General features: G+C 49.3%; 2 protein-coding genes across 3 annotated transcripts in view; one reads left to right on the top strand and one right to left on the bottom strand.

Moving 5' to 3' along the window:
• Nucleotides 1-3262: 3262 nt before the first annotated feature.
• Nucleotides 3263-49954, bottom strand: ABCB9 (ATP binding cassette subfamily B member 9). 2 transcript variants are annotated; one of them, XM_056821839.1, is made up of 13 exons: nt 49678-49954; nt 42953-43005; nt 41388-42062; nt 28364-28478; nt 26681-26811; nt 25178-25383; nt 16732-16929; nt 11258-11386; nt 10321-10509; nt 9139-9312; nt 8525-8684; nt 6189-6325; nt 3263-4891 (listed from the first exon to the last, which is right to left on the bottom strand). In XM_056821839.1, the coding sequence occupies exons 3-13, from the start codon at nt 41986-41988 to the stop codon at nt 4580-4582; spliced, it is 2352 nt and encodes a 783-aa protein (XP_056677817.1). In that variant the 5' UTR covers nt 41989-42062; nt 42953-43005; nt 49678-49954; the 3' UTR covers nt 3263-4579. The 2 variants fall into 2 exon arrangements, with proteins under 2 accessions (XP_056677817.1, XP_056677818.1); XM_056821840.1 differs by lacking the exon at nt 49678-49954 and adding an exon at nt 43462-49532.
• Nucleotides 49955-68945: 18991 nt separating this feature from the next.
• The window catches only part of OGFOD2 (2-oxoglutarate and iron dependent oxygenase domain containing 2), a 9027-nt gene continuing 7387 nt past the window's right edge, over nt 68946-70585 (top strand). The window contains exon 1 of the mRNA XM_001374589.4: nt 68946-69187. Coding sequence (XP_001374626.2) covers nt 69053-69187 — 135 coding nt within the window. The 5' untranslated portion in view covers nt 68946-69052. The remainder of the gene's footprint in view (nt 69188-70585) is intronic.

The following is a 70585-nucleotide window of genomic DNA, read 5'->3' on the forward strand; positions in this document are numbered from 1 at the left end:
CTTTCTCTGTCTGTCTCTCCCTCTCTCTCTCTCTCTCTCTCTCTCTCTCTCTCTCTCTCTCTCTCTCTCTCTCTCTCTCTCTCTCTCTCTCTCTCTCTCGTGTTAAATGGGAGCCACCTACAGGATACTCTAGCACTCTCACGAGTCCTGGTACTGGGGTAGCAGCCTGCACACCTGGGAGTGTGAGTGCCAGCTTAGAGAAGTACCCCATAGGGGTTGCTCCAGCTGCACTACCCCTTGCAGGGAGCTGCTCAGGAAATGAGTTCACATTAAGAAGACTGCTTTGTAAATAGTGAAGAGCAATAGAATTGCCAACTGGCGCTTTCACTATTGCTTCCTCACTAATGTGGCTTGTGTGGAAGACTGCTTTATGGAGGTGGAAGCGGGAGGACTTATTATGGAAGGGAAAACAATCAAATATAAATGGCCTCAGGTCTGTTAGAAGGAAGTTGTCACAACAGTATTTATGTGACTTTGGGGGAGTTGCTAAATCTACACAAGGGCCACGGTTGAGCCTTGGTAATCAGCCCATCATTCATCTCTCCATTCCCCTATGAGGGAGTACTTCCTCTTTGGACCTTAGTTTCCTCAACTGTAAAAGGAGGAACGTTGCTCTAGAAGGTTTCTGATATCCCCTCCAGTTCTAGAATTCTGACTGTTGGCATGGTTGACACTGAGGAGTGGGAGGTGGCAGGAGTAGGCTGTTAAGGAGTCAATGGAAACTATCTCCCACCCTCCCTTTCTTGACTCATTGAATACAAAGTGCCCAGATGCATATGGGGCACACAGAGAGGCCTCTCTCTCTTTCTCTTACTCTCTTTTCTCTTATTTAGTATTTAAATTCCCTTTTGACTGCTCTGGAGTACCAGGGTTCAAAGCATGTCCCACTGGGGTTTGGCTAAAGGAAAGTCACTTCTGCTGGCCCTGGGCCTACTTTCCCTCCAGGGAAGACCGAGTCCCTGGTGGTGAGGGCCCCCCGCTCAGCCCAGCGAGGTACTTCTCAGGAAGGCCTGCTGGTGGCATGGGTCACAAACCCACATCCTGCCCAGAGACACAAAGGCAGCAGAAGGAAATTAAAAGGGAGAGAGAGGAAGAGTCAGTTAGTACTTCTAACCCAAGGAAGTCAGAGGAGAGAATGTCTGGCCAAATTCCAGAATTACGTAAAAGAAGGGGTTGGGGTGGGAAGCCACCTCATTCTGTGGTAAATGGGTCTCTGGGTCCCAGATTATGACAATTGAGTGGCCCAGTGTATAATGTTGGACTTGGAATGACAAAGACCTACATTTGAATACTGCCTCAGATACTTTGTAGCTGTGTGATCCTGGGCAAGTCATTTCCCCTTCTTTCCGTCTCAATTTTCTCAAATGTCAAATGGGAATCAGGTTATTAAGAGTAAAGTGCTGTATGATAGCTCTAGGTAGCAGTTCTGGGATGTAGTGAAAGCCAGAGGAACCTGGGTTCAGATCCAGCCTCTGCTACCTATATAATAGCAATGTGACCTGGGATAGGGTACTTTCTCACTATGGGTTGTTACCTATGTATAAAATGAAGGCACTTGGATGAACTTTACGATCTTTTTCCTGCTGAAAATGCAAAGGGGCCTTTGGCCTCTGCTTGCTCATCTGGAAAACAGAGAGGACAAGAGCTCGGTATTTTTTTAGCCCATACCTTTTCTCTTAGAATTGATACTCGGTATCAGTTCCACAGCAATGGGAGTTAGTGACTTTCCCAGGGTCACACAGCTAGGAAGTGTCTGAGGCCAGTTTTGAACCCAGGATTTCAGGTCTCTAGGTCTTTCTCACAATCCACTGGGGACTCTGTCTTTGTAGCACGAGCAGGAAGGGAGAGAGGAGAGAGAATGAGCATTTATATGTACCAGGCACTGTTTGATCCTTTCCTGTAAGCATTATTATGCCCATTTTACAGTTATAGGAATTTGTGAACTTTAAATTACTCCACCCTTCTTAGATAAAGTTGTAATCTCCTGATTGAACAATGAAGGTACTTAGTTCTTACTTTATATTGAAGCTTGAAATTAAACTGTCTATTTGTAGATATTAATACAAAAAGGTGTAACTATAAAGGTTAAATTAATCACAAAAAGGTCAAGTAACTAACAAAAGGTGAACTTAACAAAGAAGTGTTAAGTAACTCTAAAGATATAATCTAATCAAAAAAGATGAGAACTAAAGAATGGGCATTTAGAGGAGGGGACACAAGGGTGAAAGGTCTATATATTTGACTTACTTCCTCTCTTCAGTACCTTTTGAGGTGGAGAGTTGGCAGTAGCAGTGTGCTGGGTCTTTTGGCATCTTAGCGTGGCTACAAGCTAGTGTCTGGTTCGGTGGTGAGTTTCTGGCTGAGTTTTCCTCCTTTACTTTCCAACTTTATCCTCTTAGAAGCCTCTAATCTTCTTCAGAGACCTAGAGGCGGGGATTTTAAACTGACCCTGGCACAGGCCAGGCAGGAGAAATCCTATATCCTCTTCCCTCCTTCTCCTTAAATTCCTTCCCTCTATATTAATTAAATTACCATAAATTTCTAGACTGACTTGGGTATTTTATTTGGGATTTCCCCTGGTGACCAATTAAATCTAGATTTTAAGTTACAACCCTAAAAGTATCTTTACAAACTAAAGCAAATAGGGGTTAAACTTAGGGTCACACAGCCAATTAGTCTGAAGCTGGATTTGAACTCAGGTTTTCCAGACTCCAGGCCCAGAGCTCTGCCTATTGTACATCTGATTTAGCATATGGTCCTCCTGGACTTCAAGGCTGAGAATAGCTGCCAGGACAAAAAAGGTTGAAGGCCACGAATGGTGTTATCTGTAAGGGTGAAGAAGGGTCAAAGAGTTCTCAGGAACTGGAGTCCTGGGAACAGGGAAGGGGAAGGGAGAGTCCCGGGAAAATTCCCCATTTTATTAATAGGCACAAGTTGCAGGGAGGCAGGTGGCTCTATACCCACAGAAATCACCAGCTGGCAGGGTTGTACCCAGGGAAGGCAGGCCTGGCAGAGGGAGTGGAGCCAAGGGGAGGTCCCTCTGTTCTCCCAGCTCTGGAGAGAAGGCCAGGGAGCTTCCTATCTTGCCAACGGAGAGAGGGCCCAGGTGTGACTGCGTCATTACAGAGAATCACACCAGGCCCAGGCTAGGGAGGGACCTAGGGGAGTACCTGGGGAGTCTAGTGGAGGGTGCTGGCCTCCACCAACCTCCCATTCCATCAGGACCAAAGGGGTGGAGCAGAAGGAGGAAGACACAGGTGGCTGGAGGGACAGAGGTAGTACTTTATTGAGAGGAGGGCTCCCCAAGGGCTGGGGAAAAGCCCCCAAACAGGCTCAGCCTCCCCTGACCCTCCCAGCAACCCGACAGAGAACAGAACATCACAATCAAAAGACCTGCAAACAGCAGAGAGCAGAGGAGAAGGGGAGGCTGCCGGCTGGCAGGGATAGGGGGCTGGGGCATGGGGGGTGCCTAAAGTGCTGGAGATGGGTGCCAGCCACCCCAAGGCAGTGCCATAGTCTGCCCTGTGGCCTGGGTGCCGTCTGGCCCCTCACTCCCCGGGATTAAGGTTCGTTGTGGTTCACAGTGAGTCTGGCTTGGCTTCAGCGGCACTGGAGGGAGGAAGACACTGTGGATGGACGTCCCCCTTACTCCAGCCTGGCCTGGCCTGGTGGCCCTCCTTAACTCAGCAGGCAAGAGGCGAGGGGATAAAGGGAGCAGGGCTGGCCCTCCCACTCTGAGGCCCCCAGAATATAGGAGATGCCCTTCCCTAGGAGGGATGCAGCCAGCTGGAACCATGGCATCTCCCCTCCCATGCGAGGGCAGGGGGCAGCCTGGGAAGAGCTCCCATAAAAGTGGATGGTGAGAATGGGCATGGTGGCAGACCCTAACCTCCACAGAGCTAGCACTGGCCTGTTTCCAGTGGGAGGATGAATCCCCCTCAGATCCCAGGGGTAACAGAGGTTTGGGGAATTTCTCATGGGACTAACCCAGAATTTTTCCTAGCTATTTAATGGAGAAATGATTTTTTTTTAAAGAACAACAATCAAAAGCTCGCAGGGAGCTTAAAAATGGGCCTCTGACTCCCCCAGCAGGCGCCTGGGCAGGGGGACCTGCCAATGTGTGTTGGGTGGGCACAGGGCATAACGATGAGTATGGGCCCCCTCCCCCCAATGACCCTATAACTCAGGCAGGGAAGGGTCAGGGGCCAGAGAAGAACAGTACGTTTCACCACCCTGGCATGGGTGGGATGGCACAGCCTGGTACGGGGAGCATGGGGGCTTGCCAAGGGAGCACACCTCCGGTTTCTGCTACGAAGCCCAGCCTAGAGGTGCCAAGAGGAGGAGGGGATGATCTTGAGGAGAGGGGGGAGCATGAAGCGGTATGTGCTCGACTAGTTAACAGGCCTTGCCCTCTATGGGAGTGGACTTGGGCCTCTGCCTTCAAGTAAGACGGGCCCCCAGGTCCCAGCAGGTTCTGGGCTGGGCTGCCCTGGGCCTCCCTCAGGTGCTTCTGCCAGCTCCGGCAATGCAGCCTCTGCTCCCATCCTGGGGTGGGGATGGGGGTGGAGGGAGGAGGGCCTCATGCCTTGTGCACATCGCCGTGCCCGTCTGGGGGCTCCTTGTGGCTGGAGGTAAAGCGCATCATCTCCTGCCGGCCGCCCCCGCTGCTTCCACTGTCGTCGTCAGTGCTCGCTTCCAGGCCCAGGATCTGACGCTGAACCAGCTTGGCATAGAGGCCGCCCTGGGTCAGCAGCTGCTTGTGGGTTCCCTGTTGCACCACGCGCCCCTTGTCCAGGACGATGATGCTGTGCGCCTTCTCCACGGTGCTCAGGCGGTGGGCGATGATGAGGACCGTGTGCTTCTGAAGGTTGCCGTGGATCGCCTGCTGGATCTGGGGACACAGGACGGGAGAGCGGGGTGGCCAGGGCAGGGGGAAGGCAAAGAAGCAGGGTGGCGGGCACAGTGGGCATGGAGCGGCAGTGCAGGGCCTGGAGTTCACAGGTCACAGGGCTGGACTACCTGCCCTGGACTTCACCCCACAGAGACCCATTTGGTCCCTTGGATCCCAGAATCTCTGGTGGCCCACCACCACCCATGTGCAGTGGGATCCCCCCACTGGGACGGCCAGAACGAATGCTCACCAGCCTGTCAGACGACTTCAAGAAGGGGGAAGCCCACCACCTTCTGCGGCTGATCAGGCCACTCTAGGTCGGCCCTGGTTGTCAGAAGCTCTTCCTGCCGTCCTGCCTCAATCTGACTCTCTGTGCCCTCCCTGCATTGTTCCTGGTTCTGCCCTCTGGGGCCCAGCAGCTCCAGGCTCTCCCCTGCTCCCCACAACAGACAGCCCTTCAAACAGTGAAGACCTCTGAGGTGTTCCTCTTCTGTGGGCCCTTCGCCCTCCTGGCTTCCCTCCTCTGGAGGCTCTTCAGCTTATGGGTCAAAGGGCTGGTGCTCAGAACAGAGCACAACAGCTGAAGTCTGACAGGCGCAAAGGACTGTGGGATGGCAGCCCCTGCCATAGAGGCCGTCCTAATGCAGCCCCCAAACAGGCCTGCTTTTGGCCCACACACCGTCCTGGCTCATCTTGAGATGATTTATTTTTTGGACCCAAGTACAAGACTTAATATTTTTCCCTTCTGAATTTCATCTTATTATATTTGATCCACTGATCTGACCTATCAAGATCTTTTTGGATTTAGACCGCCATTAGAGCTGGAAGGGACTTTAGAGTCTTAGTCCAATCCCCTCATTGTACAGAAGGGGAAACTGAGTTCCAGAGAAACTGAGTGACTTGGGAACACAGGCCATATGTCTAGAGCTGGAATGGCCCTCATGAGTCATTCAGTCAAACCACTTGACTCCTGAGGAAACTGAGGCTCTGGGAGATAAATGACTTAGAGGTGGGACCTGTCATGGCATCCTTCCAGATGCCAAGTTCAGTATTCTATGTACCACACTGCAGACCACCTCCCATTTTACAATTGGGGAAACTGAGACTCACAGAGCTAAAGAGACTCGTTCAAAGTTCCAGAACAATTCAGGGACCATCTTCTTCTAACCCTTCTGATGACTAAGGATCTCCAAGCCCTTTACCCAAAAGTAGAGGGGCCTCTCCAAGGTGAATGTTTATTGTTCTGGGCTAGACTGGGCCGATCCTTTGCCTATTCCAAGGGCTTGCTCCCACTTACCATATATTCACTTTCTGCATCCAGGGCACTGGTAGCCTCATCCAGGATGAGGACAGGTGGGTTCCGCACCAGGGCTCTGGCCATGGCAACTCGCTGCTTTTGACCACCAGACAGCTGGGCTCCCTTTTCTCCAGTCTCTATAGCAGGGAACAAAGTTGGCTCAAGATGCAGGACAGAGTCCAGGGCTTTCTCCAAGGTGCCAGAGCAAAGAGTGAAATCTCGAGTGGACGCTTAGTGCCCCCTTCCCACTCAGGGACTCTCCCCACCACCTTTGGCATCGGTCTCCAAGTATTCCTTCCAGAGGAAAGCAGCAAGAAGCTAAAGCTCACCCACCCCACCGTGTTAACATCTTAATGGTGCCCCCCCACCCCTTGTGTGCTTAAGAGGCCCACGATCTGCCTGACTGGGGGGAGGTTGAGTGATTTATGGTAAATGACTCCATAGTGGTACATTACTGCACTGTGAGACATGGTAAATAGGAGGAATCCAGAGAAGCATGGGAAGACTTAGATGAATGGATTCAGAGAGAAGAAAGCAGAACCAGAAGCACACTGATGGCTACAAAAATGTAAATGAAACAGCAACACAAAATGGAATTCTTCAAAATTAGAATGAATAACCAAGCTTGGGCCAAAGAGAGGAGAATAACTCACCTTCAAAATGAGAAGACTTCTAGAACTGATACAGAGTGAAGTGAATAGAACCAGGGGAACAATTTATTTAGGAACAACATTCCCAAGAACAACTTTGAAAGACTGAAGGATTCTGAGGAATGAAATGACCAACCAAGACTGAAGAGGATGGAGGATGATGCAAGAAAACACACCTCCCTCACAGGGAAGCGAGGGACTCAAGGTGGGTCAAGAGACAGATTTGTGGACATGTCCAGTGTGGGAATTTGTTTTATTTGACTATGAATATGTCATAGGGACTTTCTTTTTCTTTTTCTCTTTTTCCAATGGAAGAAGGTGAGAATATAAGGAAGGGTAAGGCTAGGGAGAGAAGAAGGGAGGAGAGACAAAGAGAGGAAGAGGGGAAAAAAAAGAAAAGGAGGGGGCAGCTAGATGGTTCAGTGGATAGAGAGCCAAGCCTAGAGACGGGAGGACCGGGGTTCCAATCTGGCCTCAGACACTTCCTAGCTGGGTGACCCTGGACAAGCCACTTAACCCACCCATTGCCTAGCTCTTAATGCTCTTCTTATTCTAAGAGGGTGGGGAAGGAAGGGAAGGAGGAAGGAAGGAAGGAAGGAAGGAAGGAAGGAAGGAAGGAAGGAAGGAAGGAAGGAAGGAAGGAAGGAAGGAAGGAAGGAAGGAAGGAAGGAAGGAAGGAAGGAAGGAAGGGAAGGAGGGAGGGAAGGAGGAAAGAAAGGATAAAAAATGAACATGGGGGAAGGAAGGAAGAAAGGAACAGAGGGAGGGAGGAAGGGAAGGAGGGAGGGAAGAAGGAAAGAAGAGAAGAAAAGAAAGGAGAAAAAAATGAACATAGGGGGCAGCTGGATAGCCCAGTGGATTGAGAGCCAGGCCTAGAGACAGAAGGTCCTAGGTTCAGATCTGGCCTCAGACACTTCCCAGCTGTGTGACCCTGGGCAAGTCACTTAACCCCCATTGCCTAGCCCTTACTGCTCTTCTGCCTTGGAACCAATACAGAGTATTGATTCCAAGATGGAAGGTGAAGGTTTAAAAAAAATGAACATAAAGGCCAAAATGAACAACAAATATAAGACAATCCAGTGCCATCTCCTGCAGAGTTGGGGGGGGGGGTCATACTTTCTGATTTGGCTGATGTGTGGGGTCCTTTTGCAGAACTGCTGTTTTCCCCTCTTTCTTATTTTTTTACTACAAAGAATGACCTACTTGGTAAAAGAGAGGGAAAGATACATTTGGAAATGAAGACTGAATGAAGAAAGCTGTAAACAAAAGCCAAAAAAAGAGTTTGCCAAGAATACCAATGGCCATCTCTTATATAATCCTTATAGATATTTTCTCTTTGGTCTTTGCAATAATTCTTGAGCCAAGCACTACAAATATTATATTCCCCATTTTACAGATGAGGGAACTGAGGCTCAGAAAAGTTAAATTCAACTCAATAAACGTTTATTAAGCTCATACTGGATGTCAGGCCCAGGCTAAGCTCTGTGGATACACAAAGAGGCCACGGATAGTACCTGTCCCCTAGAGGAGGTGCATAATGTGAAGGCACCCCATATCCTGAGAAATCCTAGTGTGGAATCTCTAGTCTTGGGAGGGGAGATGTATTCTTTAGGTAGGAAGGCATTCTGTGTGTGTGACTGTGTCTATGTCTGTTTCTGTGGGTCCTTCCCAACCCTCAGTCCATACCCGTGTTGTAGCCATCCTGCAGCTCCATAATGAAGCCATGAGCATTAGCCTTCTGGGCTGCGTCTACCACCATCTCAAAGGGCACAGTGGGCAGCCCATAGGAGATGTTGTCTGTGATGGAGCGGGCAAAAAGAACAGGCTCCTGACTCACCAGAGAGATCTGCATGGGAGGAGGAGAGGGAGGAGAGATGAAGAAGAGGGACAGCTGAGTTGGGTCCTCCTAGGAAGGAACAGAGAATCCCCATCCATCCCACCTAATCCACCCAACCAAAAACTGACTCTGGGACCATGGGAAACGTACAGGCTATAAGCCAACCTGGGCTGTCTCTAATCCAACAGGTAAGTGATTATGCCAATTGATCGAAGAATAAACAAGCATTTATTAAGTGTCTACTGCGTGCCAGCAGCTAGAAATACAGCTCAATTAACAGACTTTTAAGCCCTACTATGTGTTAGGCACTATACTGAGTACTGAGGCTATAATGGCATAAATAGAATAGTCCTTGCCAACAAGAAGCCTGCTTTCTATTGAGGATGATGGGTCCAAGGTCCTAGTGGCCCTGCTGGTCATTGCCCACTCCCATCCACTGCCCAGAGGTCCCCGGCCTACCTACCACTCTGTGTAGGTACTTGTGGTCATAGGAGCTGATGGGCTTCCCATCTAGCAGCACCTGACCCTCCTCCAGGGGATAAAAATTCTCCAGAATATTGACACAGGAGCTCTTCCCACTCCCTGAGGGCCCCACGAGGGCAGTCACCTTCCCCGGAGAAAGGGTGAAGGACACATTCTGTAGGACAGAGAGACACAGTGCTAAGGGGATAAATCGTAGAACCTCAGGGCTGGAAGGGCCTTTGGGGGCCAGGTAGTCCAACACCTAACTGAACAGGAAGCAATTCCCTTCTCTGTCCTTGCCAAGCGGCCCTCAGCGTCTCGGGAGGCAGCCCAAGCCCACCTTGACTGTAACGGCTCCTCTGTGCTTCCTGGCATCTAGATCAAAGTGGGCTCTACCACACCACCACCAAGTGCGCGGGGTTCAGCCCTCTGCGGCCAAGCAGGACAAAGACAATCCCTCCTCCACATAATGGCCTTTCGAATGCTCAAAGACAACTCTCACGTCCAGCTTCTGACATGGGCTATTTAAATTCAAGCTGAAGACAGGACGGTTGTACTGGGTGAGTTTCATTGACTGGTCTAAGCCCAGTGCTGCAGCCTGTGATCGGGGGGTAGCCAGGTCACCTGGAGGCCCCTCGCGCTCAGGAAATCTGTGAGCCACAACCCTTCCTTACCCATCCCTGTGTCTGACACCCCCACCCCAGGTTCTATGAGGCCTTGAAGGTCCAGGCAGCAGGGCACTGTTTATGCCCAGCCAATTCCCTCCTTTCTTCTAGGTCTTCTTTGCCCATCTCCCTCCCAGACAGGGATGGCCGAACCATAGAAAGGGCCAAAGCTGGAAGAGATCTTAGGCATTATCTGGGCCAACATGGTCGTTTTCTGGAGGAGAAAAGACCATTCAAACCAATATGCATGTACCCAACACTGACTGCATGTCAGGTCCTGTGCTAGCCACTGGATAGAATGGAAAACTGATCTCCAGGAAGTTCTATTCTGTTGGGGAGGGAAGGGTCACCCCATGTAACCCAGAAAGAGAAAAGCACCTACAGAAGTTGAGGAGGGAGAGGATCCGTATCTAGGAATGTGCCCTGCTTTCTGAGGTCCTGCGATGCTGCCCCTCTGCTTCCAGCTGGGAACATCACTGCCCCGGGGGGTTCCTGGTGGGGGAGGGGGGCCCTCTCACCTGCAGGACCTGGGTGTGAGGACGGGTGCGGTAGGTAAAGGTGACATTCTCAAAGTCCACACGGCCCTCCAGGTGATCAGGGGCCAGGTTCCCATCGTGTACCATGGTCGGCTGCCGGTCAATGAACTCAAATACCTTCTCGGCTGCTCCTACTCCCTGCATCAAGCCACTGTAGACAGAGCCGACCGACTGGAGAGACACAAGCCACCCCCATCCCATTCCCCCCAAATTACTACCTAGTAGCTCCTCGGAGTCCTATCCCTGGGAGCCAAAGGGGTACAGAGGCTGAGGAGGGCCAGAAGGGAAACCCTAGCTCCCTACCCACTGGAGAGAGATGGAACATCTTCCTGAAGAGCTGGAGGGCAGCCTTCTCCCTGTGTTCTTTCCTGGCCCCCCGGGAAGAGTCTGCCCCTTTGGGGTCTCTTTCCCCCTTCTCTCAGGCATGTTTAGAGCTTCAAGAGTAGGAAGGGACTCCAGCCACCATTTCATTCAACCTCTACGTGAATAAGACTCTTTACCAAGGAGTGCTCCAGTCTGCTTAAAGGCCACCACGGAGCCAGCCCCCAGCACCTGAGGACAGTCATCCGGACATGGAGCCTATGTCTAGCTCTTTGTCTCTTTGCCCCAATGTTTGTGGTTCCATCCTCTAGGAGTCCAGCAGAACAACGCCAATCCTGTCTCCGTGTGCCCACCCTTCAACGCTGGAACACGGCTCTCGTGTCCCTCCTACCACTCTCTGAGGTTTCTCTTCTTCACACTAAATAGGCCCTGTCCCGTGAGCCGATCTTCCCTTGGAGCCCCTTCCCTGTCCTTGGGTCACTGGCTGCCCCATCTGGCCCATGGTGCTCTTTCTGTCCACTTTCCCTGCCCCGATATCCCCTCCCAAGGCCATCTCCCCGGCTTGTGCCTTGACCTGCTCTCCTCATTCCGTGCTCACCTCCATACAGTCTCCTAGAACAAACTCATAGATGATGAAAGAGATGAGGTTCCCGCTGGTCATCTGGCCTGAAATGACGAGGTGGCCCCCATAGTAGAGGATGCTGACCTGCACCACCAGCAGGGTGAGCTGGATGCGCAGGGGACAAAGGGAATTGGGATTCAGGTCATAGGATTCAGGTGGAGGCTGGCCCTTCCCCATCCCCCTGCTCCTCACTAGCCCATCAGGGAACAGGAGGACCCAGGAACCATCAAGGGAGCTCAGAAGAGGAAAACTTCTGCTTTCCCACTGGATGCTGGGACCATGGTGGCTGTTTAGTCCAACCCCACCCTCCTCACTTTACTGATGAAGAAACAAAGTCCTAGAGAGGAGGAACGATGTAGAGAGTTCTAGATTGAGGGTTTGTAGGGCCTTCAAAGGCTGTCTATTCCAAACCCCAATCTAGCCCTGGGAGTTTAAATGATTTTGCCCAAGGACATGTTGGTAGAAGGCCTCAGAGGTGGGATTTGAACCCAGATCCTCTGACTTCGGAGCCAGTACTTTCCCCCCTGTACAACACTATCTTAGTTCTCTGTTGAGGGTCAACATTAAAGGAGGGCAAATAACCTAAACATTTCCCATCTAGAAAATGCCCCTTACACAAACACATTATCTGTGACAAAGGACTCTATCCCCATTTTATAGACAAGGAAAACCAAGGCCAGGAAAGCTGAACTATCATTTAACCATTTCTCTCCCATCTTGTCTTTGGGATGTTGATTCTTCAAACCCAAATGGAAGACTTCACATGTCCTCCATTGACCATAATTGCTTACTTATAGCTGTTTTTATTTTCAGTATTTGAGTAATTTTTGTAAAAGGGATGTAGCAGAGAGAACTGTCTCCCTGTAAATTCCACCTCTGACCCATAAGTCACTTAACCCAGTGATCCATAAAACGCTTGTGACACTTGGTGGAGCCAGTTCTAGACCTTGTCCTACAAGACTAGCAATGCCCAAGTGGCCTCCTTGAAAGAATAAACATGAACTTTTCTTTCGTTCTCCCTGCTCTTCCTGGATTGCTGCTTTGTCGTAGGGGAGGCGCTTGTATAGCGCAGTAAAACCCTGGGCTACACCAAGCAGGGTTACCCAAGGATGGGGCATAGTGGAGAGTTCTAACAAGAGCTGATCCACTGGAGAAGGAAACGGCAAACTGCTCCAGCATCTTTACCAAGGAAACCCCACAGACAGAATAAAAATGATAAAGGACACAGGAAGCTGAGCCCTTCGGGGTGGAAGGAGTCCGACATGTTACTGGGGAAGGGAGTGGAGGACAACTACAAGGAACTCCAGGACGAATGAAGTAGAAGCTCCGTTGCAAATGCGACTGGTGATGGAAAGAAAGTCTGGTGCTGCCAAGATCAATTGGCAAAGGAACCTGGAACATAAGATCTGTGATGATAACGTAAGCTAGATGGGGTCCAACGGGGGATTCGACATCTTGGGGGTTGGTGAACTCAAATGGATGGGAATGGGTGAATTTAATTCAGGTGATAGTTACGTGCTACTGTGGGCAAGAATTCCTCAGAAGAAATGGAGCAGCAGCCTTATTATAGTCAACGTAAGGGTGGGAAAAGCAGTACTGGAGTATAATCTCAAAAATGAAAGAATGATATTGGTTTGAATCCAAAGCAAACCATTCAGGAGGCTAAAATTGCTCAATTCTATGAAGATCTACGACATCTTTCAGAAATAACAGCCCCTAAAACTGTTATATTCATCATAGAGGATTAGAGGGCTAAAGTACAAAATCAAAAGCAGGAATAACAGGAATCATGTTTGGCCTTGGAGTACAAAGTGAAGCAGGGCAGAGACTAATAGAGTTTTGTCAAGATAACTCTCTGGTCACAGCAAACACTCCTTTTCAATAACCCCAAAGGTTATTGAAACCATTAACCATCACACATGGATAACCCCAGATGGTTAATATTGAAATTCGATTACTTATATGTTTTTTCAGCCTCTATACAGTCAGTTAAAACAAGCCCTTTCACTAACTGTGACTCAGATTATGAGCTTCTTTTTGCAAAATTCAGATGTAAATGGAAGAAACTAGGGAAAACCAGCAAACTGTACAGGAATGACCTAAATAACATCCCTGATATGAAGTGGAAGTGGTAGTGTGAATAGATTTAAAGAATTAAATCTTGTAGACAGAGCATGTGAAGAGCTATGGACAGAGGCTCACAATATTGTATGAGAGGCAGCAACAAAAAACATCCCAAAGAAAAAGAAGAGCAAGAAAGCAAAATGGCAATTGAGTGAGGCTTTACAAATGCTGAAGAAAGAAGGAAAATGAAAGAGAAAGGAGAAAGGGAAAGATATACCCAAATGAAGGCAGAATTCCAAAGAACTAAAGTTTCTTAAATGCACAGTGAAAAAGAAACAGAAGAAAACAATAGAATGGGAAAGACAAGAGACCTCTTCAAGAAAATAAAGATATCATGGGAATTTTTCATGAAAAAGTAAGCATGACAAAAGACAAAAATGGTAGAGACTTAACAGAAGTAGAAGAGATAGAAGTGGCAAGAATAAGCAGAAGAACAATAAGCAAGAAGGATCTTAATGTCACTGATAATCACAATGGCATGGTTACTGATCTAGAACAGGGCATTTTGGAAAATTAAGTCAAGTGGCCTTAGGAAGCTAATGGAGATGATGGAATTCCAGCTGAGCTCCTTATAATCCTAAAAGATGATGCTATTAAAGTGCTATACTCAATATGCCAGCAAGTTTGGAAGTCACGGAAATGGAAAAGATCGGTTTAGTCCCAATCCTAAGGAAGTCAAGTTACCAACAATTGTGCTCATTTCACAGGCCAGCAAGTTTATGTGAGATTCTGCAAGCCATCCCTCTCTGGAAGTTTCAGGGACTCTTAGTTGAATAGAATTTGCCTCCTTCCAATGAAGAACTTATTCATTCTATGTATTACATATCCTAATCTGCATAATTTCTCTGATTTCTGTTTTGTTTGGATAAATGGGTTTATCCATTAAAAAAAAGTTTCTGCAAGCTAGGCTTTAGCAATATATGAACTGAGAAGTACCAGAAGAGCAGATTGGCTTTTGAAGAGGCAGAAGAACTAGAGACCAAATTGCCCATGTTCACTGAATTATGGAGAAGTAAGGGAGTTCCAAAAAAACTTCTGCTTCGTTGACTACACTAAAGCCTTTGACCGCGTGGATGGTAATAAAATGTGGCAAGTTCTCAAAGAAATGGAAGTACATGATCATCTTATTTGTCTCCTGGGGAACCTGTTTGCAGATCAAAAAGCAACAGTTAGAAAAGAACATGGAACAGCTGTTTGATTTAAGATTGGAAAAGAGTACAACAAGGCTATATATTGTCACCTTATTTAACTTATAGGCAGAATACATCATGCAAAATCAGAGTCTGGGAGAATCAAAAGCCAGGATTAAGGTTGTTGGGGAAAATGGCAACAATCTCAGATATGAAGGTTATATCACTCTTGTGGCAGAAAGGGAAGAAGAATTAAGAAGTCTCTTGATGAGGGTGAAAGAGGAAAGTGTAAAAGCTGACGTAAAGTTTAACATTAAAAAAAAACAACACAAAACTAAGATTGCAGTGACAAGTCCCATCATTTTCTGGCTAATAGAAAGGGGAACACAAGCATGTCAGATTTTATCTTCTTCACCACAGACAGCAACTGCAGTCATGAAATTAAAAGATGCTGGCTCCCTCCCTGGAAGGAAAGCTATGGAAAATCTGAAGAGTATACTAAAAAAAGCAGAGATCTCACTTTGCTTGACAGGATATGGTCAAAGCTATGGTTTTTCCGGTAGCAATGAATGACTATAAGGAAATCTGAGCTCTGCAGAATAGATGCTTTTGAACTGTGGTGCAGGAGAAGACTTTTGAGAGTCCCTTGGACAACAAGAAGATCAAATTTGTCAATACTTAAATAAATTTAGACTATTCATTGGAAGATCAAATACTGAAGCTAAAGCTTAAATTGGGCAGTTAGGTGGCACATGGAATCAGGAAGAGCTGAATTCAAATCTGCCCTTGGACACTTACTATATGTGTAGCCTATTAAAGTCACTAAATCCTATTTGACTGTAAAATATGTTGGAAAAAGAAATGGCAAACCACTCCAGTATCTTTGCCAAGAAAATCCCAAATGGAGTTCTTAGGAGCCAGTCATGTGGGTGTGAGTAGTAGAATTCTAGAGTTTGTCCAGCTGGCCTCAGAGATCCTGCATGACCATCGTAGAAAATGCCCTTAGGTTCCTAGCTCTGTGAAGAAAGTCCAAGTTCAAAGACTTTCAGCCCTCAACCCAGGGGAAAAGGAAAATCAACCAAAGTGGCAATGCCAAGAAAGTCAGGTGTTATCCATTTATTGTCATCTTAGAGGCAATGTGATACAGGGAAATGGGCACTAGATTTAGTGTCAAAGGACCCAGGATCAAAACCTGGCTTGACCATTTAATACTTATGTGACTCTGGAAAAGTCTCTTACCTGCCCAAGGTCAGTGTTTCCTCATCCTTAAAATGATGAGGCTAGTCTAAATGGCCTCTAGGATGAAGACTATGAGTTCATAATCCTATTGTAAGGAATACTGTCCATTTAAGACCATTTCCTGTGGAGTTTATCAATGAAAGCCTTTGAAATTGATTTGGACAGATATTTCTCTGCCTCTTTCTGTTATCAAACTATTTCCCCACACACGTGAGTCATCATTCTACATCATTCACAAAGGGATTTGCATCTAAATTTTACACCATAGATTTTTTTTCTGTCCAGATCCTATCTGAAAATTGTTTCCTTATGCACATATAATAGCAGTTTTTATTAAAACAAAACTTTTTTCCTAACCCAATAAGGATAATAGTAGCAATATAATAAAGATCTTTTCCTTTACACAAAAACTTTTTTGCCCTTTTCATCCCTTAATTACTCCTCATGAAAAGGGTCCTGAAGAACTGGTGTACTTACCACTATCAAGAATATAAAATGTTCCTAATCTCCCTTGACACTGAGAATACACAGTGATAGGGCCTATCTATCCTGGCCTATGCCTTTCCCCCAAAGAACTAGAAATTTCAGCTGCATTCTCCAACAGCTTCCTGGACAAAGTGAAATATGGCTTCTTTGTTAGCCTTTTGCTGAATCGAGTCCCTTTAGCCAATTTCTTCCCACCACTGCTCCCCCACTTTCTCTTCCTGGGATCTCTGGTCCACACAGGGAACAGCGAATAGAAAATGGCATGGGAGAGGAGGAAGAGGAAAAGGGAAGCACTGGTTATGAGAGATCTCTGTTCCATATGGGAAATAGGACAGAAATTGGTGGGGAGAGAGCTGGGAGAGGGGAAGCCCTGGATCCCAGGGACCCAACCAGCACGGCTACCTCTGCTAGACCCTGGAGGCTGAGAAGCTCAGGGTTGGATGGAGGTGGGCAGGGAGGGTTGATACCTACCCCACTGCCCCACACGTAGTACGTGTAGGCCATGGCTTCCTTCCTGTTCAGCTTATACACTTGCTGCAGCTTCCGGGCATACACCTCAGCCTCCTCATCCTCATTGGCAAAGCTCCGAACTGTCTTCATGGCACTTATGGTCTCCTCAGCTGTATTGCTGGCTCTGGCCAGGGCATTCTGGACCTCTTTGGAAAGCCGCTACATCCAGGCCCACCAAAGAAGGAAAAAGAGAAGAAATGGCAAATGAGCATCATCTCAGAGTCTGTATTCCCTGAAGTCCATTGCGTACCCACATGAGGGTCAAAGCTTCCGTCACATAGACCGCAGAGGACCTGTGCGGTTCTTTCCCCCTTTGGAGGACACAAACCTAATGATTTCACCAATATTGGGAATTCCTGTCTGTCAATGCAGGCAGACTCCTCCTCTGCCATGTATCATCTTTGAGAGTTTTCTGGGATGGTGAGTTAAATGACTTGTCCTGGGTCGTATGTGTCATCTGGGTTGAAGGTGAGATTTGGGGGTGGCCTGGGTTTTCCTGACACCGAGGCTAGCCAGTTCCATCCTCTAAGTCCCTCACACAAATCATATTCAAATACTCAAAAGATAAATAGCTGCAAGCTATAGGTAAGAAATTAAATAGAGGACACTGAATCCAGATCCGAAGGACAAGGTGGGAGATTTGTGGCCAAAGAGCATTCAGCTGAAAAGGACTGGGGAGTTTTGGTGGGCTTCAAGCTGAATGCGAGTGAACAAAGGGATATGTTGGCCAAGAATGCTGTGTTCTGATATAAGAAAATGAGCATCTCAACATTTTCTGACCTGGTCAGACTATATCAGGAGTATCATTCAATTCAGTCAACTATCCACTCAGGAAAAATCAACTGGATGAAAAAAAGGTTTGTGTTAGATCTAGACTGTGTTAGATCATGGGATGATCACCCTGTAAAGCTGTGCAATCAGCACCCAAGTTCTGGGCAGACACTACAGCTGAACTATGATGCGAGACTAGAAAATGAAGAGAGGGAAGGAAGAGAGCCGATTGGATTGCATTCGAGAAACTGGACCCTAGACTTCTCCCTGAAACAAAATTCCATCTTTTTAATACTTCTATTCTGCCAGGGCCGCTATCTGTCTGTGAATCAAGGATCAACGCAATCACTGGGCAATCAAAAATGCAGGTTTTCATAGGAACTTAGACCTAGAACTGGAAAGGGCCACCAAGGCCAGCTAGCCCACTCCCCTCATTGGTCCAGGGAGGTCAAATGACTTGTCTAAGAGCAAAACATTTAGGACAGGTTGGGAAACTGAGCCACAAATAACTGATCTGTAGGCTTATAGGAACCTAGACCTAGAGCTGGAAGGGACCTCGCAGGCTAACTAGTTCTGGGGTTCTTGACTGGGATCTGTGCATTTGCTATTCTAGAACAATGTAATTTCATTCCCTTGTAATCCTATGTATTTTATTCCATGCCTTTTTCCGAGGAAGGATTGACAGGCTTCCTTGGCATACCCAAGAGGAGTGTCTGACAATAAAGGTTAAGAAACCCTGCTCTTGTTCAACTCCCTCATTTTCCAGATGAGGAAACAGGTTAAAGGCTCACCTGAAGGGCAATGGAGAGATGATGGATGGGCCAATTACCAAGGCTGAATTGTGTGCACCAAGCAATGTAAAAGATTATCAGAGAGACAGAAAAAGGAGGTAGGCCCATCATGCATTGAAAGCAAGGATTGACTGATGGATGGATGACCGTCGAGATGTATTGGGACCTACTTAATGCCAAGAAGTCTAGGGGAAGTTCCACTGCCTGCCAACGTGTCCATCCCCACAGAGGGCTAAGAGACACCCAAGAGAGAAGGGGTGGAGAGGTTGCTATCTGCAAGGCTGGAGAGAGGGGATGCCTCCATCAGTGAGGTTACTGAAACATTCAACAAATCATATTAAACCCTTAACAAGAAAAAGTCTTGCTGGGAAAAGTGGAAAACAATATAGCAAAAATTAGGTTTAGATCAATATCTCATACCAGGATAAGGTCACAATGAATATATGATTTAAACATAAAGAGTGATATTATTAGGGGAACATAGAATAGTTTATCTGTCAGATCTACGGAGAAGGGAAGAGTTTATGACCGAACAAGAGATAGAGAACATTACAGGATATAAAATGAATAATATTAATTATATTACATCAAAAAGGTTTTGTACAAACAAAACCAATGCAACCAAGATTAGAAGGGAAACATCAAACTGGGGGAGATTTTTAAAACAATTTCTCTGATAAAGGTCTCATTTCTCAAATATATAAAGAACCAAGTCAAACTTATAAGAATACAAGTCATGGATAAATAATCAAAGGATATGAATAGGCAGTTTTCAGATAAAGAAATAAAAGCTATCAATAAACATATGAAAAAATGTTCTAAATCTGTCTAGATTAGAGAAATGCAAATCAAAACAACCCTGATGTACCATCAGATTGGCCAAAATGGTAGTAAAGGAAAATGATAAATGTTGGAGGGGAGGTGGCAAAATTGGTACACTAATGCATTGCTGGTGGAGATGTGAACTAATCCAATCATTCTGGAGGGCAATTTGGAACTATGTCCAAAGGGCTATAAAACTTCGTGTCCTTTGATCCTAGCCACTACTAGGTCTATATCCCAAAGAGACCATAAAAAAGAGAAAAGGATTTACAAAAATATTTGTAGCTGCTCTTTTTGTGGTGGCAAAGAATTGGAAACTAAAGGAATGTTCCTCAATTGGGGAATGGCTGAACAAAGTGTGGTTTATGATGGTGATGGAATACTTTGTGCTGTAAGAAAAAATGAACAGGAGATTTCAGGAAGAGCTGGAAAGACCTCCATGAACTGATGCAGAGTGAAATAAGCAGAACCAGGAGAACATTCATTATATACAGTAACTGTAGTATTGTGACAATCAAATGTGACACATTTTGCTACTAATAGCAATACAACAATCCAGGACAATTCTGGGGGACTTATGAAAAAGAATGCTATCCACATCCAGAGAAAGAATTGTTGGAGTACAAATGCAGATGAAAACATAGGATTTATCACTTGTTTATTTGGGTATGCTTTGGGGTTTGGGTTCTATAAGATTGTTCACTTACAGAAATGAATAATATGGAAATATTTTGAGTGATAATATATGTATAACCCAGACTGAATTGCTTCTCAGTTCTGGGAGGGGGAGAGGGAAGAAGAGAGGGAGGCAATATGGATCATGTGACTTTGGAAAACTTATGTGGAAATCTGTTATTAAAATTTAAAAAAATTAAGAAAGAATTAAAAAAACAAACAAACAAGGAAAAATCTTTCTGAACTGGCCAAGGCCCTGATCGGTCAGCTGGAAATGCCTTTTGGTAACAGGCTTTGGCATAGTTTGGGATTCTAATTAGTAGTCTTGGCCCTGGCAGACAGAAGACTCGAGAACCTCCTAAGGCGGGCACCCAGGGGCGAGCAGCTGCCAGGGAAGCCACAGAGGATCCCATGGAGGTGCAGAGATGCCCCACGTCTGACCCTGAAGTCATCCTTTCTAGTATCCTAGCTGCTTCCTGCCTGGTGGGACCCTGCTGGTCTTCAGTTTCCCTATCTGGGAAAAAACAAAGGTGCTGCTGAAGGCCAAGGGTAGCAGTGAGAGTGATTTTTAAATATTTTTTCAAAAGAATTGGTTTCCTTTGTAGTCTGGTATGTTTGTAGTTCTATGAGGCTTTAGGGTTTGGAAGTTACTTTATAAATATCGTCTCATTTTGTCCTCACAACAACCCTGGGAGGTAGGTGCTATTATTATTCTCGTGTTGTAGATGAGGAAACTAAGGCAGAGAGGTTACATGATTGGCTCAGGATGAAATAGCTAAGAAGAGTATGAGGCAGAATTTGAACTCAGACTCTAAGGACAGCACTCCCTCCACCTAGTGGCCAATTTAAAACATGATTCTGAGAAGGGATCCATAGGTTTCGCCAGATTCCTAAATAGGTCCATAACACACACAGTGTTAAGAATCCCTGGAATAAGGGATCTCTAAGGTTCCTTTTGGATTTAAGGGCAGGGAATGATTCCTTTTTATCCCAGTAACACCAGTTTGGTGAGAGGGGAGGGGGGGGATGGATCTATGATTTCATAGCTTTAGTAAATTCTTGGGATGGAAACTTCCCCTCCCGGGGCATCGGGGCACAGTATCAGTGAGCTTCCTAGGGCACTAAGAAGTTAACTGGTTTGTCCAGAATCATGCAGCCAATATATGTCAGAAGTAGATGGGATTTGAACCCAGGTCCTTCTGACTCCAGGCATGGTGCTCTCTTCACTGTGTGAGTCCACTGCTCTACCAGTCCCATTTTTCAGAGGAGGAAACTGAGGAAAGTTAAAAGTCTTGCCCAAGATTACACAGCTAGTAAATGTCTGAGGCAGTATTCAAATCCAAGTCTTCCTGACCCCAAGTCCAACTCCATTCATTGTACTCCCTAGCTGCCTCTCAATGGAACACACAGAAGAAAAGTCCTGAATCTGGATTTAGTGAAGACCTAGGTTGGGATTGTCTGTCTCTAATGATCACAGGATGTGTGACCTTGAGTAAGTCACTTTACTCTCTGAGCTTGTTTCCTCATCTGTAAAATGGGGGGGGAGGAGAAAGTAGGGAATGAAACCTATAAGACCTAACACATCTGGTTGTTGTGAGGGAAGAAGAGAAGGGAGAAACAAGAAGGGAGATGAGAGATGGGGTGGGGGAGAAAGAAAAGGAAGAGATTAGCAGAGAAAGAGGAAGAAGAGCCCACTACCAACAGAATAATAATATCCCAATTTATAATACCACAATTTAAGGTCTGAAAAGTACCTTACATATATTATCTCATTTAAGCCTCATAACAAAACTTTGGGGGAGGAACTGTGGCTATTATTATTTTTCCCCGTAAATTACTTTCCATCTTAGTACTATACAAGTTCCAAGGCAAAAGAGGAGTATCAACTAGGCATTGGGGTGAAGTGACTTGCCCAGGGTCACCCAGCTAGGAAGTGTCTGAGGCCACATTTGAACCCAGGATCTCCTGGCTCTAGGCTGAGCTCTCGATCCACTGAGCTATGGTTATTATTCCCATTTTACACATGAGAAAACAGATTCAAGAGATGTTATGTGCCTTGTCCATTGACATAAAATGCTTTGAAAATCTCAAGGCGCTCCATAAGCATCCTGGGGTGTGAGGGAATCCCCACAGAACAGATGCCATACCTTCATCCCCCGGATCAGGCGATGACTAAGCAAGGGAGAGCACGAGGGAGGACATGACCCCTGGCTGAGTCAGCTGGTTACCTAATGGTAGGTGGAGCGTGGGCCAGCCCCAGCACTGGTCACCATTACCCCACACCGTTCAGGTGCAGAGCAGTAGTAAGTGGCGGAAAGGATCACGAGACCTTGAGAGTGACTCCTCCCAGCACACGCCCGGACCCAAAGGCTGGGTTTAGGTCCAAGGGCCCCGGAGGCTGTCCCATCCTTTTCTCCCTCTCCCCAGCTGCCCCCGAGGCTCCCAGCTAGCTAGCTCCGTGTCAAGATGCAGATCCTCCATCAGCTCTGACCTGCCCCTTCCCCAGAGGGGTACCCAAGGCTTAGCCGTCCTGGCAACTTCTCACCCTCATTCTCTCTCTCCTCCTCCCACTCTCTCTCTCTCTCTGTCTCCCCCTTCTCTCCCTCCTTCTCCTCACCACTGTCTCCCTCTCTCCCTCCTTCTCCCCACCACTGTCTCCCTCCTTTCCTCTCTCCCTCCTTCCCAATCGGGCTCCTCCAAAGGGAGGCCTTTACTAGCCCCCACTGACGGCCTTTGTCAATATTCTGTATTTACTCCCATGGCACAGGCTGTTACACCTTGAAGAGCCTGGCCCAGGGCCTGGCCCTGAGTAGGTGTCTAATAAATGCTTGTTGCCTGAGTGACGGACCTGCCCCATGGGAGGAGTGTGGATCTGAAGTCCCGTTGCTTACTCCCTGGGTGACTTGGGACAAGTCACTTCCCCTCGTGGGACTCTGGTTTCCTTGTGAAAGAAGGGGTTTGGGCTAGATGAGCTCTCAGGTCCCTCCTGCCCTAAATGGCGTTCTGGAGGGGGCAGAGAGTCTGAGTGGATGCAGGCGGGGACTAAAGAAAAAGGGAAACCAGAGGGGGGGCTGCCAGGTGAACCCCACCCACGGGCCCAGACGACCACATTCAGTGTTTCCATTCAGCCAGGAAAAGGGAGCCGCGTGACCCAGGGCCTGGGCAGGGGCCTCCAGGGTGGGACGGGGGAAACGCAGCAGGAGCTGTTTTTAGGGAACTGATTCATTTCAGGAAAAGGGAGGTGGGGAGGAGGAGCCTGGCACAGAGCAGCTCTCTCCCTGCCGGCTTCCAGGAGAGGCAGGGCCAGTAGAGGAAGGCCCCGGGCACACCTTGAGGCGGCTCAGCCCCCAGGAGCCACTCCGGCCCATCCATAAGCGGGCACTGTTTAAGGATCTACTGGGTGCCAGGCACGGGGGACACCCAGGCCAAGAAGGAAACAATCCCTCCTGCCAAATGGAGAATTTCTGGGGAACCCTTCTGTGCGAGGCAGGCCGGCCACCCTGGGCCCCCCAGCAGCTCTCTGGAGCTTTAAGGGACAGGGTCCATGCCGCCGAGCCAGAGGCGTGAAGCCCCGACCATATTCTGTAGAGGAGTAGGCGTGGGCTAGGGCTGGACCCAAGCCTGGGCCAAGCATCCCTGCCATCCAGGGCTGCCTCCACTCCACAGCCTCCTCCAGAGCAGGGGCAGCTGTACCCACCGGCCCAGGCTGACCTTCTCTGCAGTTCCAGCTTCAGTTTCCTGGCCTTTCCCTTCTGCCCCATCACTCTTCCTGTGCCTCTCCACGGCTCCCTCCCACCTCCCATCTTTCATCTCTAGCCTCCGTCCCCTTGCCCAGGCCTCCCACGGGTCCTCTGCAATGACGGCTCCATCGTGAGCCAAGGCTTCTGTCCTTCCCTCTACCCTCCTGGAAGAGCTGGCTCCCTCCACAAGGCCACATCCAGCTGGCCCGAGGCCTGGACGGGGACTGTACCTGCCCCCTCCCCAGGCCGCTTCCTCCTCTTCCCCAAGTTCAGCCCCGACGCCCCATCTCCCACCCTCATCCTAGGGGGCTTCTACACTCATGCTGCCACCCCCTCGCCCCCAGGTCTTCAGCCTCCTTCAGTCTTGAGGCCTTCACACAGGGTGGTTCCTCTTATTCCCGAATCAGACTCCCCGACTCAGTACTTTCTCAGGCTACTCCCCCTGCTCTGCCCTCCCTCTCCCAGCTCAGCCCAATAATTAGCCACTCCATGACCCTGCTCAGAGACCTTTCACTGGCCCCTGGGCGCTGCACAGCCCTTGACTCTCTCCACTCATGGTCACCTGCCCAAGGCAGTCAGAGAAATTCTTCCGCCTGGGCCCTCCCAGACTGATTCTCCATCTCCCGAAGAATCATTTCCAAGCCTTCCGCTCCTCCTTCAAGCTTCCCCTCTCCCTCCCCTTTTCTCTCTCATCCTCTCCCTCACTCCATTCTTACTCCCTCTCTCTCCCCCCTCCCTGCCTCCGTCTCTCCCTCTTCCCTCCTGTCTGTCTGTCTGTCTCTCCCTCTTTCTCCCTCCTACCTTCTTCCCCCTTTTCTCTCTTCCCTTCCCTCCCCCCCCTCTCTCTCCCTCCTTTCCCATTCTCTTCCTAGTCTGTCTCCTTGCCCCAAGACTCTCCCCACTGGGCCATCCATCAGTTAAGATGTGACTGTGATTCTCTCCTGCTCAATCATCACTAGTGGCTCCCTATTGCCTCTCCTGGTTAGCTTTTCAAAGTTCCTGACTCCTCAGCCCTGTCTCCCTCCTTTCCTCTCTCTCTCTCTACTCAACACTCTGTCTCCTCCCTTTCTCTCTGTCAAATTATCTTTACAGCCCCAATCCTTCTTTGCAGCCTCGCTGTCCATTCCTCCTGCCTCCTGTGCTCCGGGATCCCAAACTGGCCTCTCTCCTGCCTCTGAGACTTTGCCCAGGTCCTGCCCCATGACCTTACGGACAGACACTTCCTATGGTCCGGGCTTCTTTACGCAGCCTTCCTGCCCCTTGGTGTCCAGCTGCTCATCCCTTTGTATGGATTCCCTTTATATGTCCCCCCCACAGACACTGAGTAGGGCCCTGTGGCCTCTCTGCCTGGGGCTGGGGCCTGGCACAGTGCCTGGCTCGCAGGGGGCCCCTGATACACCTCCGAAGATGCTAACATCCCAGGCGTGCCGCCCCCACAGACACGCACATCCTCCCTTCGACTCTGGGGATACAAACCCCAAGTGAACCAGTTTCCGTGCCCTCAGGGGTGGCTCCGGGGGATGCCCGGGCAGAAGACGCCCGCACCCGAGACCAGACATCCGAGAGGTTCGCGCGGCTCCCCCGGGGCATGGGGGGGCAAAGGCCTACCTTGTAGTACTTGCCGTAGATGTCCGACACCATCATGATGATGGGGAAGCCCATGAAGGTGACCAGGGAGAGCTGCCAAGAGAGGCTGAACATGAAGACGACGACGCCGGTGACCTTGACGATGTTTCGGAGAAAGATGTTGATGTTCTGGGAGACGAGGTCACTGACCATGGTGGTGTCCGACGTCAGGCGGGAGATGAGGTCCCCTGGAACACAGGCAGCTCAGCTCTGCACGGCGGCCACGCGAGAGGGACGGTGGGAAAGGGAGGGCAGGGGACACTAAGGGGCTTTCTCAGCCACACTCTCACCCTCCCCGCATCTCCCGGGGACCAGGGAGGCCCTACCCCGGGCCACAGCACGCTTCACTACGATACAGCAATGATAATGCTGGAGACACCAAGACAAGGACAACGTCGTCCCTGCCTCCGAGGCCTTCCAGCCTCCTGGGGGGAGAAACCCACCGCCCCAAGCAACAGAAGTGGTCCCCTTCTCCCCGGAAGCACGAACGTCTGCTGAGCATCCCCCCACGGTCTCCTCCCCTCCTCAGCCGGGAGCCCACGGTGGTCACTGGGAGGGGAGGGTGCCGATGTATCCCCAGGGTCAGTTTATCCTTCCCAGAGGTGGCCAGGCCACTGCTGAGGCCAGTATCATCCCTCACCAGCCTGGGGGACGTGGGGAAATGCCCCACTGTCCTCGAAGGCCGGCGTTCTTCATCTTTTTTGTATCCCAAACACTTTGGGAAGTTTGGGGAAGCCTATGGATTCCGCAGAATCCTGTTTTTTAACAGGAAAAGATAAAATCCAAAGGAACGCAATTATAGCGAAAAAGGTTTATCGACGGTATTTGTAAAGATAAGTTCCTAAAGCCCAAGTTTAACGCTCCTAAACTAGGGGAACTCCGTGGCTGACCCCCCTGCACCTCACCCACCAGGGTTTCTGTCACCGCCAAGGACTCCCCTCCACCCCCAAGGGGAAGCCAGAAACACAGCAGCAGTCCTTCCTGCCTGTCCTCTCTGCCCGAGCCGCCTTGGGCTCCGAGCCCGGGAGGACAAAGTCCCCCACCCCTTGCCCACAAGGACTGGTAGACGTCCTCTCCAGTGTGGTCTCGGGACACTCCTCGGGGCAGTGTGGGGAGGAGCCCGGCATCCTGGCCTGGCCTTGGTCACTGAGGATGACCACAAAGAGGTGTGGCCAGAAACCCAAAGTCACCCCAGCTTAGGCCTAAGGTTGTCACCAAAAACCTCCGAGGACAGGCAGTGGCCTGGACCGAACAGAGCTTGCTTTCACTCATCCTTCCTCCTGGGGAAGGGAGGGAGACAAGGCTGGGGACAGCTAAGGCCAAGGCCCGGGGACTTGGTGCTCAGGGTCCTTTCTTTATTCACTCATCCACCTTTACTCCTTCATTCATTCATTCCACAACCATTGGTCGTGTGACTAGGACATCCGGGGCACTTCAGACAGGCTCTGGGCCCAAAAAGGAGTCGAGCGGCCTGGGGGCACCAACCTGTCCGGTTCTCATCAAAGAAGCTCGTCTCCTGCGACACCAGGGAGCGGAAGAGGCAGTTACGGAGACGGATGTTGAGTCTGGCAAAGACGAGCGTAAAAATGCCGCCCCGAATACCTGCGGCAAATGAGCTAATTGCAGATGAGAGATGTTAAAGGAAAAATGTCCATCCAGCACCGTGTTTCAGCAAACCCCAATGATGCAGGGGAGTGGGGCCAGGCTAGTGTTCTCCCACCCCACTCCCCACAGGCCGGGCTGGGAGACCCCATCAGGGCCAAGGAGGCCTGGGGTACGGCTGGCACCCCCTCCATCCTTCCTGACTTTCTTGGATTGCCTACCTCCCTAGGAGACTCTCCATAAATCACAGACCCCAGAAGGGTCTTAGGGATCACCTGGTCCAAACTGCATATTCGATAGAAGAGGTGACTAAGGCCCAGACAGGGAAATGATTGACCCAAGATCACACAGATATTCAGTGGCAGAGCTGAGACTGGCACCTGAGTCCCATGACAAGGAATCTAGAGCCCCATATTTCAGGAAGGACATAAGATAAGCTGGTGGCATCCAGAGACCACAGATTGAGATCCTGAAAGGGCCTCAGACATGGGGCCATTTATAGTCCAATGTACACGTGTTTACAAAGAACAAAACTGAGGTTCGGAGAGGAGTGACGTGTCCAAAATCACATACTGACAGGAAGGAAGAGGGTGAACCTTTGAACCTAGGCCCTCTGGCTCCAAATCCAGGGCTTTATCCACAGCCCCAGTTCATAGGAAATATTCGATTTCTATTATCCTATCCAAGCAAAAGGGGAGGATATAAGGATGGAGTGAGGAAGTAAGGATGGTGGAAAAAGGGAGAAGCAAACTTCTCTTCCACCAAACAACATGAAAATAGGCCCAGCTCAATCTGGGGAACCAGTCCAGCTCCGCTCTGATCCCAGCACCCAAAAGGACAGAGGTCACACCCCATTCTTCCTCCAATCCCCTTGAATAAGACTCACTTGGCTACTTCCACCAAGAGACAGGAACAAAGGTGGCCTAGCACCTAAAACAGTAGACCCTATGGCTTGGGTCTAACTTCCCCACTAGACCACTGATTATGGACACAAGTTTCTTGAGTTGGAAACAGCCTCTGCCTAGCCTATTTAATGAGCCATTATTAAAGTCTTCAGTGGCCATTTTCAGAAATTACAATCTAAGCTATGGGTTCTTAACTGTTTGGGTTTTTTTAAGTCCTGTACCTCTGACAGTCCGAGTCCCTTCTTAGAATAAGATTTTTAAATGCATAAAATTAAAAAGGGAAATCCTTACATTACAGTTATCAAAATATTTTAAAGAAAAAAGTCCGTGGAACCCAGGTTAAGAGTCCCTGGTCTAAGCTGTGAGCTATGGTGGATTTAACCTTCTACAACTGAAATTCCATTAACTGATTCTGTTTCTCCTGTCTCCCACCAGTCTCATCCCCTCTTTCTCCCTCATCTAGAAGGGATTCACTTTCAAGTCAAAGTTTAGATCTTGCAATAGGTTCTCTCCATCTGATATCAGGTTTGGGCAATGGAGAACCCACCAGAGAATTTTCCAGTCAAGGAGGCCCTGCTGTTTTCATTAGAATCCAATCCTAAAAATGAGAAGACCACAGGCTCTGGGGACTGGGTGTGGGGTGGGATGGGGAGCTAGCTACCTGCCAATGGCGAGGAGGCACATGATAACCACAGCCGTGGAGAACTGGTCCATGCTCTTCTGGATGACGATGCCATCAATGGCCCGGCCAGTATAGTAGGGAAGGAACGTTTCTCCTGTTGGGAAAGGGGGATGGTCAGACAGGCCAACCTTACTCATGGTGAGCAGGGAGAGGGGCATTCAAACCCAGCAGAGGGCACATATCTCCCCCATATTGTCCAGATCTTCAATTTCTCTGGTGTAAGGTGGGAGGCAGCTTCATGCAGTGGATGGGACCCTTGGAAGTAGGAAGACCTGGGTGCAAAACCTACCTCGGATACTTCCTAGTTATGTGACCCTGGGTAAGTCATTTCACTGTTTTGCCTCAGTTTCCTCATTTGAAAAATGAGGGAGTTGAACTTCATGACTTCTATGTTCTCTTCTAGCTCTAAATCTAGGATCTAATTAATTCCCAGTAAAGAAATTCCCTGAACCAATACAGATCAGCAACAGATCTAGGGAAGAGGAGTACTAACTGTGCTAAGTGCTTTATAAAAACATATTAAGGGACATCTAAATGGCCCAGTGGATAGATGACAGGCCTGGATATGGGAAGTCCTAGGTTCAAATCTGACCTCAGACACTTCCAAGCTGTGTGACCTTGGGCAAGTCACTTAACCCCCATTGCCTAGCCTTTACCACTCTCTGCCTTGTTACTAGAACTTAACATTCTAAGACAGAAGGCAAGGGGTTAAAAATAAATATATAAATCAATAATATCTCAGGTTCTAGACTTTTGAGTCTCTGCCACTTTCTCAGAGTCACACTGCCAATAGTGTCAAAGGCCAGTCTTGACCTTCTTGACTGATGCTGGCTCTCTCCCTATCCTACATCTCTCCTTCTCTATGGAGGGTGTTTTCTTGTCCAAGGCATTGAAGGCTGAAGCCAGGGCACCCTTTGGGTGAGCTTACACACCGCTCCCTCCAGGTCCTTCTTCCGGCACTCAAGAGCTCCATCTGTATGGCATTAATAATTAATTCCTGTAAACTGATATTTAACTTCTAGGCAAAATTAGGTATTCAGGGGACTCTGCCCTTCCCTAAGAGGAGAGGATGATCCTTTTCCATCCAATTACCAGTCCGATGGACTACCAGTTGTTTCCTGAACCAAATCTCCCACCTCTGAGCGTTTGCAGAGGTCATCATCTCTCACACCTGGAACAATACTCTCTCTTCCCCTCTACTTCTCAAAATCATTTTTCTTCCTTCGAGGAAGTATCTTCTCCTATTTCCTCTGTAGTTACTGTTTCTTTCCTTCCTCTCTTTACAATACAGTATACATTAAGCATAATGGAAGGTCCCTGAGGCCAGGGCTGAGGTTTCATTTATGCAACTGTGTCTCTAGTGCCCAGCTAAGGCTCTGGCTCAGAGTAGGCACTTAGTAACATTTTGTGGCACTGAGTATTATTAACAAGCTACATTTTGGTAGAATTGTACCAAATGCAGAGCAACTTTTCTCTCCAAAGAGTCCTGTAACTCAGGTAGTTAGAGAAGCATTAGTCCCATTTTACAGATGAGGAAGTAGGGGGCTCAGAGGCAAATGGGCAAATGGCTGGCAAGTGTCAGGAGTCAGAATTTGAATCCCGCATTCAAGGAATCCGACAGAAAATAGTGCAACATACTGAGTGAGCTCTAAATGTCTCACTGAACATAGCCCAGCCTGTCCTCGCTCCTGAGGATTCCCCACTGGCCAATGACAGGAGTGTCTCAGGGTGGGCAAAGATGTTGGTCTCCCCTAGTCTCCCCTAGCACCTGACAAGGTGGAGCCTCAATCATTACCACAGGAGTCTCCAGTCTGGGCCTCTACTCAGTGGCCAAGTGATTTTCCTCAATTATTCTCCTTCCCAGTCATCTTTGGTGGCTCCCTATGACCTCTAAGACCAAATATAAACTCTGCTTAGCAATGAAAGTTCTTTCCAACAGGGTCCCTCCTATTTTCCCAGTCGTACCCTTTACTCTCCTCCCCGCATTCATTCTGCTCTTCACACCCAATCTCCGGATGGAGCTCCATTTATGCCTTGGCAATGGGTCTTCCCCAGGCCTGGAATGCTCTCAACCCCAACTTCTCCTGCCTAGAATCCTTGGATTCCTTCAGGATTGAGCTCCAGTGTCATGTTCAAGAGGCCTTCTAGGTCCTCCCCAGTACCTTCCTCTAAGGCTACCTTCCACCTGCCCCATAGTTATCTCGTGTCTCCACTGATAGACAGGTTGATGCTCCTATTAGAATAGAATCTTCTTGAGGCAGTACAGTGGATGGAGAGCCAGGCCTAGAGTCAGGGGGTCCTGGGTTCAAATCTAACCTCAGACACTTCCCAGCCGTGTGACCCTGGACAAGTCACTTCACCCCCCACGGCCTAGCCCTTACACTCTTCAGCCTCAGAGCCAATACATAGTATTGATTCTAGGGCGGAAGATGAGGGTTTAAAAAAAGAAAAAAAGAAGAGCGAGGGCTAGGCAAACAGGGTGAAGTGGCTTGCTTGGGGTCCGCAGTGAGGAAGCGTCTGAGGCCACACTGGAACCCAGGACCTCCCGACTCCAGGTCTGGAGGTGGCTCTAACCAGTGTACCACCTGGCTACCTCCCGGGACCTGGTTTTAAACTCCACCTCAGATTCTTCCTTTCAGTGCCATTAGAATTGTGAGAAGCTCACCCCTTCCCTCATGGTGCCTAGGACAGGGCTCTGGCCTCTGGTTGAGCTGGCAGGAAAGACATTCTACTCAAGGCACCTCCAAGGTGAGGCAGCCGTTTGTGGGTGCCTAAATTCAAAGGGTCTCCACTGGGAGCCTTTCTCTTGGTCACTACTGCCCTCTGCTGGTACTCTGGCCAGGGAACCACTGGGCCTCCTGGCACTGGGCTCAGGCTGGCCCCCTGTCTGTAGATTTAAAAAGAAAGGGCAGCAGGGCAGAGCTGGTTTCTCCTGATTTTGCCAGTGGAATTCCTGGCGTAGAAACTCCTTCCACCAATGTAAATAGTCAAGAAGTCTGTCATTTAGTCTAAGCAATTAGCTGCTTGGGGGCCCAATGGGGCCAACTGACTTGTTCACAAAGGAAAAGATGAGAAACCATTTATTAAGCACACCAGGCACCACACTAAAGCACAGGCTAAGGACAAGACTTGAGTCCAGCTCTTACTCTCTGAGCAACCCCCTAGGCAAGTCACTTAGTTCCTCCAAGCCTCAGTTTGCTCATCTGTAAAGTGAAGGGGCAGGACTCAGTGGCCTCTGACGTCCTTTCCCCCACTCCAAGTCTGATGATTCTTTAAATCCTTCCCTTGCCTAAGCATCAATTCTGGGCTAGGCAATGGGAATTAAGTGATTTGCCCAGGGTTTCCCCAGCTAGGAAGTATCTGAGGTTAGATTTGAATCCAGGACCACCGATCTCCAGGCCTGACTCTTTCTATCCACTGAACCACCTTAGCTGCCCTGAAACCAATTATACCATAATATAATTATCAGAATATCTCCAAAAAAAAAAACAAAAACAAGTTTAGAGACCCCCCAAGTTCAGATGCCCAGACAGATCCCTGGCCTGAAATTCCAGCCTTTCCTTGGCTGTGAAACCCTCTGAGCTCAGACTTTAAAGTCAAGGGCCCCCCCTTCAATTCCCCCCCCACCCTCAGACATCAAGTTTTCTGACTGGAACAAGTCCAGTAGGCTCCGTTTGCTCGTGTTCTTAGGCTTCAGGTCCCTTCTGGCTTAAAATCCTGAGATTTTCCTCCATCACAACAGCTAACAGGGGCCAGGCTCTACCATTCAGCTCTGATTCTCACCACCTATTCCCTCCATTTTACAGATGAGGAAACTAAGGCAAACAGACATTCACTATAAGGATGACAGCCAACACCTGTGTGCCTTATGATCTCATTAGATTCTCACCACCCAGGGAGGTAGGGACTCTGTTATGGGGATGAAGAAACTGAGGCAAGCCAAGGTTAGGGGATTTGTCTAGGGTCCCAGAGCGAGGGTCTGAGGCTGGATTTGAACTCGGGTTCTCCTGCCACCCAGACCCAGGGCTTTGTGCCACCAGCTGTCTCTTTCACAGCTGACGGATTGGAAAGAATTCTCACCTCAGGAGTTCCCACGCTGCTGAAATCAAAGTTCTCGGGTGTATTCACATAGAAGAGAACTGCGCTCCCTCCCTTCGTAGCAGGTGATGGCTGGCCCAGGAGAACAAAGCCCAGCTGGAAGCACCCGTCTACTTAGGGAGGGTGTGAGGGCAGTTCTGTCTCAGTCACAGTAAAGGGTCAAAGCAAAGGGTTACGATGTGAGCAGGAGGCTAGGGGTCGAGGAAAGAGGGGTCCAGTGCTACCACAGGCTGAAGAGCACCCGGATTGTTTCTGGTATGCCCCCCCTCTTTTCCACTTAAAGCCCCTCTGAGCCTCAGTCTCCTCACCTGAAATATGGGGATAACACCCACTTCACAGGGCTATTTTGAGAGCTCAGAGGAGATCATACATTAAAAGTACTTTTGCACTATGGAAGTGCCAGCTACTATTTATTCTCTCCCTTGTTTTGACTTCCTGCTTTCTGCTTCCCCCACAGTACCTAGGACAGAGCTCTGTCCTCAGAAGGGTGCAGCCACACTCAAGGATGGCCTCTGTTCTTCATGAGAGGTTTGAACTGGGCAGGGGCTGCCAACAGTAAAGACATTGGAAACAAGGCACCTCTAAGGGTGGCAGTTGTTCCAGGGGTCCCTGAATTCAAAGGGCCTGTTTCCTCAGGCTGGCATCATGCCTGCCCAGGCTGGCCCTCCTCTGGCCTGGGCAATCAGTGGAGGCAGTTGGCTGGAGGCTTCTCTTGGCCACTGCTGCCCTCTGCTGGTATTCTGGCCAGGGAACCACCCAGGCTCCTGGCACTAGCCCTAGCCCATGCTGGGCACAGGGGGCTCCATCTGCCTTTGCTCAGATCCAAAGCCTTTGGAATACCCTCATGGTGGGCAGCAGGGCTCCAGCCTATCCCAGAGTGGCCACCAGGATACAGGAATGTGAGGCAGCTTTGGGGGACATAGAGCTGGTTACTGCCCAGGACCCAAAGAGAGCTACTTAGTGAGGGACTTGAGAGATGGAGGTGGGGAGCAATGGATGACATTGGAGCCGATTGTCCAAGCTCATAGAAAAACCCAGAGGCGAGTTCATCAGATAATGGGGCATGAAGCTGCTTTAGAGAGAGGCTTCAGAGGGAAATGTTGCCCAGTTGACCTTGGTAGAGTAACTTAACCTTGTGGGGCCTCAGTTTCCTTATCTGTAAAATGAGAAAGTTAGAGCAGATGCCTCAGAGGTCCCTTCCAGCTCTAAATTCCAAGGTTGGCCTTCTACTCACTCTGCCAGGCTGGCACTCCAATATGCTTGCTAGCAGAGAATTGTTACACACCTCATATATGGAGGACCAATTTCCAAAGAATTAGGGTTATTTTGGAGATGATGATTCAAAAGGCACTTTAGGGCTTTTCAGGGCTGCCATTAGGTTCATTACAAACAGTGCCCTGCAGAGGGCTAAAAATGTTGGTGATTAAACCACTGTGGACAAATGGGGGACGATTAACATTTTGATGTCCCAGCAGTTCCCTGAGAGTAGAATCAGCACAGGCTCTCCCTATGCTGACAGACACAGATATATGGACACACACACACACACACAGAGTCAGGGACCCAGAGAGAAGCTTGCTCAGAGAGGATGAGCAGCTCCCTTGTTATCCAGATAGGGAAACTGAGGCAAACCAGAGACTTGCCCCAGGAAAGTGACTTGTCCAAAGTCACAGAGGTAGTGAGGAACTGAGCCAGAATTTGAACTGACTCTACAGACAGGGAGTAGAAGATAAAGCCAAGGACCTGCGGTTAAGATAGTGACAAGAACGGTTGTCAGAGATCCTAGCTTGTGTGCATAAACCCAGCAATATCTGGTGTGGGGAAAATTGAGAACTATAAGAGGAGGGGCAGAGAGAGAAAGAAGGGGGAGAGAGAAGGGGAAAGAGAGAGGGAGGCAGGGAAGGGGAGGGAAAGAAAGAGAAAGAGGCAGGGAGTGTAGGGAATGAGAGAGAGACAGAGAGAGACAGAGAGAGAGAGAGAGAGAGAGAGAGAGAGAGAGAGAGAGAGAGAGAGAGAGAGAGAGAGAGAGACAGAGACACAGAGACACAGAGACACAGAGAGACAGAGACAGAGAGAGAGAGAGAGAGAGAGAGAGAGAGAGAGAGAGAGAGAGAGAGAGAATGAACAAAAAGAACTCAGAAGATCTGTGTTCAAATCCCACTTCCCCCTCAGAGTTCATTACTAGAAAGGCAGAGGGACTCGGAAGGAGCTGCTCCCCTTCCCCTCTCCACTGTACCTGATTTTACACTTTTCACATCCCCCATCCCTTTGCCCAGAAGCCCAATGGAAGCACTTCCTCCCTCTCCTGGGTTCGACGACAAGGGGTCAAGACATACTCAGCCATGGGGGAGGGGGGAGCGGGCATGGCACTCCATCTCTAAAAGGTTTGCCATCATTGTACAAAGTCATTGACAAACATTTATTAGCATCTCCTGTATTCTAGGCACTGCACCAGGAGCTAAGGATTCAAAAAAGAAGGCAGAAGCCAGTCCCAGTTCTCCAAGAGCTCATAGGCTAAGGGAGGAGACCCCATGCAGCCAACTGGGTTCAAAGGGCTCTGTACTGGATGAGTTGGAGCTAATCAGTAGAGAGAAGGCTCTATAATGAAGGGGGATTAGGAATGGCTCCTGACAGAAGCTGGAACTTTGGCTGAGGCTTGCAGGAAGCCAAGGAGGCAAGGAGTGGAGATGAGGAAGGAGAGCATTCGAGGCATGAGGGACAGCCAAAGAGACTGCTCAGAATGTAGAGAGTGAATGTCATGTGCAAGAGCTAGCCAAGAGGTTAATGTCATTGGATCACAGAGTGTGGGGAGGAGGGAACAGTGTTCAAAGTCTCAAAAGGGAAGAAGGGGCCTTGAATGCCAAACAACATTTCTACTTGATCCTGGAGGCCAAAGGGAGCCACTGGAGTTGAATGAATGGGGGTGGGTGGGGGTGATATGGTCAGACTTGTGTTTCAGAAGCTCAATTTGACAGCTAAGGGGTGTAAAGCCTAAGAAGATTGGAAATATGAGAGGGGATTCTGTTACGAAAGGTTTTAAAAGTAATGGAGAGGGAGGACTAGGTGGCTCACCTAGAGTTCCCTACACTACAGGAATCAAAGCTCTTTTGAGGACAATATTCCCACAGAAGAGGGCTTTGTTCCCTGAAAGCATGCCAGGTAATGGCCACACCTGGAGGATACAGCCCAGTTTTAGGCATCTGTCTATTTGAGGTGGATGACAGAGTAGCTATGTCTCACACATTGATACCCCCCAAGAGTTATGGTAAGGGGTCACCCCAAAGTGCTACTGATTAGAGTGGTGGCAAGGCCAAGTTAGGAGAGGACGAGTCCAGTCCTACCACAGGCTGGAGAACAGTCAGAACTCTTCCAGGAATGCTCCCCCTTCACTTCTCCTTTTTAGAATACTTTTGAGCCTCAGTTTCCTTATCTGTAAAATGGGTAAAATAATAGCACCTACTTCACAGGGTAGAGCAAGTGAGATAACATACATGAAGTGCTTTTATAAACCTTGAAGCATTGGAGATGTCAGGTATTTAACAGTCATCTCTTCCCATTTTATCCATCTCCTCCTGCAGAAAGTAAGTATCTTAAGGGCAGACACAATTCTTCCTTTCTGTCTCCCCAATATTCAGCACAGAGCCCAGCACATGGTAAGAACCTAGTTAGTGACTGGATTGGACCATCTACCTCCTTAGCTTCCTTTCAGGCACCTAAGACAGTGGAAAGAGGACAGGATTTGAAGTCAGAAAAGCTGGGTTCCAAATCTGCCTCTGTCTTTTATCCTCTGTAAGCCCTTGAGAAGTCACTTCCCTCATCTATAAAAGGATAGGTTGAGGCCTCTCAAGCCTCTTCCTCCATCTGTGATCCTGTGATCTTTCCACTTTCAGCTCATTTGACACCTCCTCTGAGAAGTCTTTCTGGATTTCTCCAAATTGTTAGTCCTCTCTCTTCCTCCTCAATCTTACTGTGTATTTCTTTATCTGTGCACAATTGGTATCTCCTAGTAGAATGTATGCTCTTTGAGGGCAGAGGCTGTTTCATTTTTCTGTGTCCCCTGAACCTAGTGTAGTTTCAGGCACACAGTAGGTAAGTAACAAATATTTATTGAATTCCTGAGTCTGAGATTTACTGATAGTGGCCCAGCCCTTCATAAACAACTCCTGAAAGGCCTGGACCTCTGCTGGGCCCCATCTCATACCTATTCTAATAAGACTTTGTCTACCTAACAAGTTCACGGGTTTATGGGTCTAGAGCTCAATGATACCTTAAAGACCACCAAATCCAAGCTGCCCATTTACCAGAGGAAGAAAATGAGGAAACTTGCCCAAGGCCACACAGCCAGGAAGTGGGAGAGCCAACATTCAAACCCAGGGCCTCTGACTCCATCAGAGAGCAGAAGAGAAGGAAGGTTTCTAGCTAATATGGTGAGACTATCAGGGGGCAGCTGGGTAGCTCAGTGGATTGAGAGCCAGGCCTAGAGATGGGAGGTCTTGGGTTCAAATCTGACCTCAGACACTTCCCAGCTGTATGGCCCTGGACAAGTCACTTAACCCCCATTGCCTAGCCTTTACCACTCTTCTGCCTTGGAACCAATACACAGTGTTGATTCCAAAACGGAAGGTAAGGGTTTAAAAAAAAAAAAGATGGTGAAACTATCACAGAACCCATAAAACACGTGAAAAGGACTCGAGAGGTGTCATACTCCTCAATGCAAGTCATGTGAACTCTGAACCCTGCCCCCTAGAATTGAGGCACCAGGAGAGGAGGAATTATTACTTTGTTCTTTGTCTTTGTAACCTCAGCACCAAGTGCAGGACCTGGCACATAGTAGGTGCTTAAGAAATGCTTCCTGAAACACTGTAAAGAGAGGCAAGAACCAAGAGGGCAGAATAGCGGGAAGTGGTACAGCTTGGCCGCCCACCTCCTCCCCAAATTCCTCTGAATGACCAAGGAAATATACCAGCCTGAATCCCGATGGGGAAACTAAAAAAAACAAAGTCACAAGAAGTCATTTTTCTGCCCAGGTCATCATAGGAAGATGTGTGGACCCTGGGGATGAGGCATGATCAGAAGAAGCACTTGGGCCCAAGCTCAGGAGGAAGCTGTCCACTGGTCTCAGGTCCATCCCGGGCACTGTGATAGGAACATTTGACATCTGGCAGCTGTGTCACCCACCGCTGAGTTTGGGGCCTCAGATCCAAGGTTGGCTAGAAAGGTACCTGTGCCCGGGGTGCTCTGGGGCAAGGAACAGTAGCAAACTCTCAGAGGTGGCCTGAGAGAGGAGTGGTTTTAAAAGCAAGCAGCAGCATAACTTGGACCCAGCAGCAGATCAGGGTCTGTACTCCAGCTTTTAGCCCAGTCTGAAGCTTGCAGAGGAATAACAAGAGCAGAAATCCCAGACCCAAGAGGAGTCTACAGTTCTAACCCTGAACCAGCAGAATTTTTGGCTGGTTGATGGGGCAGAGTCCAGTAGCATCTCTTCTTACTCACGACACAAATCCAGATCAGGAAATTTCAGAGCTCAAACCAAGGGGCAACAATGAGAACTTGCCCTGGATGAGACCACTTTGGGACTACTTGCAGGTCACCAGAGTGTTACTGAGGTCCTGGAATAATACAATATTTAATACTCAAGAAAGTGGCAATGAGACCAGCCCAGATTTTCTTTTCAAAAGTGCTACATGGGGGAAGCTAAGTCAGTAGATAGAGAACAGGCCTGGACATGAGAAGTCATGAATTCAAATATGACCTCAGATAAATCCTAGCTCTATGACCCTGGGCAAGTCACTTAACCCCCTTTACCCACACTTAATATTAATTCTAAGGCAGAAAATGAGAGGTTTGTTTGTTTTTTAAGTGCTTTAGAGCCAGGCCTAACTTCAAGTCTCAAGTCAAGAAGTAGGATGGAAGAACAGGCAAGCAAAAAAACCCAATTCTACTATAGTGTACTGTTATGTTGACAGAGATGCTCAAGACACAAGAAGAAAACAACTCCAAAACATCTATGAGCAAAGCCACAGAAGAAAACACATCTTGGGTTCAAACTCAGATACAGTTAGTTCCTAGAAGAGATGAAGCAGGAGTTTAAAAATATTTTTTTTGTCAATGAAATTGGAGCACAAGAAAAAAGCTGAAATAGAAATGAGGATTATAAGAGAAAGAATTAGACAGGAAATTAACAGTGTGGCACAAGAGGTACAAATTTTGCCTAAGCAACAAAGTCCTAGAAAACTACAATGGAAGAAATTGAAGCCAATGACTATGAGAAAACAAGAAATATTTTTTAGAAGTCATAAAGATGAAAAAAAAGAAAATATAAGGTATCTTATAGTAAAAACAATTGGCCTAGAAAATGCGTCAAGGAGGGGAAAAAAGAGTCTAGACGTTATATATGTATGTATATTTTTTTAACCTTTACCTTTCATCTTAAAATCAATACTGTGTATTGGTTCCAAGGCAGAAGAGTGGTAAGGGCTAGGTAATGGGGGTTAAGTGACTTGTCCAGGGTCACACAGCTGGGAAGTGTCTGAGGCCAGATCTGAACCTAGGCTCTCAATTCACTGAGTCACCCAGCCCCTCCCCCATTATATTTCAAGAAATTTTAAAAGAAAATTATCCATACAGTTTTGCCAGGGAGCAAAATGGAAACAGAATCCACCAATCACCTCCTTAAACTCCAAAATGAAAACTCCCAAGAATATCATAGCCCAAATCCAGAGCTTCTAGGTAAAAAAAAAAAAGTATTGCAAGCAGTTAGGAAGAAAGAATTGAAGTACTGAGAATCATACAAGTCACAGTTAGGGTCACACAACATTTAGAAGTCATCACTAAGAAAGAGCAGAGAATATATTATTCCAAAAGGCAAAGGATATTTGCTTACAGCTAAGAATAATGTTTCCAGCAAAATTAAGTACAGAGAAGAAAATAGAATTTTAATGAAGTAGAGAACTTCTAAAAATTCCTCATGAGGGGATGCCCTCCGATTGGGGAATGGCTGAACAAATTGTGTATCTGTTGGTGATGGAATAATATTGTGCTGAAAGGAATAATGAACTGGAGGGATTCCATGTGAACTGGAACGACCTCCAGGAAGTGATGCAGAGTGAGAGGAGCAGAACCAGAAGAACATTGTAAACAGAGACTGATACACTGTGGTACTATCGAATGTAATGGGCTTCTCTACTAGCTGTAATGCAATGACCCCGGACAATTCTGAGGGTCTTATGAGAAAGAGAACTATCCACAACCAGAGGAAGAACTGTGGGAGTAGAAACACAGAAGAAAAACAACTGTTTGATCACATGGGTCAATGGGGATATGATTGGGGATGTGGACTCTAAGCAATCACCCTAGTGCAAATATCAATAATATGGAAATAGGTCTTGATCAATGACACATGTAAAACCCAGTGGAATTTTGTGTTGGCTATGGGGTGGGGTGGTAGGGGGAGGAAGGGAGGGAAAGGAATTAATCTTGTAACCATGGAAAAATATTCTTAATTAATTAAATAACATTTTCTAAATGAAAGGGGGAAAAAAAGAATTCCTCATGAAAAGACCACAGCTGCAGAGAAACTTTGAAGTTCAAACACAGGAGTCAAGAGAAACCTAAAAAGATCAACACAAGGGGGCAGCTGGTGGCCCAGTGGATTGAGCCAGGCCTAGAGAAGGGAGGTCCTAGGTTCAAATTGGACTTCAGACACTTCCTTGCTGTGTGACCCTGGGCAAGTCACTTAACCCCTATTGTCTAGCCCTTACCACTCTTCTGCCTTGGAACCAATATACAGTTTTGGTTCTAGGATGGAAGAGAAGGGTTTAAAAAAAAAAGAAGAAGAAAATTAAGGGGGAAAGGGAGAAAAGGAGAAATTAGAAGGGAAGTATATTAAGGGAGGGATTAATCCTAAGCAAAACAAACTCTAAGGATGTACAAAAATATTTATAGCAGCTCTTTTTGTAGTGGCAAAGAACTGGAAACTGAGAAGATGCCCATTCACTGAGGAATGCCTGAACAAGTTACAGTATATGAATGTGATGGAACGTTAATTGTGCTGTAAGAAATGATGAAGGCGATGGCTCAGTAAAAACTGGGAAGTCTTGTATGAACTGATGTAAAGTGAAGTGAGAACCAGGAGGACAATATATACTGACAATGATATGGTTAGGATAGACAACTTTGAAAGAATGAAGCACTCAGATCAGCATAATGAACAACCAGGAGTCTAAAAGATGAAACACACTCCTCAATTCCTGACAGAGAGGTAAAGGACTCAGTGCAGAATGAGGAAAAAAATTTTTTTGTAAAGGCCAATTTGTTTTCCTTAATTTTATGTTTATGCATTTTCTTCCTGAGTTCAAATCTGACTTCATATACTTACTAGTTGTGTGACTCTGGACAAGTCACTGAACCCTGTTTGCCTCAGTTTCCTCATCAGTCAAATGAACTAGAGAAGGAAATGGCAAAGTATCTTCACCAAGACAATCTCAAATGGGATCATGAAGAGTTGGACACCACCGAAACAACTGAACCACCATGACAACAGGCATTTTGTTTTTTTCTCTTTCAATGGGTAGTGGGGGAGAAGAGAAAGAAGATGGATTTTTGCTGATTGAAAAAATAAAAATAGAATTAGAAAAAAAGAAACACTACAAAGGCAAACATTTAAGAACTCTGATCAGTGCCATGACTCATGGCACTGGCACAGAGGGGATATACTCGGGGTACAAAACAACACATGTATATTCTGGATGTGTCCAACAAGGCAGGGGTTTTGCCTGACTGTATATTTTATTAGAAGGGTTTTATTTTCTCTCTTTTTTTCCAATGAGAAAAACTCACCCCGTTGGAATCCTCCTTTTGGCTGCCCCCTCCCACCCCAGCGTACCCTCTGTTCTCTCTTACTCACCAATAGCTGCCACCACCAAGAAGAAGGAGGCAGCCACTAGGAAGGCCAGGTCAGGCTTGGTGTAGGACAGGAGCTTCTGCAGTGTGGCCCCTGAGGCCTCCTCTTGCTTGGGCTGTCCCTCTGTGGCATAGCCCACACCGTCGCCTGGCGCCCCTGTCTCCAGGGCCCTGTGGCCTGGCTGCACGGTGGACAGCAGCCACCAGAGGAAGAACGTGGCCACGATGGAGGCGTAGGTCCAGACAAAGAGGCCCCAGAACCAGGGGTCCCGGATGGGCTTGCGTATCTCAGAGAAGAGGAGCATTTTCACCATGGTGTAAATGCCCACAAAGAGGCACACCAAGGTGATGAAGGTCCAGGAGGCCCGAAGCCGCCGAGGGCCCAAAGCGCTGTTCTTGGCTACGCCGATGGTAGCCCCCAGAAGCAGGCAGCTCCGGTACAGGCAGGCGGCCCAGAGGTCCAGCACCGAGTCGAAGATGTTGAAGTCTCTCAGGTCCTGCAGCACGTTCCGGTCTCGATGGCTGAAGGCATAGAGCACCGTAGTGATGCTCACGTCCACACTCATGAAGGCCCCTGTGATGGCCACGGCCTTCCAGGTCTTCATCCTGCCGAGGAGGGGGCGGGGAAGGGGCCTAGGCAGAGGGCTTCATCGCTTCTGGGTGGAGGACATCGGGGTACCTGGAAGCCAAGAAGCTGCTGTCAGAGGATACTCGTGGGAGATCCTGGTAGGAGGAGTGAAGATGACCTGGGAGAAGGGGGAAAGGGCTCCTCGGTAGATCTGTGGGTCGGCGCTCCTCTGGCTTAGACTGTAAGGACCATAAAGCCCACGGCCGGAGGGCATCTCTGAGGCCATTTAGTCTGACCCTCCCATTTTATGGAGGTGACCCGATCACAGATGTCAGATTGGAGGGGCCCTCGGGGACTATGGAGCCCAACCCTGGCATTCCACAGTCTGTCTTAGTGCTAGGAGCTAGGAATCCCCCCAAGTCCCCCCCGGACCTTGAGGAGCCCGCAAACAACCGTATGCACTAGAGAGATGTCAGTGAGGAGCCAGGGCCCACACAGGCTCTGAGATTATAGATCCAAGACAGAAGAGACCTCAGAGAAGAATCTACTCTAACTCCCTCATTTGACAGGGGAGGAAACTGAGACCCAGGGTTGGGCAGGCAGAGAGCAGCAAAGCCACACCTTGAACCCAGAGCCTTATAGAGACCAGCCCAGTTTCCTTCCACCTGAGGAATCTCAGATAAGTCCATTGTCCTTCCTGGGCCTCAGTTTCCCCATCTGGGAGATGCTGGATTTGGCCTGGATTGATTTCTGAGGTGACTCCCAGCTCGCCACCACCCCTACCCTCCATTCTGGAGGCTGTTCAGGGCAGTCACTGTCAGAGCCAGGCTTCAAACCCAGGGCTCTGGGGTCAAATGTCAAATCCTGGACCACAGTGGGGAATTAGGAAAGGGGAGTTAGTGACCGATGGCAAGACAGCGGCATTATGGGTCACTCAGAGGGAGAGAGGAACACCCCAAGGGCTTATCCTTCCTCTACAAGTGTCTAGAAGTTCTACTTACCACCCATGTGACCTTGGGCAAGTCACTTGACTCCTCCTGGCCTGTTTTCTCACCTGTAAAAGGAAAGGGTTGGACTATGACCTGATGACCTCCCCTCTTTCTTCATTTCCTGACCACTCTTCCCCTCTCCCACCCGTCTAAACCACCTGGAGCCTGGGTCTGCGCTTATTCACCCCAGCAGGGGCTGCCCTTGGGCCCTGCTGAGCCCCCAATTCCACCCCTGGGAGTGACCCTCAGGGAGGGGGAGAGGGGATCCTCTGGTAGGGACGTGGTCCTGATTGGCACCAGGCTGGCCCCGGGGGCTTTGCCACAGGGAGGCCCCCTGCTCCCATCTCCGGGAGACTTTTTGTTTGAAAAGGAGGTAAGGGGCAGCTGGGGGCCCAACGGCCCGGCCTTGGGACTGATGTCGATTCTAAGATAGAAGGTAAGCATTTTGCAAACTAAAACAAAATAAAAAGATGAGCCTCCAGCAGCGTGGGATGATGAAGCGCCCGAGTGTGCAACGACACCTGGCTCTGTCTGCAGGGCGCTAACAAGCCCGGTAACAGCTACGTGAAGGACTGAACCATCGTCAGTGATGCCAAGGTCCGAGACGCCTGGAAACGCTCTGAACGCAGACTGAAGCAGGCCGGCTTTGGCTTTATGGGCGATGCGGGGCTTCTTTCCCGACAAATAGACACTGCAAGACAACCTAGACCAGATTCTGTACGCGTGTCCCGGGGAAGGTGAGGGAGGGAAGTTGGATAATTGTTGAAAACTGTCTCTACGTGTAATTGGAGGGGGAAAAAGAGAAGCAGACCTATAAAAACGGCACGCGGCGCTTCATTCATGCTCTCATTCGTTCTTACCCAATCAGCGAAATTCAATCCAACAAGTCAATTTCGTGATGGGGACTCTTAGAGCTGGAGAGGCCATCAGAAGCCAGAGTCTAAGCCTCACCTTTTCAGAGGGGGAAACTGAGGCCGAGGCACTGGAAAATGAACTCCAAGTTCAGTAATGGGAACCGAACCCAGAATCTCCGGTTCCAAAGGACGGCTCCAGTGTCTTCATGGTCACTAATAGCCCCTCTCAGGCCTCTGATCCCTCCCAAGGGGCAGTACTCTGCCCCTCTCCTCAGCCTAGTGGAACCCCGCTCCTTTCCCTGCTGCTCCACAATAGCCCAGCTGCACCCCGTCCCTTCCTCCCTCCCCTAAATCTTCAGAAGCCTCAAGGCAAGACTCGAGGTGATGATCTCCTCACCCCCCAATGCGGAAGCCAGGGCCAAGGCCCCTCCATTCACTCTCCCAGTTCCAGGGATTCAGGATGGAAAGCCCTGCGCCCCATCCCCACCCCGAGACCTGACACAGAGGGAGAACAAGGCCCAGCCACGGAGATCTCACCAGGGTCTAGAGGCGAGCTAGCTCTCTTCTCTCAGATCCTCCTCCCTCCGTGCCTTGTTTGGCCAAGGACAGCAGGGGAGGGAGGGAAGCTCAGTCACAGCTGCCCTGACCCTGCCTCCCCAGGCCCAGCTATTAGAAATAGGAGGGACTGAGTCAGCATCTCTACCTCCAAGGCCTCCCTGGAAGGCAGAGGGTGGGGAGAGGACGCCACCCCCCCCTGCTCCTCCTCTGGCCCCAGACCGAGCAGGCTCAGCCTTCCTTTCTGCCTGGAGCTCTACTGCAATGCAGAGCCCTCCGTAAATGGGAGTGAGTGCCTGCCTGGGGCCCGGAGGAGGAGCAGAGAGGCAAACGCCCAGCCTTGGTTCTCCAGGGGCCAGTCTGGGGGGTGGGAGAGGGTGGGCTTCTCTCGCCCCTTCAAGAGTCAATCCTTCGGAAAGGAGAATGAAGAAGGAACCCTTCCTCTTTGCCCCAGGGCAAGGGGATGCTGCAGAGCTATAGGAAGGGAGCAAGGAGGGCATGTGGGGAGGCATTCTGGCCAAAGACCGGGAGCTTCCCTACAACCTTCGTGTCTGGATCCCCGGGCACTCAGCTTGGCCGAGTCCGCAGACTTCTCAGGGTGTTTTTAAATGTACAAATTAAAATACAGGATGGCAAAACAAGCCCACGACACTGAGATAGAAAGGTGGTTATAACGACAAGAACAGCATTCATTCTGATCTAAAAGCCAGTAGGGGCTGCCCACTTCGTTGAGACAAAGTGAGAAGGGGATGCAGAGTCCACGATTCTCATTTACAGATGAGTAAACTGAGATATGGAGAGGATGACTTGCCACATGACTCCACACAACTAAATATCTAAGGCAGAATTTGAACCCAGGTCTTTCTGACTGAAATCTGGAGTTCTATTTACAACATCTGCCCTCTTGAGTTCAAACTCCTTATTCTTCAGAGAAGAAAACTGAGGCTCCTCCAAAGGTTTCGGGTTACTTGGTTGGGGCCAGGACCAGAACAGGAGCCCAGTTCTCATCCCTAGGCCAATACTCTTTTACTCTACTATTCACTTCTGCTAGGATCACCTCCAAGCTTGAAGCTGAAGCTGCCCAACAGAGGTCAGGTTACAGACAGCTCCCAGGAGAGCAAACACTCATTACAGGGAAAAAATGGTGTCCAGGAGACTAGAAGCTGGATAGCTCCGAAAGGCTGCATTCAGACTAAAGGATGCCCTTTGGAAGAGTTATCTCCCCATCCTGGGTGCCCCTTACACACTTACACACTCACTCACTCACTCACACACACACACACACACACCTTCCTGTCCTCCTCTGCCCAGCACAAGCCACACAGATGAGAGCCAAGTCATGGCCAGGATGAAATCATTCTTTTCAAACCCAAGCAATTCAGGAGTGATGGGCATGACAGGACTCAAGCACGTGGCCAGGGCACATCCTCTAAAAGACAAGCCTGATGCCTAGGACAAAGGGAATGCCCCCCAGGTGAAAGGAAGGAATTTGGGGAAAATGCAAATCTATAATCTTTCACAGGGGAGAGGCAAGAGCTGGCCCGATTCTGCTCCCTCAGCCAGTCCTAAGATGCTCCCCATCTTTGCCTCCCCTGCTCTTGATGGGGAAGAGAGGAAAATAAGAGATAATCGCAGTAAAAATAAGAAGTTAGCACTTACTTAGCACAAAACTGACAGCAGAAGAGAAGAGATGCCTCAATCCCTTTCAAGGACCCCCCAAGTGTACGTGACACACATATATTAGCTCATGTGATCCTCACACTAGCCCTGTGAGGTAGGCACATGCAGCTAGTAAGTGTGAGTTGATTTGAACTCAGTTCTTGCTGACCCAAGGTTAGCATTTGCTCCCTCTCCTGTGCCACCTAGTTACTTTGGAATAACGGATAGCTTTCTGTGGACCTCATCTTCTGATGAGCTGGGTGAAGGTCCCTTTCCTAGCCAAACTGGAGGATTTCTGGGATTAGGCTTGCTCCTCTGGGGCCTGGAGGGCAGGGCCAGGATCAGTGGATGGAAGTGGTTCAGAAGCCAGTGCAGGTTTCATATTGGGAAGAATTTTGTCATAATTCGAGTACCTCCAGCTGGAATGGGCTGCCTCAGGATGTGGAGGGGTCCCCCTCTTTGGAAGTCTTCTGGCAGCGGTTGGATGACTTTGTCTCAGGTGGGAGCAGGGATTCTTTTCTAAGATAACCTGGACCAGAGGGGCCCCTGAAGTCTCTTCCAACTCTCAAATTCCAGGATTCTATTCCCTGATTTCCACACTCTGTTTTCCATCTTGGGGTCTAGGATGCTAAGGTCTAGAATAAGATAGCTCCTTATCTCTAATTCTCTAATCTTCACCCTTCGAATGAGTGTTGACTAATCTTTTTGCTTCAGATACATCCTAGCTGTGTGACTCTGGGCAAGTTCCTTAACTTCTATGTCTCTGTTCAGCCATGGAGAACAAAATGGCACCTACTTCACATAAGATCATTTCTTAGAGCACTTTGTGAACCTCCAGGTGAGCCATGTTAGCTATGATTCCTGAGAATTGAGTCAAGCTCCAGCTCAGCTGCTGCCTCTCTGTTAAGCTTTCCCTAATCTAGGCACTAGACTTGGAATCAGGAAGACCTGGGTTCAAATTTTACCTTGAATATTTACTAGCTGTGAGAACCTGAGCACATCACTTAATCTCTTCATCTATAAAATGGGGGTTGGATTTAATGATCTTTAACCTTCCAGTTCTTTATATATATTTATATATGACTCTATCATCTTAATTTCCCCTTATCCCAAGATGTCTCTTTTACCCCCAATCACATCAGATCTTCTATTATATTTATCTGGGTATATTTTTAATCTCTGTACCTCGCCTCCTCCATCAGTAGTTAGGTGATTTCCCCTGGGTCGCACAGCTAGGAAGCATCTAAGACCAAATTTGAACCCAACTCCTCCTGACTCCAGGCCTGGCTCTCTATTCACTGAGTCACCTAGGTACCCCTTGATTGTTCTGTTTTTGACTTTGTATTAATTCCCCAGTGTCTTAATATATAATTAATATAAATGTTAGCTATTGTTATTTCTCATGTGAATTCAAAGAATCAGAGGGTCAAGATGTTCTAAGAAACTGTCCCAGGTGTCTTCTCTGTGCCCTGGTTTGGTTTTTTGTATTTAAATTAATCCTAACACGCATTTATTAAGCACTTCCTAGGTGCCAGGCACTATGAAAAGTCCTGGAAATACAAAGACAAAAAGGAAACAAAAAGTCTCTGCCCTCAAGGAGTTTATATTCCAGTGGACCAAGAGGGAAGGAATGCAGTCACCTTCAGCCACCTCTTGCCCTCTGAAATCATAAGGTTATTTGGCTCAGCTCCTCTGCACCTTTGGCTGACTAGCCCAAACAGCCCTTGGGCTTAATGCTCTCAGTTTCTCCTACATGTCAGTCATACCTGGCAAAACTCCAGTTCTTGGGGGTGAGGTCAAAGCTGGCACAGATAATGAAAATTAAGCATGGGCTGAGCTTCTTAGAAAAATTATAGAACATGGCAAGCCAGAGAGCAAAAACCACTGGGGACATTGTCTGCTACCCAAGGTAGAATGAGTAGAGCAGAAACATGAGGCATGTTTCTGTGGTCTTCAGAGACTCCCAGCTTCATTCCTTTCCCTTCCTTGGATCAGGGAGAACCTGGAGCAGACAGTATCTTGGTGACTACCGGAGTATATATCTCACCAGCCTGATATGGGTGAAATGCCCTGGCCCTAGGAGGCAGGGGCATGGGGTAAAATCCCTTTGAGCCAGAGTACCCTGAAGCCATTTACTTCATTCTCATGCAAGGGGTACATGAGAGACACTGATCTCCACACCATCAGCCTTGCCCAGGGAAACTGTCTAATCTCCCTTACATTTAAGATTGAGTCCAGGCCAATTGCCTCTGTCCTTAGATGACATTATCCAAAGGGCAGAAAGCCAATCTAGGTCAGCATGTGGGCCTGCCAGAAGTTAATCCACTGCCAGGACCCCTGGGGTCGCTTCTCAAGACTCTGGGAGGCAGAATGTCCCAAGAGAACAAAGAAAAAAGAACTAGGAAAAAGCTTTAAGTTTGTGCATAGCAACCATTCCCTTCATTAGTGAGGCATTTTCACATTATCTTACGTGACCTGCCTAATATTCCTGTAGATAAGCAAGTCAAGATGCTTCTTCCCCTTTTGACTGACAGGGAAACTGAGGCCCAGAAGGGAAACCTGAGTCATCAATTAAGTAATCTGTCAAAGGTCAGAAACTGAGTTACTGACAGGTCTGGAACTAGAATCCAGGCCTCTTGATGCCTACAACTCCTTCCACTACTACATGGTGCCATGAAAGGAAGGGAAGAAGACAGTCACAGAACTCGAGCTATGGTTTGGGGTTGAGGGGGAGGATTTACAGCTTCCAGATAAGTTCTCAGGAGAGTTCTGGTGAGGTCTAGATGTGTGGAGAGAATGGCTTTTCCCCTTCCCTCTTTTCCTTGAGGACTTGATGGGCCTTTGGCCTCCCTATTCTTCCCTCACCTGGGGCTGTGGAGCCTCAAGAGTTAAAAAAAATTGCAACATTAAACCGCAAGCTCAACCCTCCTAGACCTGCAAAGGATGCTGCAGAGGGAGGGAGAGGGAAAGAGGAGGGAGAGAGAAGAGAGGGAACAAACACAGTTTCCTCTCCTCTCTTCTCTCTCCTGCCTTGGATGGGAAGGGAGGAGGGAGGGAGGGATGCAGGACCACAAATGATGGTCTGGTCAGGGAAGACAGCAGCCCTCCCCCTGGTCCACCCAGGGGCTTGCTTTGGCGGTTACAAGGGAGGAGGGGGGCAGTGACTGAGGACAAGTGCTGGACAGAGACCCTGGCCGGCTCTGGCCAGTCCCCTACCAAGGTGGGAGGCTCATCTAGAGGGACCTTCGCTGCTCCCTATCTGGGGGAGGGGGAGCCTTTAGGGCAACTAAGGGATAAATAAAATCCCCGAGGTCACTCTGGGTGGCGGTTTGGGACTGCTGGCAGACGATGTCCCGGACAGACCGAGGGGGCAACCAGAGGGCACAGGTGTCGGGGAGCTGGGGTGGGGGTGGGGTCCTACCGGCGCCCACATTGGCTTCGGCTTTTCCTAGACAACGCCTGGTGGGATGTCCAGCCCCACAAGGCCAGGCGGTGCGCGGGGGAGGGGAAGGGCCCCCTCCCCATGAGCAGCAGCTGCGGCCTGGGGCACAGTGGGGGACGGGGGGAGGGGGTAGTTCCCCGCCAGCCACCATCCGAATCTCCATCCGCTAAAAAGCTGGGCGCCCGGGTTAGGGTCCCGGGACCCTGCCCATCTTGGGTCCGCCTTACCTGTTACCTGACGCCAAGTGGGCCGGGGCTGGGCGCTGCGCTGCTCTCCGCTCGACGCGGCTCATGGGCACTGACTGCACAGCCGCCCGCCCGCCGGCCCGTTCGGGCGCCGCCGCCGCAGCCGCTGCAAGGTCGCACGGAGGGAGGCGGGGCCTCCCCGGCTGACGTAAGCCTACCTATCCCACCTCTCGCCTAGGCACCGCCTCCATAAGAGAGGCCCCGCCCCACCCCGTGGTCCAGGCCACCCAAGCCACGCCCCATGACCTAGGCTCCGCCCCACCGGCCTCTACGGCTCCACCCCGCCTTCAAAGTCTGTCCCTTCCAGAGGCCCCTCCTACCCCAGTGACTCCTTCGACCTGGAATATGCCCCTATACTGGCCGTCGTCCCCTCCCCAGAACACGTCCCTGACATTCCGCTTCGCCACCGCCCCCCCATTCCCTACCCCTTCATCATCTGTCCCATCACAAGGCCCCTCCTACTCACAACTGCGCGAACCGGCCTTAGACCCCGCCCCAGAGGAAGGCCCCACCCCTTGACCTCTGTGACTCCTCCCCCGCCTCAAGGGACCCCCCCCCTCCTCCACTCCAAGGCCTATCCAGTCCCTCGACCTCATTCAGAGTTCACCCTGCCCCAGGACACGCCCCCTGCTACTCCGCCCCGCCCCCAGCCAGCCTAACTTTCCCCCCCACTCTGGACACTGAATTTTTATTTAGACACGCCCCCTCAGTTCCGCTCCGCCCCTATCTCGGCCGTCTGTTCTCTATTCCACCTCTTTCCTAGAGGCAGGCTACCCCGAAGCCCCTTCTTCTTTCCCTTGGCTTCCCCCAGGACACGCCTCCTAATGCTCTGACATGCTCACAAGCCATCCTCCACTGCCCCAGGACTCTCCCCTAGCCGTTCCTCCCCGCCCCACCCCTTTAGGGGCCCCGCCCCCTAGCCCCCAGACGCGAAGAAGGGATCGTGGGAGGGATACCCCAACTCCGGACTCTCTGCGGTCCTCCCCTAGTAACCGGCATCGGAAGGACTGTATTAATCATCGTATCCCACCTGGGGAGGATTCTGGGATCCTTCATGTACTTGCTGTGACTCACCACGCCTTATCACCAGAATGGAAGCTCCTTGAGGGCAGGGACTGTTTTATCTTTGTCTTGGTATTCCCAGTGTAGACCTTCCTTTGCTTCTTTGCTTGCGCTTTGAAAGGAACGAGACAAGCATTTTATTACGGTGTCCCAACTAAGGGTGCAATCATCTGAGCAAAAGTTTAGAGATGGAAGGGACCTCAGGGACCATGTTGTCCAACTCCCCCCCCCATTTAATTAATTAATTTATTTATTTATTTATTTTAAATCCTCACCTTCCGTCTTGGAGTCAATAGTGGGCATTGACTCCAAGGCAGAAGAGTGGCAAGGGCTAGGCAATGGGGGTCAAGTGACTTGCCCAGGGTCACACAGCTGGGAAGTGTCTGAGGCCAGATTTGAGCCTAGGACCTCCTATCTCTAGGCCTGGCTCTCCATCCACTGAGCCACCCAGCTGCCCCCTCGAACTTCCCCATTTTAAAGAGGACAAAACTGAGGCCCAGAGTGTAGAAGGATCATAGGACTCAAAGGTGGAAAGGAGTTCACATCACCCAGTTCAACTCTTTATTTCACAGAGGAAGAAACTGAGGCCCACAAAGGGACCATAGATTTAGAGCTGGCTCATTTAATTCAACCTCTCCATTTTATAGATCAGAAAACTAAGGTCCAGGCAGAAGTAACTGGGAGAATTTTGAGGTTTGTGTATTTTATCTTCATTATATATATATATATATATATAAAATATTCGCATATATTATATATATATATATATATATATTAAAACCCTTTCCTTCCATCTTCAAATCTTCCAATCTTCAAATCAATACTGTGTATGGGTTCCAAGGCAGAAGATCGGTAAGGGCGAGGCAGGGGATAGGGGAGTTAAGTGACTTGCCCAGGAGCATGCCGCTAAGAAGTGCCTGAGGGCACATTTGAACCCAGGACCTCTAGTCTCTATCGACCTAGCTACCCCCGTCGCTCTCTTTGGAATATGCTGTCTCACAGGGCTGTGGCAAGCCCTCATCCCCTCACACCCGCACTAGATCAGCGTCTCTCTGCTCTTCCCCACGCCAGTCCGTCCTACCCTCTATCCCGCCGTCAAAGTGATCTTTCTAAATCCCGAGTCTGCCCACGTTCTTCCCAGGGGCTACTGGAATCAGTCCGCTCCTCCTTTCTTGCAGCCCGACTGTCTTCCCTTCCAGTCTCAGACCACCTCTTGTTCGGCCATTCCCCAGGGGTGGGCTCCTGTATCATCTAGGCAGGGGATGAAATACAAAGTCCTCCGTTCTCCTTTCCAAGAAGCGGGCAGGTCGCCGGCACCGCCGCCTTCTTGCACCCTCCGCGCTCACCTGGTCCTCTTTGGTCCGGTGCCCCCAGCCTCCTCGCAGCTCCAGACGCCTCCTCTCCAGCCTCGGACTGTTCTTATTGGCTCTCAGTGCCCCGCTCCGCCTAGGATGCTCTCCCTCCTCGCCTCTGCCTCCTGGCATCCTTCCAGTCCCAGCCCAAATCCTGTTTTTCCCCAGAAGTCCCTCCTAATCCCTCTTCATTCAGCGCGTTCGCTCTGCGGAGCATTTCAAGTTTGTCTTGTGGTTAGAACTTGTTGGAACGTGGCTTTGGGCGGGTCACCTCTCGGGTCTGACCGCGGAGCTTCTGGGGAGCGGGGATCGTCTTTTTCCTTTCCGCGTACCCGACAAGCATCCCCTCCGAGCCCTTGTTGGAGGTCTGCAGGGAGCGAGGCGGAAGCTAGAATCTCCCCAGGCAGCCCCTCCGCGGCGGGGACCGCTCTCCCTCAGGGTTCCCCAAGCTCAACCCCATGGGCAACCCGAAGCTGCCTCTTTGCAATTTAGGCTCAGGGAGCCCGCTGGGGCCAAACAGAATCGACCCCCCCCCCCATCTTTTACTGTTCTGTTTTTGCCAAGTTCTGTCTGACTCGACCGCAGTGAGGGTTTTCTTGGCAAAGACGCTGGTTTGCCATTTCACAGATGAGGAAACTGAGGCAAACAGGGTTAAGTGCCTTGCCCAGGGCCACACAGCTAGTTTGCCATTCATTTCTCCAGCTCATTTGAGAAAACTGAGGCAAACAGGATTAAGTAACCAGCCCAGGGACACACAGCTAATTTGCCATTTCCTTCTCCAGCTAATTTGACAGTTGAGGAAACCGAGGTCCCCAAGGTCACACAGATAGGAAGTGTCTGGGATGGTTTGAACTCAGATCGTCCTCTCTCTAGGTCCAACTGGAGCCACCTGACTGTTCCATCTGTTACATTAAAGCCCTTCGACTTCCTGAACACAAATCTACTATCCTGAGTCTTCTTTGCTCCTGGCTAAATATGCCCAGTTCCTTTGACCGCTCCATACCTTCTTTTGGCTCACCACCAGTTTTATGTGTAATTTGATTCTTAAAACAACCCTGAGGGGTGCTATTATCACTATTTTATAGGGCAGTTAGGGGTCTTGGTGGATAGTTTTGGGGCTGGGGTTGAGAAGACCCACGTACAGAGGTGACCTCAGATATAGATATATAATTATAATTTTACATATATATAATATATATTTTAAACCCTTACCTTCTATGATAGTATATATATGTATATACATTTTAATATATAATATAATATTTAATTTGATAATATAATTTATAATTATATTTAATATATAAATAATAAAATTTAATTTAATAAGATAATATTTAATATATACATATATATTTTTTAAACCCTTACCTTCTATCTTAGAATCAATACCATGTATTGGTTTCAAGGCAGAAGAGCTAGACAGTTGGGGTTAAATGTTTTGCCCAGGGTCATACAGCTAGTAATTATCTGAGGCCAGATTTGAACCCAGGACCTCTTGTCTCCAGACCTGGCTTTCTCTCCACTGAGCCACATAGCTACTCCTATGACCTTAGATACTTACTAGCCATGTGACCCTGGGCAAGTCCCTGAACTTCTTTTTTTGCCTCAGTTTCCCTCTCTGTAAAATAGAGATGATAACAGTACCAGAGCTGTTGTGACGATCAAATGAGATATCTGTAAAGTGCTTTGTGAGCCTTAAAGTGCTACTGAAATGCTTGTTATTATCATTATCATTATTTAGCTCAAATAAGAGGACCTGTATGTATAGAATTTTGCTAATTTTCCAATGCCATGTAAAAAATAGTCTTACAATAGTTGTAGGTGTTCTCTCTAGCCTGTAATTGTTTTGTATTTATTTGTTTGGGGCTTTGGTTGCTTCTCCCCAATAGCATGGAAACTCCTTGAAGGCAGGAACTGATTCATTTTGTCTTTTTTTATTTTTTTTGCTTCTTTTCCAGCAGAGTTTTAGCCTGGAATATATTAGTTGCTTGATGAATGCTTGTTAAATTGAACTGAATTAGGAGAGAGGTGTAGTGAAGTCCAGGAACCCACACTCAAATCCTTAATAATAATAATAGTAGTAGTAGTATTTATATAGTGCCTATGAAATGCCAGGCACTTTACAAATATTACATCACCTGACCTTGACAACAACTTTGGGAAGTGTGCTATTATTATTCTCATGTTACAACTGAGGGAACTGAAGCAAAAAGAGGATAAATGACTTGCTCAGGGTCACACAGCCAGCTGGTGTCTGAGGCTGGTCTTCCTGACTCCAGGTCAGTTACTCTAACAACTGTACCATCTTGTTCTACCACTTACATGCGCCATCTTGGGCAATCACTCCATGTCTGTAGACCCATTTCCTTATCTCTAAAAATGAGGGGGTTGGAATAAATGGCTTCTAAAGTTTCTTCCGGCTCTAAATCAAGGATTCTGTGAATAATCTGAGTGCAAATCTGATTCCCAAGCCAGCTCCCCATTTGCACCTGTCAACACATGCTCTAAAAAATCACATATCTAAAATTAGCCAAAAATCTAGGAGGCAGATGTGATAAAAGAAAACTGTACTTTTCTTTCTTTTTTTTTTTGTAATCACAAAGAACTGGAAACTAAGAGGCTGCCCATCAACTGGAGAATGGCAGAACAAATCATGGGATGTATGTGGGGGAATGTAGTGGAATAATGCTATCATATTAGAAGAAATTGTGAAGGGGTTGATGTCAGAGACCTGGGAAGACTTCTATGAACTGATGCAGAGAGGAGTGAGTAGAACCAGGAGAACTATTGCTACAATAGTAACATTATAAAGACAAACAAAAAGACTTAAGAGCTCTGATCAGTGCAATGATCCACCACAATTCCAGAGGACTGCTGGCAGAGAGTACAGCCCATCTCCCCGCAGAGAGGTGATGGAATTGGGGTGCCCAATGAGACATGTTTTTTCTGATGTAACCCATGTGGAAATTTGTTTTACATGACCACGTATATTTGTTACAAGGTTTTTTCCTTGTGTTTTCTTTCTGAGGAAAAGGCAGTGTGTGGATGAGAGAGAAAAATAGATGCTTAATAATTGAAAAAATAAATTAAAACCTCCAAAAAGAAAAAGAAAGCTGTGCCCCTCTTTAATGCCAAGACTAAATGATATAGGAATTCTCTGTGTTTCTGCATCCTGTTCTGTGACTGTACTTGCCTAGCCTGGAGGCACAGAAATGCTAATCCATATCAGACTGATCAGGCACATTTTCATCTTTCTGAAAAGCTGAAAGGGGGAAACCATCTGCTTCTGAGACTGGGAGCAAACATGAAGTTGAAGGAGATTAGAAAGAGGAGGCTGTTTTCCTTCAGAGAGCCAGGCTCAGTTACCATTTTGACCTAGAGGCCCAGGAAAGGGAAGTGATTTGTTTCAGGTCACCAGAGCCAGCTTGTGGAAAAGCTGGGATGAGAGTTTGCACACCCGAGTCCTGGTTCAAAGTTCATTTTCTCCTTTTTTTAAAAATTCTGAACTTAAACTCCAAATTTTCTATTTACGTATATACTTCCATATACAAATTAGAATTTTCACATACATATTAGGAGAGATGTGAATAAACAGTTTACCTTTCTTTTATAATATATAATTATATTGTATATATATTACAGTTAATTTAGCTTATAGATTTCAAAGCTGCACAGCATACTAGCAGGCTTCTTTCTGGCTACTCCTGTTTTCTTTTCTATGTTTATTTCAGTGATTCTCTAATCTTTTTCATTTTTTTAACCCTTATCTTCTGTTTTAGAATTGATAACAAGTATTGGTTCCAAGGCAAAAGACAGGTAAGGGCTAGGCAGTTGGGGTTAAGTAACTTGCTCAGGGTCACCTATCTAGGAAGTGTCTGAGTTCAGATTTCAACCTAGGACCTTCTATTTCCAGGCCTAAATTTCCGTCTACTGAGCCACCTAACTGACCACACTTCTGCTCTTCTTAAGGCTTTATCTTTCTCAAAAATCCTGAGGAAGAACTGTGGGAGTAGAAACACAGAAGAAAAACAACTGCTTGATCACATGGGTCGATGGGGATATGATTGGGAATGCAGACTCTAAACGATTACCCAAGTGCAATTATCAATAATATGGAAATAGGTCTTGATCAATGGCACATGTAAAACCCAGTGGAGTTGCAGGTTGGCTATGGGGTGGGGTGGTAGGGGGCGGAGGGGAGGGAAAGAACATGAATCATGTAACCATGGAAATTTTTTAAAATTAATCAATTAAATAAAATGTTTAAAAAATGAAGAATAAAAAAAAAATTCCCCCACTAAAAAATCCTGAGGACAGACCGTGATGTCACCCCTGGACTTCCCTGGTTTCCTTCAAGTCTCTGCTAAAGTTCCACCTTCTGAATGATGAACAGGATGATTTCAGAAAGAGCTGGAAAAACCTGCATAGACTGATACAGAGCAAAACAAGCAGAACTGAGAGAGCGGATTGTGCACTGTAATAGCAATGTCGTGGAAGGATCAACTGTGAAAGACGCGGCTCCTCTCAACCATATGATGATCCAGGACAACTCTGAGGGACTTAGGACAAAGAATGCTCTCCACCGCCAGAGAGAGAGCTGTTGGAGTCAGAATGTAGATGAAAGAAAACAATTTTTCACATTTTTATTTTATTTTATATTTTGGGGTTTATGTTTTGGGGTTTGGGTTTTATACGATACTCACCCACAAAAATGAACAATATGAAAGCATGTTTTACATGATAAAACATAGATAATCCAGATCTAATCGCCTGCCAGCACCGGGAGGGGGAAGGAAAGAGAGAGAAGGTTGATTGTATAACTTAGGAAAACTTGTGTGGAAATTTGTTACTACATGTAATTGGGGAAAAAAATAATTAAAACATTAAAAAATAAATAAAGTCCCACCTTCTGCCAGAAGGGGTTCCTGATCCCCCTTAATTCTAGTGGCTTTGCTCTGTCATCATCTCACTCTATGTGGTTTGTATATAAATATTCTCATGTGGGCTTTCCCATCAGATGGAGCCCCTTGGGAGCAGGGACTGTTTTTTGCCTTTCACTGTGTCTTGGGGCTTTATATAGCACAATGCCTGGCACACAGTGGCTGCTGATGTGAGGACTTATGGGTCTGGCCTGCTTTACCTGCCTGTTACTTGGAAGATCTGTTCTCAGGAGCAGCTTTCCCTTTGAAGGCTGGCTAGAAGGATCGGTGAATGGTGAGAAGGCAGCATGGAGCTCCTGCTCAGAGCAAAGCCACCCTTCCCCATTCAGCACCTGTAATGGAGCTGTGGCCTGGGCCTGTCTGGAAGCCAGCTGGGTTCTCAGCTCCCTGGGAGGGAGGGCTTTGGGGGGGCCCAGTGGCTCTCCAACTGGTGAAAGCATTGTGGAATGGATACGGAAAGTCCTTCCAGGCAACCCTTCCAAGATGGCTGGAGACCCAGTGGATTCTGCTGCGGCGGTGGCTGCTCTGTGGAACATTGACCCGTCTGACCTTTCAGAGTGCCAACCAGGGGCTGGCAGAAATACATGTTCTGCTCTTGGGAAGGCTAGAGTTTATTTCTGGATGGAGGGTTTGGTCCAGGTTTTAAGGTCCCACTCCAGAGCGTGGCCTGCCTGGGGCTCCCTGGCTCCCTTCGGAGTAAGGGAAGTTGTCAGGGACAAGCCTATGGATCCTCGGGATTTGACACCACTCAGGGCCTTGCAGATGCCAAGCAAATAAACGTTTGAGTGAAGGAAGGTCTTCAGGCTGGCCATCTGGCTGGAGGTCCCAGTTAGGAGGGCTTTAGGGCCAAGCCCAGAATGGCACTTTTTCTTCTGGTCAGCTAAATCGGGGCTCTGCTGACACACGATGTGGGCAAGGAAGTGGGAGTGAGGAGAGAGGGAAGAGAGCCATCAGTCTAAGCTAAATTCTTCTCTACCCTCCTCCACCACAAAAGAAAAAACCCAAACCCAACAGTTTCTGGTAATGATCCTCCACATTGATTTCTGCTCGTTTTTCTAAGATCATTTACTTACAAAGGAGTTTCAAAATGTTTATCGTTTGCAGTTATAATCTCGTCTGCGGCAAAACGGACAGACGGACAGCATGAGCAATGGCTAAAAAATGACAAGAAACCAGAATTCAAGCTCGTTTTTATACATGGGGGTACACAAGGGACTATGAGGGGAGCGATGGTCGTACATCGGGCATCTCCCCAAAATGTGCTGGCTTAGCCTTCATCTCAGGGTTGCGCGGGCTGACCTCCGTCTGGGCAGAACCCGAGGTAATACAAGGGCCACTCGATGATCTGGCTCCTCCCTGGGAATCCTTGGCCAGGACCCCCTCCTCATCTCTTCTCCCTGGCTTCCCTTCAAGTCCCAGCTAAAATCCCACCTTCCTTTCCCCAAACCCCCAATGCTAGTCCCTTCCTTCTGCGCATCACCTCTCTTGTCTCCAACTTGCTGGCGCAGTTATTTGTAGGTTGTCTTCCCCATTAGAACGGAAGCTCCCAGAGGGCAGGAACGATTTTGCCTTTCTTGGTAGCCCCAGCCCTTAGCTCAGGGCCTGGCATCAAGAAATGCTTGTTTTCAGGGGCAGCTGGATGGCTCAGTGGATGGAGAGCCAGGCTGAGACAGGAGGACCTGGGTTCAAACCTGGCCTCAGGCACATCCTAACTGGGTGACCCTGGGTAAGTCACTTCACCCCCATTGTCTAGCCCTTGCAGTTCTTCTGCCTTAGAACCAATACACAGTATTGATTCTAAGACAAAAATGCTTGTTGATTTGAGGGGATGTCTGAGGCCCTTCTAGCTCTAATTCTGACTCTTCCAACATCCCAGGTATTGCAATGTGCTTCCTTGAGAAAATGAGAGGGTGGGCCTCGATGGCCCATTCAGATCCTGCAGTTCTAGAGCTCATCGGGGCGACCTCAGTCCTGTTCCTGAGCTGAGTGTCAGTCAGGGAATCACCAGCAAGAGCAAACAGGTTTTAATACAGCCCCATCTCGTTAGGAGGGCCTGTTGGCTCTTGTGGCCAGAGATCATCCGATGCATCTCGAGGGTAAACAGAAGTGAGAGACTGACGGCACCCAGGGCCGCGGATGGGCCCATTCTGTCCCGGGAGCCCAGGGGAGATGGGGGGGGTCCCTGAGTTTTGAAAGCAGATCTTAAAGGAAGGCCAGTGGATGGAGATGCCTCCCAGGGCAATGCCTTCCCCCATTCAGCACGTGCAAGGGAGACGCTGCTTAAACCCGCCCTTCTTGAAGCCAGCCGCGTCTTCAGCGCCCTGGGAGGGAGGGCTTTGAGGGTCTCCGTGGCTCTCCAGCTGGTGAAAGCACCATGTAAGGGATGTGGGAAGTCCTTCCAGGCATCCCCTCTTGGTGGCCAGAGATGGGGTGGACTTTGCCGCCGCTGCTGCTGTGAGAACCCTGACCCAGCCGGCCCTGCTGGGAAAGGCCAGGCTAACTCCCAAGGGCCCGGGGGCCCCTGACCCCTCTAGCTGGGCTGGGCCCTGAGGCTGGGGTCAGGCTGTGGGGATCTGGGGTGTGCCACTGGTACTCAACAGCACTCCTTGTGCCCGCCTCAAGAGCCAAACCGAGGAGGTGCCGTTGGCACCAGGGGACTGGATCAGTGCTCGGCCAAAGGGGACCTCTTTCCCTCAGCTTCTGGTGGCTGCTCCGAAGGCAGGACAGTTTCAAATTGCAAGGACACAAAAGGGGTCTTCTTGAGCTTTTTTAAGGGGCTGTCCGTGAAGCCACGGTCCTCTACGCTGAAGGCCAGGGCTGGCAGGCACTGGACCTTTCTCTTCCTGCCCTTCCTTTCTCCCTTGCCCGTTGCAGTTGTGTTATCAATCACCTGTCGGGGTGGGGTGGGGGGAAGATTAGTGAGAAGGGGCCAGCCTGGGGGGCAGCTAGGTGGTTCATTGAATGGAGAACCAGGCCTGGAGATGAGCGGTCCTGGGTTCAAATCTGCTCTCAGACATATTCTAGCTGTGTGACCCTGGACAAGTCACTTAACCCCTATTGCCTAGCCCTTACCGCCCTTCTGCCTTGGAACCAATACACAGTATTGTAGAATAGGCAGAAGGTAAGGGTTTTTAAAAAAGAAGGTTGGGCTTAAAAATTCTGACACAGAAGGGGGGGGGAAGGAAGGAAGGAAGGAAGGAAGGGAGGAAGGGAGGGAGGGAGGGAGGGAGGGAGGAAGGAAGGAAGGAAGGAAGGAAGGAAGGAAGGGAGGAAGGAAGGGAGGGAGGGAGGGAGGGAGGGAGGGAGGGAGGGAGGAAGGAATCTTGTTCTCCAAAGTGAAATATGTCTTTCATGCTAAAGAAAGGCGAGAGGCTGGGGGAGATCTGCACTGAGCCCCTCGAGCCCAGCTCACTGTGAGTCCTCAGGAAGTGTCTGCCCTGTGGAGCTGTGTGCCAGAGAGGGGAGGGGAGGGGAGGGAGGCTGGAAGAGAGGCTTCCAGAGGCGCCCACAGGACTTACGAGCTTCCTCACTGCCCCCTGCTGCTCCTGGACTGTGGCAGTGAAAGGTGGGAGGCCGTTGGTTTTCAGGGAGCCAAGTGCCTCCTCCTTGGGGTCCTTCCCACAATCAGCCTGGAAGGCACAAGTCAATCCATCCAATCATAAAGAGGCATTTACGGAGCTGCGATTGCTCAGAGGCCAAGGCCAGCCTGGGGAACATCCCCAGCTGCCAGGGGCCGTGGAGTGCACGTCTCCCCTCAGGCCCTCAGCTGTGTCACCCTGGACAAGCCCTTCCCTGAGCTGGGCCATTTTCTCCTTTGGGTCTACGGGAGCTTCCCACTCTCGGTCCAGGATGCTCTGTCCCGGCCACCCAGCACCTGAGCCTCTGCGAAGTGTCACTTCCTCAGCAGCAGGCCTGATCCAGCTCATGAGAGCCGGCCTGGGACATGTCTACAGACGTCCTGGGCTGACAATGCCAGGACGCAGGGCCTTGCAGGGGATGGGGGCCTCCCCTCCAGCCCAGGGGGCAAGGTCTACTGAAACGAGTCCCTGCCCCGAAGCTGGCCGGCTCCCCGGCCCAGCCAGGCCCCCTCCCCTCCAGGGTACCTGGGAGGACAAGCAGACGCGGCGGTTAAGCATGAGGAAGAATGGCGTGTGCTTGGTGATGGGGCTGACGGTCGTGCGGAAACCAAACACGACGGGGTCCAGATGCTCATCCCAGGCCAGCTGCTTCTCCTTCACCACACTCTGCAGGGCGCCCTTCAGCAGCTCGGCGGTCGCCTCGTCCAGCCCCGTGGCGTCGGGGGCGGAGGAGGGCGTCAGGGTCTGGGAGATGCTCCAGTGCTCGCCCAGGAGCCGGCTCACCTGTACGAGAAATGGAGAGGCCCAGGCCCGGCCACACTCAGCAGAGCCTCCCCTGGAGGCAGCCTCCACCCTCCCTGTCACCCTGGGGTCTAACCCTTAAGGAGAGAGACCTCACTTTAGAGAAGCAACAAGGCATCTGGCCCCAGCACCAGGCACCGCCAAAAGTCCTCTCTAAAGGGGCAGGACTTTGGAGATGCTTAAATTGAGCCCCGATAATGAGAAAGGGGTATCGGAGGCCTCTTGGGTGGAGCTGGCATTAGAGCCAGGAAAACCTGGGACACACAGAGGCTGATGGGACTGAACAAATCAACAGCCCATGGGGTCAGACTTGAGCAGAAATGGGCGCCGCAAAACCCTCCTAAGGATCCCTGCGGGCTGATGGAAAACTATAGATTGGTATTATGTTTTCTGTCATTTTTGTTTATTTTGTTAACATTTCCATATGTATAAATATATAAGCAATTTCCAAATAGAAATATATAAATTTCCAAGTTATATATGTGTATATATGTATATGTATGTGTGTGTGTGTGTGTGTGTGTATATATATATAAATAAACTCTTGCTTCCACCTTCAAATCAATAATGTATTGGCTCCAAGGTAGAAGAATGGTAAGGGCTTGGCAATGGGGGTAAGTGACTTGCCCAGGGTCACACAGCCAGGATGGGCCTGAGGCCACATTAGAACCCAGGACCTCCTGTCTCTCTCTTCTGGCTCTCAATCCACTGAGCTACCCAGTTGTGGTTGCCCCTCCCTCAGCAGAGGCTGACAGGTAGGGAAGCAGGGCTAGAGACCCATCTCCCTGTGAACGGACAGAGCCTTCAGGCCTTCAGGCCCGGGAAGTAAACACATGGCACCTCTGGGGCACTCTCTCACTTACTTCTTCACAGAAGGCCCAGCTCTGACTGGAGTAGATATTTTTGGAGGCACCAAATCTGCACAAATGAGAAAAGAAGAGCCAATAAGAGGGCAGGAGGGATGGAGGGAGGGAAGGAAGGAGAGAAGGAGGGAAGGAAGAAGGAAGAGAAGGAAGGAGGGAAGGAAGGGAGGAAGGAAGGAAGGAAGGAGGGAAGAAGGAAGGAAGGAAGGAAGGAAGGAAGGAAGGAAGGAAGGAAGGAAGGAAGGAAGGAAGGAAGGAAGGAAGGAGGGGGTCCCAGCCTGGCACCCAGTTGGGTGCCTTTGAAAGCAGGTATAACAACCCCCCCCCCCCCGGGGTGACCTGAAGGTCCCGAGTGAGCCAGGATGGGCTGCTCCCTTCTGGTTACAGGGAAGGAGAGGTCCTCTGGATACCTGTAGAACAGACCAGCCAGGGCCTTGGCCACGGAGAGTGCATCCTTCTTCCGCAGTGGGATGGCTTCAATCCATTTGGTGAAGTAATCTGTCACTATCAGGATGTGTGTGTTGGCTTGGGCTGTCTCTGGGAACGGTCCTGTAGGGGGAGGGTCAATCCAAAAAGCATTTATTAAATGCCTGCTGTATGCTGGGTCCTGGAGATGCCAAAACCAACATGCAAATGGTCTCTCCCCTTGAGGAATCTGCACCAGGGGTGGGAGGAGGGGCCGGAGACAGGACAAGGATACAGGCACTAAATACAAAGTAATTTCTGGGTGGGAGTGGGAGGGATTGAGAATCAGAAAAAGCCTTGTAGAGGAGTGGAAACTTGAACCATTTTTTTTAACCCTTACCTTTTATCTTAGACTTTATACTATCATTTCCAAGGCAGAAGAGAGGTAAGGGAAAAGTGACTTGCCCAGGGTCATGCAGTTAGGAAATGTCTGTGGCTACATTTGAACCCAGGCCCTCCCATCTCCAGGCCCGGCTCTCTATCCACTGAGCCACCCACTGGCCTTTGGACTATGTTTTGAAGGAAGTCTCTGAGAGCAGGAGGAGGAATGGCATGAGGGAGATGTCACATGGGATACAGCGCATGCCAAACTCCTGAAGGAGGCCCAAACCAGAGTAAAATGAAATTAGGAAATGTTTAACAAAAGAAATAAAAATGCTGAACAATACAGAAAATGCGAGTTTGTGGTTTTGTAAGTCAAAATGGGGGAGGGGAGGGGCACAGAGCAGCCTGTCCTGGTGCACAGGCAGCCACTAACAGGCCAATCTGACCAGGATGGAGAATGACTGAAGGCGAGTGAAGGCTTCTGGGTCATGGGAGAGCTGCCTGGACCGGTGCTTTGGGAAGATCAGTTTGGTGGCTGTGGAGGATGGATTGGAGAAGGGGACTGGAGCGGGGAGGCCGGAGGGGAGAGGAGAAGAGCCTGAACCTGGGGATGGAATGAATGGGTGAGAGAATGAAGAATCAGGGATGACCGCAAGGCTGGGAGTCCAAGATATAAACAGCAGAAGCAGCCTGGTCCAAGACCCAGAAAACGTAGGACCAGAGTGGTGCCACAGGCAGGGATAAGGGGTGGGAAGCAGGCCGGGCCTCCCCCTCACTCCGGAGCTCCAGGAGAAGGTCAGCCTGGCCCAACGCGCCCAGGCCACCTCCACTCACCATGGAAGTCCATGCCCAGCACTTCCCAGGGCGCTTCCGCCTTCACCGGGCGGGCCTTCCTGCCCACACTCTTGGTGTGCTCAGCATTCTGGCACGTCTGGCATGACTTGATCTGAGAAAAGAGAGAGCTCAGAGCATCACACCTCTGCGCTGCATCCCGTTCCCCAGCTAGGCCCGGAGCCTTTGTATTTCCTGACATGGACGTCACAATCCCAGCATTTTTACGGAGTGGGAAACTGAGGCCCAGGGCAGGGTTTAGTGGTTTCTCCAGGGTCATAAAGGGGTCAGAGATCTCATAACGGGTGAACAAGCGGATGAATGAGCAGAAAAGCACATACTGATTCCCACGGGCCAGGGGTGAGTGGGTGGGCAGCCCCTGCCCTCACAGGGCTCACAGGAGAGTGGGGCCTGGAGAGAGCGTCCTGTATGCTCTAAAGGACCCCAGAGCGCCAGCAAGGAGCATCTCCTCTCACAGAGCCGCCGACACCTGGGAGAAGAGCTGGGCGCTGCAGCGGGAAGGGTGGAGAGGGAGAGGATGGCCGTAGCCGGAGGGCTGCTGGCCGGGGACACTGGAGAGTCCCCCAGGGGCTGGGTGGAGCTGGAAGCGATGTTGGCTTGGGGATCCTTGGGCAGCAGGGGTGCCGTGGGGAGAGGGGGAGAGCGCTGAGGGCTGGCATGCTCTGGCAGCCCAGGGATGGGCAGAAGGACATGGTGGAGACAATCAGACTCCTGATTCTCTCAGTGCTAGCGCCTGCCTCCCTCCCTAACTATGTTGGATTAATTTGCATTTATTCTCTTTACGGTTATGCCACTGAGACCTACATGCCTGCAGTCTCTCCCCTGAGAATGCAGGGATTATCCCATTGCTTGGCTCTGTATCCCTAAGACCCCGAACAAGAACTGGGCCCACGGCATGACTCAAGTCAACGAGGCTTTGGCAGGAAAGGAGAGTCTGGGCTCCTCTTAGAACTCGGATCTCTCCCTCGTCACAATCCTGTCCTTCCATCTCTCTTCTAAGTCCACCTGATCCTCCCCATTCCCTCAGGCACAGCCAATACTGCCTCCCACCCACCCAGTGTTTGAGACCCCTCCATCCCCCGGCCCTTACCCAGTCCACCACGTCCTTGACAATCCCCAGCCAGTAGTAACGGCTCTGGATGCGATGCACCGTCTTCTTTTGGCCCAGGTGGTGGCCAGCCTCTGTGAAGTGGCTTTCCAAGAACACCTGATGCCGTCTCTCGGGGTCCACCACCACCTCCCGCTTTTCTTCCTTCTTTGGCCCTACGTAGTACAGGCAGCCCCCTTTGGGGAACAGGTTAAATTGGGCAGGTGAGACCCGACATTCCCATCCTCCTGCTGCTATAACATCCCCAGCACCTTCATCAGAGTTTCCTCAACTCCATGCTGGGGCCCAGGAGGCGCAGGAGTAAGGGATGGAGCCCCACGTCTCCCCCTCATCCACAGGCTAAACAATCCTGGTTTGATTAAACTGACCCCGCAATGCATGATCTTGAGGACGTGCACCATCCCCTGCCCTACTAGGGATACCCTCTTCACAGCAACATCCTTGTGGCAATAAAACACAGGGAACAAAGCAGGGCGGGTGCCCCCGACTGGCCAAAGAAGCTGGCATATCCCAGAAGGAGATAGTATTGGACTTCAGGAAGCAAGAAACATGAGGAATTCAGAGGAACACAGGAAGACCCTTATGATCGAAGCTGAGCAGAGCAAGCTGAATCAGGAAACCAATATATATAAACAACAAGAAGGACTTCAATGGAAATAACAGATGCCTGGACTCAAGGGAGGATCAAGGAGGACGATTTTGAAACAATTTCTTCTCTTAGCAGACAGGTGAGGGGCTGAGGGGGTGGGGGGTCACATACACTCTCGGGGCACTCATGTTTGTTATAAGAGAGTGTTCTATGTGCTCAAGGGGCTGAAGAAAAATTATACTGGAGAGAGGGCAGCTGGGTAGCTCAGTGGATGGAGAGCCAGGCCTAGAGACGGGAGGTTCTGGGTTCAAATTTGACTTTAGACACTTCCTAGCTGGGTGACCCTGGGCAAGCCTTGGTCATCCAGGGCTCACTCTCTCTCCCAGCTGTATCATCTACAAATGAACATACCATGTAATGGATCATCTGCAAATCCAATAAGCATGACACTTAGCTTTTTGCAAGCTTTTGCTAAAGACATTTAAACGCAAAGATCCAAGAGCAGATAGATACCTGGGGTGCTCTGCCACTGACCTCTTTCCAAGGTGATAACACAATGATTTCTCCCTACATCTGGCCATTTATTTAGACAGATCCAAATTCACCTAATGTTCCTTTTGTCTAGCTTGTATCTCCCCATCTTTTTCATGAGGATATCAAGAGAGTCGATTAATGCTTTGTTAAAAATGTAGTAAACTATGTTCACAACATTCCCCTGAGCTTAGTAATCCTGTCCAAAAACAAAACAAGGTTGGTGTGGCACGACCTGTGCCAGATGAAGCGTTGTGGTCACAGTTTCCTTTTGGGAGCAGTTTGGAGGTGGGGATGGGTCCAGACAAGAAGGAGCAATAAAAGAAACAAAGGACTCAGTATAAGGAAGGAAAGGTAGCCTATGGAGAAGGGAAATAGTGGCTATACTACAATAAGGGTGGAGGGGCTTTGTGGGGAACTAGCCTAGATGGGGAGGGAGGCAGGGATCCTATAAGGGGGTCACATTAGTACTGAGGAAAGGAGGGGGCAGTTGAAGGAAAGGGCACAGCCTAAAGGGAGAGAAGGCATGTAATACAAATGATGAAGTATTAGTCAACACATCATAGAAAGGAGGTAGTACAGGAAGGGAAAACCAAGGAAGGAAAGATTTATTAAGCACCTACTATATAGTAGGTGCTCTGCTAAGCATCTCATCTGATCCTCCCAACAACCCTGAGAGGTAGGCAATTATTATGATCTCCACTTTACAGATGGGGAAACCGAGTCAGGCAGCTGTCAAGTCACAGGCTGCATTAGTGGAGGGCCTGGAATCAATTAAAACTGAGTCAAAATCTAGCTTCAGACACTTACTAGCTGTGTGACCCTGGGCAATCATGGTTAAGTCTGGCTGCCTCAGTCTCCCTATCTGTAAAATGGAGATAACAGCACCCATTTCTTGGGGTGGTAGTGAGGAACCAGTGGGTTGCAAACTTTAAATCTATAAATGCAAGCTGTTATTGTTAATAATTATTACTAATAGTTTAATTATCATTAAGGAGGGCAGGCTGGGGCCCAGAAGGATTCGGAATGCAGAAGGGGGACGCCTACGGGAGGAATCTGGAGTGGGAGGGCAGTCAGGGCACCATGGCGGGTGCACTGCGGAAGAAAGAACGCACAGAGGCGGGAGAGGGCTCAAGCCACGAGGAAAGGCTGGCTAGCAGGAGGAGGGAGTGGTGGAGGCTGCCGAGGTTCGATAGGGGCGGGGGCGAGGAGCGTGCGTATGCGCAAAGCGGGGGAAGTGCGACGGACGCACGCGCTCACCCTCGAGCACAAACTTCTGCGCGTAGCGCTTGAGGTTCTTGCGCTTGATGGAACCGAAGGCGGGTGGGAAGGCACCCTCGGCCAGCAGACGCCGGATATCGGCGAACTTGTTCCCGCCGTGGCTTGGGCCAGCCGCGGTGGCCGCCGCCGGCGCCGCTGCCGCTTCCTCCTCCTCTGGCTCCGGCGGCGGCCCCGTGGCCCCGTCCATGGCTGCGGAAGCAGCGGCCGCGGGGTCAGCCCGGACAGTATTCCAGGGGACACCTGAAGGGGAGGAGCAGAGGGAGGAGGCCGGTTTAAGGGAGCGTCGACCAAGTGGCACCCGCAGTCTCCGCCGAAGGTCTCAGGCAGGGATCATGTGCCAAGAGGGGGTCTAGGTGTTGGGCGCACAGACGACTCCTCCGCCCGATTCTTTTCTGAAGGGATTCTCCCTCCCCCTGGGACATCCCCACCCTAACCTCTAGATGGGTAGGTGGGGCCTCCCACCATCCTCTTCCCATATTGATGGGACTGTGGGATGATTTAGATTGGTTTTATGGAACGGGAGTGGCGTAGGTGAAAGTCGGGGGGCGGGGGAACATCCTGGTGGAGGTTCCTGGAAGCGGTTGGAAGAGAGATCTGGGCTGGTGCACTTAGACTGTGAGCCCCCTGAGGGCAAGGACTGTTGTTTTTCACCTTTCTTTGTAACTCCGGGATCTGGCACGTAGTATGCAATCAATAAATGTTAATTGACTGACTTACTGACCCAAGGGGAAAGAATCCAAAGATTATAGGACTACAGATTTAAGAGATGGAAAAAAATCTCAGCGGTCACCTGGTCCTGTTTTCTCGGCTGTGAAATGGGAATAGCCTGCGTAATCTCAGGGTTGTTGTCAGGATCAAATGTGCTCATACTTGTAAAGCACCTTGCAAATCTAAATTAAATTGCTATATACTTGTCAACTCTTCACTTCCCCTATTCCTTTAGAAAGGGGGGTGGAGCATTAAATGTTGCCAGATTTCCCCCAATGTATTGATCAGTTTTGCTCGTTTTTTCTTCGCTCCTTTTCTTTTTAAACTCCTTTTAGTATCAATACTATGTATTGTTTTCCAAGGCAGAAGAGCGGTAAAGGCTGGGTAATGGGGATTAAGGTATTTATTCTGGATTACACAGGAAGTGTCTTCCAGTCAAATTGGAACCCAGGACCTCTCATCCCCAGGTTTACGGCTCTCAATCCACTGAGCCACCTAGCTGTCTTGCCTTTTCTTTCTTTTAAAAAATTATGAGATTTGCGGGATGAGATACGGGGGAAACTTAAGAGGATGTATTTATTTGAAGAATAAGCGCGCGCGCCATTGTTTTTCCTACGTTGCCCGGGTTCCCAGGACTCCCCTCGTGCCCATCCCCCCCCCCTCCCGGGGCTCGGCGCACAGTTCCCCAAAGATCCCTGATCCATAAGGGCCGGGGAGACGTTCCGTTTTTCCCGATTCTAGGTATTTGGAACCGTTCCCTGGTTTCCGTGGTTGGGGGAGCGGGTGGTGGTGAACCAGGTCCGGTAGAAGGTCCTACGGAGGCCGGGAAGTGTCAGCAGGGTGCGCGCCCCCGTCCCCGCGCGCTCCCTGCTCCCCTTAGGGGCGGGCCGCCGGTGGAGAGCGATGGCGTCGCCCGGGGTCGTGAGGCGGCGCTTCTTTCGCTGCGCCTGCTACTGCTCCGAGAACTTCTTCCTGCCCCGCTACCAGCTGCACGTGCGGTACCACGGGGAGCAGCAGTTGCTCAGAGACTACGGCCCGGTAGGACCAAGGCCGTTGTTCGAGACCCGTGAGGGCCTCCATTTACTCCTGCGTAAACTGAGGCAGGAGCGAGAAGAGGCGTGTCCGGGGGCGGAGCGAGTGTCTGCCTATCATCGCCCAAATGTGGAGCTGGAGGGGACCTTGGGGCTAGGACGGGGCCATCCCCCTCTTTTTACAGAAGAGGAAACTGAGGCTTGGGGCCAGGGAGGGATGTGGGCCAATCTGACGTAGGGTGTGCCACCTGTGAGCCCCGGATTCTCCATGCCACGGGGCATCTTAGAGGGCACTGGGCCCAGCGAGCACTGTTATAGACTCCTGAGGCCCTGAGACTTACCCTGACACTTTCTGAAAGGTGAATCTTTGTTAATTAACTAATGAAACAGTGCCTGCCCCCAGGGAGTTCATCTTCTCTTGTTGGTCAGTCCTGTCCAACCGCTGGTGACCCCATTTGGGGTTTTTGTGGCAGAGATACTGGCATGGTTCACCATTTTCCTCTCCAGGTCATTTGCAGGAAACCTGAGGCAGATGAGGTGAAGTGACCCTGGGCAACAGGGTCACATAGCTAGAAAATGTCTGAGGCCAGATTTAAAGCTAGGACCTCCCAGCTCAAAGCTTGACTCAATTCACTGAGCCACCTGGCTGCCTCCAGGCAATGTGCTTTTGCTAGCTGAGACCTGAAAAATTGAAGCCCATCTCCAATATTTACTAGCTGTGTGACCAGGAACAAATCACTTAACCACTCTGAGCCTGTTTCCTAAATGAAGGCAATAACTCCCATAATATCTCCCTCAAACAGTTGTGAGGATTCTTAAAATGTTCAATCAATGACTGCTATTTTTGTTACAAGGGATGAGGTGAAGGTTGGGTGAGGGATGCAGGTTAGAGAAGATATTTGGACATAAAGGAGAGGCAAAAGAATGATCTAAAAAGCCCTCAAAAGTCAGCAGTTATTGTTGTGTCCCTGTGATTTAGAGCCGGACAAGACCTTAAAACCACTTAACCCAACTCCCTCATTCTTAAAAAAAATTTTATGGATTTTTTTTTGTTCTTGTATCATTTTCATTTTCAAATATACCCCCTTCCCTTCCTTCCCCAAAGGGCTATTCCTTCTAATAGAGGGGGAGAAAAAGAAAGAAAGAGGAGGGGAAAAAAGCAATTCAGCAACATGAACCAAACTATTCATCAAATCTGACAGTCTGTGTAGCACTGCACCCAGTGGTCCCCCATCTCTACAAAGAAGAGTGGAAGGAACATTTTCCTGTCATCTTCATTTTCTAGTTGAGGAAATGGAAGCAGTGAGGAACTTGCTCAAGGTCACACCAGTAGTGAAACCTGGGTCTGTAGACTGTTGAGTCTGGCACTGTTTTGCTCCCTCCCCTACACTGCAATTCCCTCCTC

This window comes from Monodelphis domestica, chromosome 3 (assembly GCF_027887165.1).
Source record: "Monodelphis domestica isolate mMonDom1 chromosome 3, mMonDom1.pri, whole genome shotgun sequence".
Lineage (NCBI taxonomy): Eukaryota > Metazoa > Chordata > Mammalia > Didelphimorphia > Didelphidae > Monodelphis > Monodelphis domestica.

What these genes read in the sequence shown, in the direction of transcription:
- ABCB9 (XM_056821839.1), bottom strand. Translation starts at nt 41,988, where the DNA reads ATGAAGACCTGGAAGGCCGTGGCCATCACAGGGGCCTTCATGAGTGTG. An exon ending in ACTACGTGTGGGGCAGTGGG is followed by an intron (nt 11,387 to 16,731) that starts GTAGGTATCAAC and finishes CTGCGCATCCAG; the next exon opens with CTCACCCTGCTGGTGGTGCA. An exon ending in ACAAGTACCTACACAGAGTG is followed by an intron (nt 8,685 to 9,138) that starts GTAGGTAGGCCG and finishes CCTCCCATGCAG; the next exon opens with ATCTCTCTGGTGAGTCAGGA.